The sequence below is a fragment of the Colias eurytheme genome, chromosome 23 (assembly GCF_061535395.1).
Source record: "Colias eurytheme isolate Ceu_HAF_F1 chromosome 23, ilColEury1 Martin Lab GWU primary, whole genome shotgun sequence".
In the NCBI taxonomy this organism is placed as follows: Eukaryota; Metazoa; Arthropoda; class Insecta; order Lepidoptera; family Pieridae; genus Colias; species Colias eurytheme.
The window spans coordinates 3,884,321-3,946,834 of NC_143002.1; the positions used below are offsets into that span (position 1 = coordinate 3,884,321).

General features: G+C 32.1%; 4 protein-coding genes across 4 annotated transcripts; 3 read left to right on the forward strand and 1 right to left on the reverse strand.

Annotated features, from left to right (window-relative positions):
* Positions 1–3,281: 3,281 nt before the first annotated feature.
* Positions 3,282–33,310, reverse strand: C15 (homeobox protein C15). The gene is made up of 3 exons (XM_090115657.1): positions 32,596–33,310; positions 17,861–18,089; positions 3,282–3,573 (listed from the first exon to the last, which is right to left on the reverse strand). The coding sequence occupies exons 1-3, from the start codon at positions 33,143–33,145 to the stop codon at positions 3,282–3,284; spliced, it is 1,071 nt and encodes a 356-aa protein (XP_089971783.1). The 5' UTR covers positions 33,146–33,310.
* Positions 33,311–40,035: 6,725 nt separating this feature from the next.
* LOC149898237 (uncharacterized) lies at positions 40,036–47,312 on the forward strand. Its single transcript, XM_090115267.1, has 10 exons — positions 40,036–40,162; positions 41,559–41,662; positions 42,018–42,163; positions 42,519–42,595; positions 43,217–43,434; positions 43,765–43,935; positions 44,386–44,532; positions 45,957–46,129; positions 46,585–46,665; positions 47,306–47,312. Exons 1-10 carry the CDS (start codon positions 40,036–40,038, stop codon positions 47,310–47,312), a joined length of 1,251 nt encoding a protein of 416 aa, XP_089971393.1.
* A 376-nt stretch (positions 47,313–47,688) lies between these two features.
* On the forward strand, positions 47,689–52,644 carry LOC149898238 (chymotrypsin-like protease CTRL-1; the record flags this gene model as incomplete). Its single annotated transcript, XM_090115514.1, has 10 exons — positions 47,689–47,701; positions 48,100–48,248; positions 48,658–48,809; positions 49,259–49,341; positions 49,738–49,955; positions 50,509–50,679; positions 51,045–51,194; positions 51,646–51,818; positions 52,050–52,127; positions 52,433–52,644. Coding segments are annotated over 10 exons (1,386 nt in total), but the record flags the coding sequence as incomplete, so codon positions are not given.
* A 353-nt stretch (positions 52,645–52,997) lies between these two features.
* LOC149898239 (uncharacterized) lies at positions 52,998–56,672 on the forward strand (the record flags this gene model as incomplete). The annotated part of the gene is made up of 10 exons (XM_090115268.1): positions 52,998–53,025; positions 53,138–53,256; positions 53,568–53,719; positions 53,896–53,978; positions 54,080–54,297; positions 54,608–54,775; positions 55,102–55,284; positions 55,675–55,847; positions 56,084–56,161; positions 56,537–56,672. Coding segments are annotated over 10 exons (1,338 nt in total), but the record flags the coding sequence as incomplete, so codon positions are not given.
* Between the last annotated feature and the right edge of the window lie 5,842 nt (positions 56,673–62,514).

Consider the following 62,514-nt stretch of genomic DNA (forward strand, 5'->3'; position numbering starts at 1 on the left):
ACGGATAGTCAGAGTTATTTCTTCATTATTAATATTAATTTTACTAAGGTATGTATGTATATGTTTCTATGCACTTATCGCTAGTGTAAAAAACTACGATGTTTACATTCAAGAGCTTATTTCCCGTACCTCATGTTCTTTGGTGGTTTCTGAATTGAGAATTTATTTGAAAGGTAAAGTAACTGTCACATGCAAGCACGAAAAACAGGATAAAAAAACCGGCCAAGTGCGAGTCGGGCTCGCGCACAAAGGGTTCCGTAGCAGCAAATATAATAAATTACAGTTAAATCAACCTATCTCAAAAACTATAAGAGATACTTTGATCAAACCAAAAATCGTTGAAAGAGTTAATTAGCATGCATCACCTCTATTTTTTTTAGAATTTTATACCCCGTAGTTATAAAAATAGAGGGGGGGGGGACATACTTTTTACGACTTTGAGAGCTGATATCTCAAAAACCGTTCACTTTAAGAAAAATGTTTTTTAGAAAACTTTATATCATTTTAAAAGACCTTTCCATTGATACCCCACACGGGTATGTACATCGAAAAAAAAAATTTCATCCCTCAGTTACATGTATGGGGGGCCCCACCCCCAATTCTTTTTTTTACTATTTAGTGTCATATTTTTGTAGCGGTTCATACAACACATATTCCCATCAAATTTCATCACTGTAGTACTTATAGTTTCCGAGTAAATCGGCTGTGACAGACGGACAGACGGACAGACGGACAGACGGACATGACGAAACTATAAGGGTTCCGTTTTTGCCATTTTGGCTACGGAACCCTAAAAATCAGCATATTTTAAGAAGTCTTTTTGATGATTATTCGTTCTTTTGTTATCTCACAGACAGTATTTTCAATAAAAGCTTTCATTTGGTTTTATTTTCTTGCATAACAAATTTTTCATATTATTAAGTATAACCTTGTTCATAATTTATCTATCGGTGAAAAATTCATCAAAATCATGTTTCTCTACTTATGATATTTTACGTTTTGACTGTAGATCCTATCTACCTCCAATGCAGTATGTATTTTCCTAACTTTAGATGTCTCTTTCATTACTGAAACTAATCTAAAAGTCGAAAAGTTTGTTTGTTTGTTTGAACGCGCTAATCTAAGGAACTACTATCCGATTTGAAAAATTCTTTCGGTTTTAGATACCCTATTATCGAAGAAGGCATATCATCCCGCTAAGACCAACAGGAGAGGAGCAATACGGGTAAAGCCGCGGAGCACAGCTATAAAATGGTTATACCTAAGTTATGAATTATGATCATAAGCGATTTAGCAACCTACTATAAAAATGTCATGATGAAATAAACCTTACTTACTCTAGTAAAGTGTGAGCAAACAGACATTTAAATATAGTTTACTAGAGGTCCGCCCCGGCTTCGCCCGTGGTAGCATATTTCGCAATAAAAGGTAGCCTATGTCCTTTCTCGGGTATCAAAATATCTCCATACCAAATTTCATGCAAATTGGTTCAGTAGTTTAGGCGTGATTGAGTAACAGACAGACAGACAGATTTACTTTCGCATTTATAATATTAGTATGGATTTTCTTTAATTTCTAACGAATTTCATTATATATTTAACTACCTACTTACTATTTATGCCTTTGATGTTATATTTTGTAGCATTCAATTTCTTTTATAAATTAGACTTTTTTAAAGAAGAGAAATGTTGATTACGAGGCGGGATTCGAACCCACGTCTTGTGCCTCAATAAAAGGCCTAGAAAACATTTCTCATTAGGTATGCTTTTCAATAATATGCTACAAGTGTCGAATAAATTACCACACGTTGTTTGAAGAAGGTAAAAAATAAAACAATATATTAAGAATTTTGAGTTTATTTACTGAATGTCGGGTAAAGTCAGTAATACTGAAGTATATAGAGATTTTATACCTCCATTATTTGTGACCTAGGGTTATGTGAAGTCTTATACATAACTAATATGTAATTGATCTATTAGGCGATACATTATGCTATATATTTACAAATAATTAAGCTATACATAGATTATTAAAAATATAGCGACAAAGGAATCAATAATCTTTTAATATTACACAGTAAAGTAGGTCATAGAAAAAAAAAGTTGCCATAAATTATAGTTTTTTAAACATCTTTAAAGTTTGATTATCTGTGCTGTCTAAATAAATTTGATTCAAATGAAATGTCAGTTTGACAGTTTGCCACAATTTCAGGTTGTTGCATGATTGGCTTCAAGGAATGTAAATATTCCTCGGAGAAATATTCAAATAATGAAAAAGGTAAGGGGCAGTGTCATCACTTGCTGATAATATCCTTGATAACTTTTGACACTTTATAAAGTAAATTTTCAGATTATTTTATCTGATAGATAAGCTACATAGAACAGTCCAAAAATCACGTCCGCAAGATCAAAGCGCGTTCGGCCCAGTTGGCCACAAAAATAGTAGGCATAATTAATTATGTACAACTGGTCCACGTGGCCCAGTTTATTGCCGCCCAGTTGATCACTGAGTCATCAGGAAGGTTCGAAACCTTAATATTTCAGAACTTTTACATTTTGCATAGTGCATGTCTAAAACCTAGATTCTGCATATATTTTCTTGAAGAGATACATTTTTCATTTAAAAGCGTCATTAACAGTAAACATCCAATAAATACATTATCTCCTTTATTTACATTATTTTATTTCATATCCTACTTAATTACTAATTACTAATTAGCATATTAATTACTCAGGTTTTACAATCTTTTTTTCCATTTATATATTTATTTTAATAATACTGTCTGTATTTATATTTACATTAATAAAATTATGAAATGTTAAATTGTTACTTAGACTATACAGCCATTTCTATTACACATTTTTATACGAGCTTAACATTAACTAGGCACCTATTTAAGTAACTACATATTTATTTACAAACTATTTTTACAAAAGAATTCAAAGTATTTATATCATAATATTGTGATGTTTTAAAAATTATCAAGCTTTCTTTTTATTTGCATAAATCAGTTTTGATATTTAAAGAAAAAAATCCAATTTTAAAGTGAGGACTAGTGATTAATTATAATTACTAAATGTGATATTTTGTAACATGCTTTACATATTATTATTTAGTTACTCTCTACATAAAATCTACCTTATTTTACTATTTACAATTAGGATTTCTACCGTTTTTACAAAATGCTTTAAAATATATTATGTAATGCACATAAAACCTCGAAGTTACATTTTTATTTATTTCTGGCTGTGCATAAAAAAAGTAAATTTGAATTTGGAATTTCAACAAATAGGCGATGCAACGGGTGGCGGGTGCGCTGTCGGCGCTTGATTCGAAGCGTTCATAAAAGACGCATGATTCCCAGCCCATGGCTGCAAGTTCTGTAAAGCGCTTAGCGCTGTATTAGACGCGGGCGCTTGAGCGTTTTGCGGATTTTGATAATGAAGCGCTGAAAGCGGTGCGCCCGGTGGTGGTTCAGGCATGTAGCCTTTACTCAGCGCTTCAGCTTGCAGTGACAGCATCAAGCGGTTGGCCGCTTGACGTTCCGCTTCTCGCTCTTCAGCTGTTTGACGTCTGAAACAAATGAAAAATAAATTAATTTTTAAACGAAATTGATTATTTTGGTTTTGATTCTGTCAAAAGTTTATCCATACAGCCGTACAAATAAAAACTTGCTTATTCAAACCTTATGCAATGCATAGATATGATAAGAATAAATAAAGAATAAGGATGTCATAATTTCTTACAAATAAATTTGGAATAACGTCGATGTAACTATGCTCACGCTATGCAATAGGCGCAAAGCGGCAACGTCGCAATTCATTCACAAAATTATGAAAAACATTGAAATTGTCTACGGTTAAGCCTTGGTGCTGTCATTTTGCTGACGCTCGTTTGACTTCGTCGAATTTGTTGTGAAGTTTCATCATACGATGTTCTGTTTATTTATTTTTTAAATATTTATTGGAAATAATTTAAATATATCATTAAATATGCAAGCAAATGATAGATAACGCTATCCAATATCTGGAGAACAGAAGATAAACCCACCTTGAGATAGAGAGTTGCCAAATAACTGGTACTCAAAACATACAACCGGCTTACGGCTTAGAAGATTTATATTTTCAACGAAAGTGTATATTATTGTGATAAGTTTAGAAATAAGTTTTATGTATGTATGGTTTGGCGCATGTTGTAAATAAATAAATCATTATAAATATCAAAAGGGTTTTTCATAATTTCGTATATTTTGACATTTCATACAAAATTTTCCATTTCAATAGGTACGTAATGAAATTATTAATTTGCTCAACTTTTTCTACTTCCCGTATTACTCTCATTGCTATTATCTCAAATTTAGATTGAAAATTGCTTCTAAAACTTGTAAAACACAGCACAATGTACTAAAAGATATGTTATAACTCGGTTATGTCAGACTTATACTAGGGTGGTAGCCGTAATAAGGACGGAATAGCATTAGTACGGCTGTTACAGCCGTACAAATAAACGAGTTATAACATTTTATGCAAAGAATAAACTAAGAATAAGGAAAAATCATACAAATAAACACGAAATAAATGTAACCTAGTATAACTTCGTAATAAGTATTCATACTAATGCTATTCCGTCCTTATTACGGCTACCACCCTAGTATAAGTCTGACATAACCGAATTATAACATATCTTTTAGTACATTGTGCTGTGTTTTACAAGTTTTAGAAGCAATTTTCAATCTAAATTTGAGATAATAGCAATGAGAGTAATACGAGAAGTAGAAAAAGTTGAGCAAATTAATAATTTCATTACGTACCTATTGAAATGGAAAATTTTGTATGAAATGTCAAAATATACGAAATTATGAAAAACCCTTTTGATATTTATAATGATTTATTTATTTACAACATGCGCCAAACCATACATACATAAAACTTATTTCTAAACTTATCACAATAATATATACACTTTCGTTGAAAATATAAATCTTCTAAGCCTGGAGTTGTATGTTTTGAGTACCAGTTATTTGGCAACTCTCTATCTCAAGGTGGGTTTATCTTCGTATAGCGGATCGCGTTATCTATCATTTGCTTGCATATTTAATGATATATTTAAATTATTTCCAATAAATATATAAAAAATAAATAAACAGAACATCGTATGATGAAACTTCACAACAAATTCGACGAAGTCAAACGTCAGCAAAATGACAGCACCAAGGCTTAACCGTAGACAATTTCAATGTTTTTCATAATTTTGTGAATGAATTGCGACGTTGCCGCTTCGCGCCTATTGCATAGCGTGAGCATAGATACATCGACGTTATTCCAAATTTATTTGTAAGAAATTATGACATCCTTATTCTTTATTTATTCTTATCATATCTATGCATTGCATAAGGTTTGAATAAGCAAGTTTTTATTTGTACGGCTGTTAGAGTTTATCGGATATGTTCAAAGATGGATAACCTCAATATTTTTGGAAATCTTTTAGCCCTCATACATATTCATAATAGTTTTTCCATACAATTGTAAGGTATCGTTAGAAAAATATAGAAAATGTACAGTTAAAACGTATACTATTTGCTTTCATTCAATACTGGAGTTAACATGACTAAATCATTAATTCAAGATACATTATCCAACTAATATTCAAATACATTTGGCAATTACAAGTATTTTCGTTATAAGCAAGTAAATAATCAAAGCTATTAAACACAGGTGTGAAACAGAACGACTATAATATCATTAAATATTGATATTGATGTTTGCTAAATAGTCAACATGCATTAGTCAACTGACCGGCCATAGTTAACACTTATCTGAATATAGTAAAATTATTATAACGAGTAAGTACTTAATGTTAAAATTTAATGTATTATCAAATAAGAGCAGTTGTTAGTGTAGGTATTTACAGATTAAATTATTAACAAGATGTTTCTTGCTGAAATGATAAAAAATCTTTTTTGGCTTGCTTATTTTTATTTTTATTTTTTTTTTTATTGCACGCCTCATAAGCGAAGCGTTGAGGTGGGTACTACTGTCACTTCGCGCAAAACATCTGATTTTTCAAACTTAAAATGTCTTTATGTATCATACATTGCACTTGTAAGATAATACATACACACACATATTAAGAAAAAACACTATTTTTAACGTTCATGATATTTTTGATGTCATTTTTGTTATTTAAACTAGTTAAAAAACAGTTTAAAAAAGTTCTGTCTTGGACGTCCGTGTGTCTGTATGTGCGGATCCTTTTTCTTGTTAACACGATAGCGACCGAAATACTTTACTAATCGAGTCTTTTTTTTTCTCTTACGCTTGAGTATGCTCAGGAATAGAACCCTTTCATTTTTCAGGGTCTGATTCGATGTGGTTTAATTGTTATTAAATAAACAAAAATAATAATTAATAAATATTTATTAAAAAAAAATTATGAGGCGTGCACTTTTGGATTTTCCAAATTATTTTATTTTATTAAGGCTCATTAGCAGCTGTACATCGATTGTTTTACATAAAAAATACACAAAAAATATAGGACATGATGGACAACTAATAAAAAATGAGCACTGCATGCACTACAAAAATTTATTACATTAAAAAAATAATAATATACACATTAAATACATTTTAACTTAATAATGCTTATATCTTTAAAACTACGCAACAGATTTTGATGCGGTATTTTAAATTGATAGAGTCATTCTAGAGGAAGGTTATTGTACCGATATAATTTATTGAGTTTTTGACAAAGCGGGCGAAACCACGGGCGGAAAACTAGTTAAAAATAAATCCTGTACATCAACAAATCAAAGTAGTTAAAATTCAAACAGACTCGGTTGTAAACCGTACACTAACAGCTTTAAATAATACATGAGGTGAAGTTTATTCAATTAGAATCAAGTCAATTAGTTAATCAAGATCGCTAATTTCCATCCAGGCTGTCTAGCCGCGAACTGTCAATCTATAATCGACTAGCTTTCCACCCGCGGCTTCGCCCGCGTTTTCAAAGAAAAACCCGCATAGTTTCCGTTATCGAAAGATTTTCGAGATAAAACCTATCCTATATGTTTATCCAAGTTACCCTATGTGTGCAAGTATATGTGTGCTTGATTTCATTGTAATCGGTTCAGGAATATTTGTGTGAAAGAGTAACAAACATACATACATACACATACCTACTCATACACCTCTACATCCATGCGCACAAACTTTCGCATTTATAATATTAGTAGGATAGGATAGGATTAGTAGAATTCTAGTTTATATCTTTGATATGTATTCAAATTTAAAGAATACATGATTTTTATTATATCAATTTCGAATTCGGTTGGAATTAATTGTAATTTAATTTAACTGCTTATTTATTTAAGATCGTTGATTAAAAACATGTTTAGAACATAATTAACTTCTTAGATTTTATTTCACGTGTTTTCCTTGAGTTTATTACTATTTTGATTAAATTTTATTTTTAAGTGAGATTTTGAAAATTCTTATCTATTTAAATATTATGTACTTGATAAACTATACGTATATGAATAAATATTCACTATCTGTTGCTTGATAAAAACTTACTTAATGATCTAAGATAAAAACATATCCATTTTGGTCCTTATCAAAAAACATAACTTCTTGCATAATTTTATGAACAACTAATGGTTGTTTTTTTATACTCGTAAAGGTTACATCTCTATATCATTTATATTACATCCTTCTATACAACTATTTTTTTTACAAATTATTTATTAAACTATTATGAGTCTCCTATTTAAAATCTTGACACCGTACTAATACTAAAATAATATACAATAAATTCTCTGAAAATGAAGTCATTACATACAAAGCTCGTTAACTTAAAACGAAGTCAAGTATTTGCAAACTTCGAGACCCCACTTAACATAATACAAAGTGCTTGCATTATTTATAAAGGCTCCGGATTTGTCGCCCGATTAGTCGAGCGACGCGTTGATTAGGATGTCGATTGAAACATGTCGACTGCATCGTTCATTTTGTGAATTATTAAATCTTACATAGAAGTTAGATGAAAAAATTAACTATAGGTATTATAAGTAGATGGAATATTTTATAAGTACCTACGCAAAAACATTATTTTGATATGGGTTAATATGGCTTGATGAAGAGATAGGGTGCCTAATTATTTTTATTTTTATTCATAACTTTAATCGATAAAAACTTTCATTACAATAATTGTACCTCATTAGGTCTAGCCGTTTACCTTTTCAGATTTCATTATTTGTAGATATGATATAAAAACGATAGATTTTATCTCTTTTATAGATACGTAAATAATTTTTAGATGAATTAATAGTTGGAGTGTGGACTTGAGTCCACATATTGAGCATTTAAATTCCAAAATTAAGTTTCAAATTATATAAAGGCGATTACATACTACATAAAAATATCAGTAAATGTTTAAAACACGGCATCGCATTTTACAAAATGCTTTTAATCCAGCGGAAAAGTTAATGTTAGACTTAAGCTTACACTTAACTTAGGGTGAATACGTTCACGCTAAGTACCTCATTGCTTATTAACTTAAGTAAAAGTTTATGTACAGTTTGAACCGAGGTAAAGCGAAGCCTTAAGTGATGGTCCTTTCTTTAAAATTATTCATAACTTACTGGGTGACACGAATTTGGGTATTTTAGGGAATAAACTTGGAACTTTTGTATATTTATTTTATATTAAATACATCTGAATGAATTCATCAATTTATTTAGGTAGGTATTAAAAGAATAGGTAGGTCAAGCCGCATGCAGCATAAGTATAACTAAGATATAGAATAACAAGATAACTCAGATATACAGGGTGTAATATCGCTTTAGGCTTTCGATATCAGTTTAAAATTTTTGGAAATTTGCAATAGTTACGGAATAATCGCTTGTGCACACTTAACGATTACACCCTGTATAGTGTAAAATATGATAATCATGACAAGATAGAGCGTAAAAATACAGAACCCTTTCCACATACGTTATTTAAATAAAGAAATAATCACAACAACGTTATGAAAGATCCAAAGATACGTACAAATATTCAATAAGCCAATCAAGTAGTTTGCATAAAGTCATCTATGAGAGATTGTATTCAGTTTTAGATTAAACTGCATACAACAAAGAATTACCGCCTTCAACATAGTAACAGAAGTCTTATATTTTTATCTATCCGACTTTGAGATAACATTATATTGAAAAATCATAGTCAGGAAGGTCTCATATATCTTACACAAGCGGCTGTATTAGTAATGTTCTTTGCATTTACGTATATTCTTGTATCGGTCTAATTAAGATAGCCGACTTGCTGCTCTAATATTCATTTGCATGCGAATACAAAAGCAATCAATAACAAACACTATCGCTATACAAATATGGTTAAATATTCATTGGAGGCTTTTAAGGCTTTTAGTATATCACATTGAGTAACCTAAAGCGACTCAATTAGAGGATTATCGCTATCAAGAAAATCATTGGATACTTCGGGCTTAATTTAAATCGATTTATTTTCGGATTGATAACAGTTTCAGAGCAATAAGTTTGAAGTGATTTCAATAATTTAAATGGCGAAATTGGATTAAATTTAAATGAGGTCTTAGGTCACTTGCAGGTGAATGAAGATTTAGGTAAGTAATTTAACTAATCTGTTATTTTAAAGAACCATATCGAGAGATACATTTTTTTAATAAAAAGCACCTGTTCTTACAAATAATTTATATTAATAGGTAGTATATAATGTAAAACAGTATGAAAACAACAACATCAGAAATAGAAATGAAAACAAACATAATAAATTATTATTTCGTAAACTTTCATCGCAAGTTAATTACTTAGGGCTAATTAAAACTGACAAGGGAATGAATTTCGAGTTAATATCTCTAATTCAGAGTTGATCATGATATATTGTTGTCCCTTATTATCCCTTTCTGCGTATTTACTAACTTTAAGGTAAGTGTCAAATTGAGGATATTATTTATCGACGTTTTAAATAAATATATCTTATCTAAATATAATAATAGTTTAAAGAATGTATTTATTAACCAATAAAGCTCATAATAAATTGAACATCTAACTCGTATAATATACTTATTGTATCCTTTTCATATTATGCACTTATTGTAGTCAAAAAGATTATTTTTAGTGGTCTTTCTTCCAAAATTAATATTTTATCGACCACACATCATAATAAAGAAGATTTTTTTTTTACAGAAAAAGGTCTTTTTAATTTTACATAGGTATACTATAGTATACACCACACACTTAACAAGCAGTCAGGTAACAATACATACATATAAAACCACGCACACATCCAAATTCTTGTTTTCAATATAATTTCAATATACCCCCAAACATTGACAGCTATATACTTGCCAGGCGGCACCGTCTGTTAATGAATCATTGAACAAAGCGCTAAGTCTATTATCGCGGAGAACTTTATTATAACGGTAAATGAACGAACTAGTGATGTGCGCTTTGGTATCGATAATTTTAATTCCTGTACTTTATCGGTTTATGCAAAAGAAAAAATTATGCTTTACATTTTACATAAAGTTTTAAAGTTTTCTTTTTTCTTTCTTTTCCTTCAAAGTCATATAAATTATGTGTGTAACTAAAAGTTCGGTCTATGTAACAGACGATGTGGAGATTAATTAAGTTCATAATGCATACCTACTCGTATCAGAACACAGGGAGTGAATATGGATTAAGTTAACTTAACAATATCTTATTCATAATTATTATAAATACCAACATAAACTTTAGGTAATAAACTCGTTGATAGCCACTGAACTTTACTACCAGCGGCTATAGAATTTGTCAAACAGATATGTTTATCACTAAATATATTTTCACTCGAGCATATCTTAAATAAATTAAATTATCGATAAGATACGCACCGCACTAACTATAGGGTGAACCACTTTAAGCCGCCGGCTTTATAATTAGATAAAGTGAAGCACAATGAAACTTTCCTTAAATAAGCCAAACGTGGCGGCTGGCAATTAGCAATTTCGGCTTGATTATTTTATAAGCCGTTAAATTAATGTTAAGGTGATATTAATAAGGGGAAACGTTTGGTAATGAAAATTTTATTTTTGAGATTAATTTCGCGAGTTTCTTAGATTGAATTGAAGTAAATTATAACCTTATAAAGTTGTAAATAGTAAATTTTAATACAACCTTGGGTTCCATAACATGATATCTAATTCAAGACTAGATTAAGAGATATATAATATCTACATTCAAGTGATATAATATTTATTTTAAATATTAACTATTTAAAGATGCAATATAAAATGGACAGCAATCAAAACAATACAATAAATTCAAGAAACATTTTAAAAGTTCCGAGATGAATCTCATAAAATCTTTATAAATAATGGATGAAGAGTGAATGTCTAATGAACATCCTGCCTCAAGCATTCTCCAGACGAAGTGAAGTTTTTAAAATCTTTGAAATTGTTAAGAGATTTGACATTTTGTACTAGTCAATGCTTTAAAGATTAATAAACGTATCCCACTATACTAGACCCAGTATAAACTAGGCGTTTGCTATGGAAATTAAGAAAATTACAATATAACAAGACAACTGCAATACAATATTATAAAAGTCACCAGACATAATATATCATAGGATCACAAGGCAGTTGATAAATGGCTAATCTCTAAAAGAAGAAAAACTATGTGAAATGAGAATAAATGAACACGCAAAATTGTCTTGTTAAGCCACCGTTTCCCTGACGTCTTGTATCAATCGGGATACGGATTTGTTTCGTAATTCTGAAGGAGACAACCTACAAGCAAGCAATTATACTAAAGACATTCAATCGCATTTAAGAAAAACAAGCGTATCTACCCAATCACCCTTACATTACTTTCATTCCAATGTACTTAAGGATAAGAGCTACAATACTTTGAACGAGTACAAAGATAAGGAATTAGCAATTCAAGAAACAGTAACGAAAATGTTCCTTTTTGTAAGGAGCGTAAGCGCTGTTTTTATAGAACAAACGTGTCCCCCTAATTCGGGGAGTTTTAATATTCACTTATACAATGGAAAGGAATTACGGGAGGAAATGAAACAGGGTTAGTAAATAAATAAGGACTCTCCTCCCATTGGGTTACAGTGTGTTAGATGTGGTACGATCTCGATTCGATTTGTTGGAATTACACCTCGATATTGACTTGAATTGGCTACGAGAATGTGTGAATAGTTTGCAGGATTTTGCCTTTCCCTTAACCAGAAATAAAAGCTTAAACATTCTGTATTGATCGTACGGTGTTTGAGGTAAATTTTTTATTTTGAAGAGTAGGATAAATTAATTATCCTACTCTTCTCGTCAGAATGGAATATTGTAATAAGCCCGTTGAAATTATTATAAACACTGTTTAAAATCTACATAAAATTTTGGTAACTGATGTACTATAAATTGATTTTAAAATTCACTATTACATATCCAATACTATATTAACAACGATTTCAGCTTAACGCATTTTTTTGTCTACACTCGCTCAAGGTAGATCAGTCTGCAGCACTATCATGAAATCTACTGCAGCTTTTCAATTAAAATTTTTGTAAGAATATTTAAAATGATAAAGAATTATGCATCATACGGCATTATAAACTAGAAATACAATATTTCACAAATGAAGCCATTTTCTCAGCACACAAACGAGCGTAAAATAAACCTTAAGAGGTATAGTAAAAGTCACAAAAATAGGCAATAAACTTGCTGCGAATACATGTAAAAAGGCGAACGTTCGTCTTTTCCACTGCGGTTAATAATTGATGAGTCAAACTGCCGAGTTGTGTTCCTCATACAATATTTATCTCCCTAGCTACCCTGTGTTACCGCCTGCTTGATGCTGCATCTATACCATATGTATAAACACTTAATAGCTTAGCTTTGTTACAGCGATTACACTTTTTGTTGGGGGACGCAAATATGTCGGGCGATTCCATCTCAATTATCATATTAAAGCAACACTCCAATATAGATAAAAGGCAAAACAGTTTTGTCATTCGAAAGCAAGTTTTCTACAAAGATTAGGAGTTCAGAATCGACTCTTTTATAGGTACTTTCCAAAATATTACTATTGATTTTTAAAAATGTTTTGGTTATAATATAATGTTATCGATTGATCTTTACAAGGATTCGTTTCTCTAAACAATCTTGTTAGTTCTTAAGCAAATGTAACAATAAGCGATTAAAACACGTGATATTCGATAAGGTAATATAAAATGTCGCCAAGATAAAATACATATAAATAGCCCTCATTAGAATCAATTCCCATTCATATTTAAAAGGAAAGATGTAAATTAAATTGTGCTAATGTAATTGAATATTGATGAATTTTAATATGAAACTACATAATACATTTTTCCTCAATCTATATTCAAATGGTTTGTTATAGTATTTATAACATCTGGTGCTTTTAGAGAATCCTATAAATGTATTGGAAACTTATTTTATTACCATTGTTGTCAAGGAATACACATTTATATTGAGTGTACTATTTATCGCCTTTACTTGAGAGAAAATCTCCAATAGTCTTTATATACAGGCTAAGTAAGTTTAGTCAACGTGTAGGTATGTAATGCTCTTTATCCATATTGGCTAATTATAATTTAAAACATTAGTATCGGTGTTAGAGATTTAACAGAATATTTTTGACAGACGAAATCAGCACTCAAAATGTTATATTAAGTTCAATTAATTTTATCACTAGAAAATATGTACCGTTGTTCATCATTGTATGTTAATTTATCGTACATACAAACATCCTTTATAATAAATTATTATCGATACCGGGTTACGCGCCCAACCTCTTTTATCGATATATCATAGCGACTTGTCACGTCCTTATCTTAAGGCAGGCTTAAAAGCATTGTATCTGAGACCTCTATTTATTAAGGTTTATAGTATAATCGATGTTAGTAGATATAATGTGTCTAGATAATTTGTATTATCTGTATTGTGCTTATATTATAGTCTTATTTATTAATTGTATGTTTAACTGCATTCAAGGATTAATATATAAAAATGCACTTATCAATACCATTAGTATTTAAATGCGAATGAATTTTAGGATGCTATCTGCTGCGTTTTTTTATTATTATTTGGACCGCTGCAGCTGAACGGATTTAGATTATTTTTGACAGATAGATAGAAACCTAATAATGGATTTTTGTAACAAAAAATATCGACACTAGTTTGGAAAATTGTATCAAGAATTTGATACCAGGGCGAATAGTTGATTTTATTCAGCTTATTATTTTTTTAACAATTAAAGCTTTTTAAAAGATAAATCTCGATTTAAAGCAGGTCTCAACTGTTTTTTCATAAAACACTATGATAGGCTTTGCTGCCAACAATTCTTTAAAGGACTGTCAATTATAAATATGTAATTATTTCTAAAGTTTTTGAGGGTACTTCTATAAGTTCTTGTGCTTTACCAGCTTTAGTGTATGTACTCTTCTTACATATTATGCATAAAACTTTGTTCTAAGAGAACTAAAACGTTACAATGCTACGGCTCATTTATCACAGATTATAAATGCCATTTCATTTGTGTCTAATCTGTATTCGATGACATTTCAATAATAAATAGTCCATAAGGATATAGCGCAATCAAATTAAAAGTTTTTTTCTGGTTTCTGGTTTCTTATCAGTTTGATGGAATACCGTCAGATATTTATTCGCGACTTAAAGTTCAATGTTTTAAAATTGTTAATATATTAATGTATTGTTCGTAGAGATTGAATTAATTTGGTTTTTTATCTATGGATGAGTCACGGTGCTTAGCATTCCGGTATAACTGCCAATATTTTATGTGAAAGTTTTTAAAAGTTGTGTAATGCATAATTTTATGTTTTTTATAAGTCAAAGATTTTGTTTTATAGTTTTAGTAAGCTAGAAGCACAGACACAGCTAGAAGGCGTCGCGGCAGGCCGAAGAAAAGAGTGCGGGATGAACTAGACCAATTTAATAAAGACTGGTCTACAATAGCCCAAGATCGTGATTCATGGAAGCGCTTTGGGGAGGCCTTTGCTCAGCATTGGGACACAACAGGCTAATACAATACAATACAATACAATTTAGTAATAGGAATAGTTTTTCTGTATAGATATGTACAAACTATTTGACTTCATGTCAAGTTAAACCAACTTCAATTAAATTGTATCTATAATAAATAGAATTAAAGGCTTTTGATGTTTTTGAATCAATAGTTTTAAAAGCAACTGCTTTTATTACTGTACGACTAATAATAAGGATAACTTCATAAGCAGAAGACCAAACAGCAGCTTTGATAAAACCTACGATAGGTTACTCATGCTTTTTATTCTATATAACTTTTTCTAATGCCCTCAGTAACGAAAATATGTTTTGGAGTAGATTATTATGAGTGTAAATACCTACATGCAATTGACATTACTGAATTATGTGTAACTTTTTTTTCATTTAATATCATATTGTCACCAGCCTTAAAACCTTTTAGAAAACCTTCCTATTAAACTATAACTTCTAATTCTAGGAATAGCGTCAAAATCGAAACATCCCTTCACCATACAGCATCAGTTCATTAAATAACCAACTATGTCAATTTAAAATCAATTTCTAGTTACGTCAAAAGCATTAACCGCCACATTAATCAAAGGGATCTGGCAACACAGGGTTGTTTGTCCCTCGTTAGCTGATAACACTTTTAATATTAAACAAAACAAGGAATAAAGATAATATTTAAGTGCTGGTTAATACAAACAGACGTGTGATAAATCGGCCGGAGTTAATAGACTATCGTATTTTGTTTTACGCTTTTGTCTGGGTTAATGAATTTATTGGGCGTAGTGTCATTATTTTTGAGATGATTTTGTGTTATTGTAAATTCGGTGCATATTATGTTTAGGGCCGATTTTTCAATGCTTGAATAAAACTTATCCGTCCAATAAAGTATTACACGATAATATTAAAATGTCACGTAAACTGACAATTAATACGGGCAATTAGAATACGTTTTTAAAATGGTAGTTTTATACATTATTCGACGAATAAGTTTTATCCAAGCATTGAAAAATCGGCTCTAAATGTAATAATTTCTGCAGTTTAATAAGAAAACTATGCCCTCATTATGTTTTTATTTTAATTCTGCCACATTTCCATCTCATTTTTCTACAATAATTAAGAACATCAATGAAGAATGTATCTTTTTCACGTTTGACAAAATATGCTTTTTTAATTTTTTACAAAAATAAACAATTGACAAGTACATTATTTATATTTCATTAACCAGCAATGACAAAAACAATTAAAAGCATATCAGCCAGTATATCACGCACAATCTGGCGGGCTCTGTTTTTTTTTCACAAAAGCAGTGGCTTGGCGCCGCTCGTATCGAGCATGGGTTATCTGTGGCGAACACAACAGCGCTTGTCCATTAGACGGTAATCGCTGTGCCACCAACACGAACGCATTGTCTCACACAGAATTGGAATTTTGTTTTTGCCGCGCTTTAGCGCTCTTTCGAATTCCATTTGACTTTTTTTTTATTATGTGTCAATTAGTTGTTTCTACTTTCTATTTTAGTTTGTTTTGGGTTCTCTTCTATTGGCTATTGTATCGCTTTTACATAATGTTATAAGTAAAATTTACTTGTTTGAAATAAATAAGTACTTATATTTATGTTCGTTTATATAACTTCAGGAATGATGCATTATGCATAATATTTAAAATTGATACAGATTTAGAATCGAGACGTTAAAATTATATTACATGAATATTGAATACACATAATATGATAAATATACATATCTAGTTATAAGGTTATAGCCTAAATTTTATTTGAATCTATCTATTCTCTATATCCAGCTTAGCACTATGTATTTAAATATGTACATATTTCGGAAGCTTTATTTTAAAATATTTTAAAACGATCCCACTACTTATTATACTCACAATTATACTAATATTACCTATCTATGAATGCGAAAGTCTGTGAGGATGGATGTATGGTATGTGTATGTATGTTTGTTACTCTTTAGTTCTTTACGCAAATACTACTGAACCTATTACAATGAAATTTAGCGCACATATAGAGGGTAACTTGGATTTACACATAGGATAGGTTTAATCCCGGAAATCTCACGGGAACGGGAACTATGCGGGTATTTCTTTAAGCCGCAGGCGGAAAGCTAGTCTTTCATAAATTGAATAGCAAATACATATTAATAAATAATAATATCTTGGCACTCAATAACATACCTAGTCATACCGGATTTATGCAAAACTGTTGTTGAAAGTTGAAACCTTACTTCTGATATTGAATCTCATCTTTTCCTTTTTTCGTGTAAGTAGGTACATTATGTTAAATGCAAATAAAAATATTTAAATGTCTTTTGTAGTAGGTTGTAGTTATAGGTATTCATTTAATGATAGGTTTTATGTGTTAAGAAGAAGCGTTTTTTTATTCTTTGAGCAAAAAGTGATATGAAAATTGTAAGTATATTCACACGGCTATTTTAACAAAATGATATATATCATTGTAAATTATACTTTTAAATTTAAGATAATACATAAATGAAAAAAAAAATGTAAAAAATATCATGTACCTATAGTAATGCATACATCGATTCTTTTAAAAATATTAATAGAAATTCATTATGTGATAATATTTTATACATTGAAATAATATAGGTAGGTATACATACTTTTTTATTTAAGTATATTCGAGTTTTTTAACAGTCACCTCTCAATGCAAACCATGCAGATGAGAAAGAAAATCAGTACTGTGTGTTATTAATCGCAACAATAAATATGAAATGTTTTAATTAAACTTATTGAATTTAAAACCTACCTCCACTTCGTCCGTCTGTTCTGAAACCACGTTTTCACTTGCGCGTCTGTCATCTTCAACGTCTTTGCCAGCGACGCCCTCTCTGCGGACGCCAAATACTTCTGCTTGTGGAATCTCTTCTCTAGTTCGGCTATTTGCATTCTTGTGAAGGAGGTGCGTGGTTTCTTGCGTTTTGGAGGCGTCCGGTTTTGATACGGATGCCCGATGCGTCGTGTGATTGGGAATGATGCTGGAAGAAATGGAAATGTTAATAATATACATCATATTCTAGTTAGAATAAGAGCTTATTTTCTTCTTGTGACTTCTAGAAGTGATAGGGTTCTATGTGCCTTATGTGTCTAGTTTGTTTTGCTATTTTCATTGATAGAACTATCCTCATGTGTGAATAATGTTAGGGGTTGGTTTATGAAAAGTACCTATAATTATTATTATTGTATTAGAGGGTATTATTTCAATGACTGTTCATGGAAATTACAATTTAGGTATAAATAATAACAGTAATATTCATTTTAGTAATAGACATTGACTTCATTATTAAATTAGGTACCATAAATTCAGATCTAACGTATCGTATAATTGTTCTTTAAATTCGATGCTTTTATTACTTGAAAATACAAAGATTATTCATATTTTATTTCCATTGTTCTATTATTATTTATGTAAAATACAGAACTAAGAAAAAACTAATTTATTTCAAAAACAATTAACCACCAACATAACTTACCTGCTAACTATTAGTAGCGATATAACACTAATATTATTCAAACATTCTCAAGTTATCAGTAATAACATCGTAGCTATTAAAGAAATTAGTCCAAGATTACATTCGAGCTTATCTATATAATTGAAATCACGATTTAATGACACAACACTCGTATTACAAAGCGCCATGAATAAATAAAAATCTCATTAAATAGCCTGTATTCAATTTAAATTGCTAGCAATATACGCTGCAATCAAAATGCTCCATTCATAATAAATCTTAAATTACGCGCCTATTCGTGGAAAACGCTAAAACGAATACAGATAACCGCAAGATCGTAATAATAGGCACCGAAAAGTTTAAAAATGGTACTAGCAATTTTGTGTTGGCAGCACTGCGGTAATTGTTTATGGTTTTTAACTTTTTAAATTTACTGAACGCATGATTCTATCATGTAATTTAAGTTTTTAATAATGGTTAAGGTTGACTTGTGTTTATTTGTTATTTGATTAAAAATCCAAAATATAAGCAAGAGCAAAAAAAATAATACAATTTTTTTTTGTAAATTATATTCAAGTAATATTTCGTTTTTTATATAATTACATCATAAGTCATAACCTATCTAGGACTACTAGAGAGACAACCTTTAGGTAGTTTAATTTAAAACATAATTCTATGTCCACCCAGTTAACTCCAATATTGACTGAAAAACGCTACGCGACAAAAGCCTCCGCCTTAAACAGATTAAAAATAATTCAATATTCTATTATCTATGTTCTATTTTCAAACATTAAATAGCAACCGTTGTTTAAGCGTTGAGATTGGCTACAGATAATGATCATGTTTATTGTAATAGTTCTGATTTGCATTAAATCGTCCATGAGATGAGTTGATTTTAACCAGGATATTGGATTCAATGTCACTAGTAATTTGTTCGTGAAACGTGTATCATTATGGTGATATTAATTTATTTTACAATATCGTTGTAGGTACTGATATTATGTATGTTACTTTAAATGGGTTTTGGTTAACTGTGTAAGTATAATCTAAACTAATACTTATTATAAAGAGGAAAGGTTTGTAAAGGTGTAAAAAATTCCTTAATTAAAATTCTGTCATCGCGTGCGCTGCGGAATCTATTCCTTGAAGTACGAGGATGGTTCTTATGAAAAAAAACGTAAACATGTAGGATGTACGTGTACCACTAGTCATTTTATACTGTTTTATTTTTTTTTCAAAGTCGATTCGGTTTTGATAATACCTACCGATATATAGAATATTAATTAAAGGTATAAAGCTAGGTTATCTGTGCTCATATCTTAGTGCTTAGATTTCCAGGTATGCAGAAAATTCTATGAAGTAAAAAACTTTCAGGTCAATAAGTTTAGAACTTATACCTATGTTCTATGAAATATTTTAACTTAATTTTTATACAATCTACATACAAACCCTATCACATGTCAAATTGACAAATACATACAAAATTCCGTGCCGAAGTTTCATAATGTTTTCAAAAATGGAATCCTATTAAGCCTGCCCTTATTGGTCGAACGGTAATGGCGGCTTTACGTGACCACAAATAGTAATTGTGGGGCTTGTGCATGATACATGAGTTACTGCATGTAATAACATAGTATGTGTTGAGATATGTCGTTTAATAGTATATGGATGTGAGGAAATATCTCTATATAGGTTACCTATATGATTTTTGATGGAAATTCAAGTAGAAAAGAAGTTTTGGAAATGTCACGGTGGGTTGAAAACTGTAATAGATAATAAATACTTGGCATAGAACATTATCTATAAAATGATGTTGCAAACGTAATGTGTTCGATTAGAACCAAGATTTTTCACATAATATTATGTATATTAATATATAACCTAAGAAATTTCACATAATATTTTGTATATTATTATATAGGTAACCTATAAGAAACTAATTGTTCTATTGATAGATAGATAAATCTGAACTGAGTACGATTTAATTTATTTTAATTACTTTGCTATTATGTCTTTGGCCTTCATAATATTTAACACTTTGAAGAATTAGTTGACTGATCCTAACTGACGAAATATCATTCCAAGCTTTACATAACCACAAATAGGTACGCATACAATTAAACGCACCAAAACAGAGCAAACAAAATTGTTCAATTCAAAGTTTACGTCAGACAGTATCAGGATGGAAAAGGGTGGGCTAACAAGATTTGCGCTTCCCTAATCGTGTTACGGCGTATGATTCATGCTTGCGTACAATGTGGTTGCCTTTATCTTCTATGGCTTTATCCAATTGTTTCAGGAAAAGTGGAGCGCTTGTCTTTTTAAATGTTGTAAAAAAAACATTATAGTTTATATAAGTACAGAGGGTATGTATGTAACTAGCTGATAAAAGCAACTGATGCTCGTCTTCTTTCAAATGCATTTTTACATAGGTATACACTATACAGGTATTGCCGAGGGGGTCGCGGAAGAATCCTAACGCAAATACCCGCGGCCCCATCATTAAAGCGGCTCGACGGAACACAGTGGGGTTTTAGTCGGTAAGAATCCGACATAACCCACGGCTCCTTCCCCGGGGGCCGTGGGTATCTTTGGAAGATTTCCCCACTATAAAAAAAGGTATATAGGTATTGACTATAGCTATCACAAAAAAAAAATACTACGTTCCACTCCTTGCCACAAATTAATTAGATAATAATCTTTATTAACCACTAGTTGTGCTCCGCGGTTTCACCTGCAATGCTCCGTTCCGTTGGTCTTAACGTGATGATATATAGCCTATAGCCTTTCTCGATAAATGGGCTATCTAACATCGAAATAATTTTTCAAATCGGACCAGTAGTTCCTGAGATTAGCGCGTTCAAACAAACAAACTCTTAAGCTTTATAATATTAGTATAGATTTATAGAATAAAACATTTCAATATTACAATTGAGATCAAAACTAGGCTATTGCCTGTGTCTTGGATATCAGAAACGGTATACTTACAAGTCAATTTTTTAAGCTTTTTGTATTAGGTACATAGTACTGGAAAAAGCGCTATAAAATATTTATAAAAAATACCAGCAAAAAAAACTACCCTATAAGGACGTTTCACTTTGCTGTTGGTTTGCAATTAAAAATCATTTCAACCGAAAATAATAATACAAGTTTATAAAAATTACCAGTATATTTAGATTAAAATATTTCACATAGGTACTTAAGAATTTTCCATTCTGTACCACCCATGCTGAAAATTGCCGTAAACTTATCTAACCGCAGCTGCAGTAGAAAGTATACTGATGCAAGAACAAAGAGTCAGGAATAAAACTAAGGCTCTATCTTAGTAATCTTAAAATAAATACGTATAAGTTTTTATTTATATGTACAATATTGCGGAGTCCTCAAGTAAAAGCTTTTACGATTATTTGTATAAATAAAATAATATGAGGCCATTTTTATTATTTAATTACGTAATCTGTCCACTTTCTTAAAAATTCCATAATAAAAATCATAACAAAGTAAATTGTTTTATAATCATGGGCCCCTAATCTTGTCTAATAAACGGAGAGAAAAATTAACAAACAAATTAAGTTTGAAAGGGTTTAACCGTCTCTGTAATCCCTTTATGATACCATCCCTTGGGTTGTGACCCTTGCAATCCGTTTCGCTGTATCATTTTATGATTTATTACATTCGGCTACTTATTTCCTTTTGTATTTGCATATTGGTATTGAAATGGGCATTTTTCATGGGAAGTTTAAAAGACTTTTCTTTAAATAAGGCATATTAATAATTAAAGACCAGATTTTTACACTTAGATACAGTTATAAAATAAATATTATTTTAATTCTTTATAGTTTAGTTATTATTATTTTTTTGATTTAAATATAATTTTATTTAATCTGCATATTTTATTTTTTAATTCTGTACTCTTTAAAAACATTGCAACAAACTGGCCACACACAAAAGAAAAAAACAACGCGCCAATACCATTCCATATTCAAACTTGAAAAAAAAATTTGCACCGAGGGCGGGAAGATGAATGCTCGACGTCTAATTGGAGTCAGTCGTCACCTGGGATTAGAGCCAGTCACTCCATCACTCAGATGGCCGCATTTGTCTACACCTCGGAAGTTACTTATATACCCGTATGATTCAACTTCTGTTTTGAATAATTGATAGCAACAATTTGAATGTGCTTTATTTAGCTGGAAGATGTATTTGTGAGTAACCTTATTATGTTTTATGTAGCTTATTTAGGTGCAACATTTTACATGTGAACATTGTTTCTAAATTGATATTACTAGGTATGTCTCAATCTGATTTCTTAGGTATTATTTTAAACATATTAATGTTTTCGTAAGAGGCGAGTGAAATAATAACACATTTTCTAACTAGTGACTAGGTATGTAGACTGTAGTAAAGTATAGCTACCATCATGTTACTAGACCGTAACTGTAACAGTGTAACATATCAAATGAACAAAAGAAAAGAATCATACGACCTCTCATCTAATAAACAATCACCAAATTCCAATAAGATCCAAATTGCCCCTTAAACACCAATAAACACATACAACAACGTAGAACGCAATCAAAAACACCACTCGCATATCACAATTACGCCGGACGGTCAGAAAAAACAACGGAAAAGTCTCATATATATTGCAAGCAACAACCATACCAATTCACGTTAGTTACTACGCGCTTCAATCCTGTACTCTCATGGAATATTCAGGTACGAATGGGATGCAATTGGAAAATCGGTTGCATTTTCGGACATACGTTTGTACGGAACAAAGGCAAAGCTTTATGACATTGCGCTTTAGTGCTTTGAGATGTAGACATACAATATTGCTGCTGAAAATATTATGAAACGAAAATAGAGTTCTTTTGGTATCTAATTGGATGTAGGAGTATTAGTTCGTGATGATTGTTTAAAATGTCATACTGCTCATACAGTAAAGTTATCTAATAAAGAAAATGTACATTATCCATATATTGTCATTATCATTACATATAGTAGCGATATTGTAGGTACTTAAACTATGTGTGTCAAATAGGTATTCTGTAGAATAGTAGGTATATAAAAATAACTTTTACTATACGCATTATATAACCTAAACATATTGCGGGTAGTTTAAAATGATTTGTCATTCGTGACGTTCAAACAATTTACGTTTAATTTAGAAGTAATTGTTTATATTTTGTATCCATTTCAGTTTGTGTGTTGTGACTGTTGCTGACTATGAAGCCGTTGGACGCTAAGGACAATACCATCAAGGCATTAATCTACTTACATTACTGAAACTGCACCGAATATTGTGAAATTATCGTAAGTACTTATATGTTTCACTAATCAGTTTTGTTTTAAATGAATTCATTAGCCCGAGTTTTCTATCAAATACTCTTTAGTTACAACGAGGTCGTTGAAAATTCCAAATAACGAATTATTATTTCTAATTTTTTATTTTCATCACAACCACAACGAAAGAATGCCTTACAGCCTCAGCTTTATTTCTATTGTGATTTAACAAAAAAGGTTAAAAGTACCAATATTCCAAACATCCAAATAATAACAAAGATTGTATTGTATTAAATCCATTCACGCAACGAAATTTCGAACTAAAGCAATTTGTGACCGCACGGATCATTATACGCACGACCTCATTAAAATTGTGTCCCGCGGTTGTCATCGCAACCCAGCTTATCAGCCTAATTACGGATAATCGTGTAAAATTAAATTTAAATACTTCTTTGAAATGTTTCGTCATTTTTGTATGTCGCGTGTATGTTTGTAACGCGTGAGAAGGGCTTTGGTAGTTTGGTTGATGCCGCTATTTCAAATGAAGTTTAGATTTTTAAGAAAATGACACTTTCATTATTTTTAAGATTACGTATGTACATAATGGTTGAATTGAATTTTTAAATCTTCATTAGGCACCTTTCACCAATTTTAAGGTAGAAAAATGGTACGGGAGCCAGGTGCAAATTTGGTTAATTATTTCCTCTCAAGAGATAATTCGTCAGACGCCTCAGAGTATACCTAGTATTATAAAGCCTCGTGAACGTCAGCTGGCGCTCGGTTGGGGGGGTGAGCGGTTTTAGCCTCCCACGCACGTAGGAAAAAAATACATTCATTCATTCATTTCCTCTCAGCTAAAATTTGTCAAATTGTAGCTAACCCAATATCTCAACGAAAAAAATAATCAGCTGGTTACAACATGGTGTATTATACGTCAGCTGGTGTCTCGAACATGAAAGAAAAAAAATTATTTTCCGTTATTTCCTCTCAAACAAAAATTTACCTGATGATAGCTTATATGTAACTGTGGATAAATATATATGTCAGCTGGCTGTATCTTGGTGGAAAAACCGTCAGCTGATACGGGAGGCTACAACCGCTCTTCCCCCCAACCGAGCTCCAGCTGACGTTCACGAGGCTTCATAATACTATACTTTGATGCATTTTACTAATTACCGCTTGAGAGGAACTTGGTCATAAAATCTGTTCCTGGCTCCCGTACCAAAAGTATTAAATAAATATCGTAATAGCATAGGTAGGTACGTAGGTAATAACTTGCTGTTTGGTATTTTATATCTTTGAATTATGTTCTTGTAATCAATAAAATAGGCCATTGTATATAATTGATCCCATAATACCCGGCATTTCTTCTCGGTGCCATTCTATTTACTACATATATTTAGCTAATACATAGCAAACATTTTTTTAGCAATACCATTTATATTTTATTAATAAAAAATAAGACGAGAACTTATCAAATTCACCGTTTCATAACATAAAATGAGTATAAATGTCCCCTCGCTAAATTGTATTTCTCTGTAGGAATATGTAATCTTTCTAAAGCGTAGCGGTATAATATTTTACGCGCTATACCCGCGGCCTTTCATATATTTTCACGTTTGAAGTATGGTTTCTTTTATAACCTAGCACGTTATGGATTGCTGATAAAATATATCAGCATTGGGCTTAGTTTATGGCTCATAATATTTTAAAATATTGAGTGCGTTTCTATTGGAATTTTATCGTGATGGACTGTTAACACGATGACGTGATGGTTTTTTAGCAGATGATAAAGACAATGACAATTTTACGTTATTAAGAACACAATAAAACACTGTAAGAGGTAATGCGAAAGTATATTATGTATATTTTACATATTTTAGACTAGAGTAGATAATTTTTGAAACAAAAAAAAATCGCAGTCGGATGAAACCCATTAGAAAAGGAGGGGAATATGATGAAAATAAAAGGAAAAATAAATTACGGTCAATCCGAGTTTGGGAAGTGGGAGGGGGGAGCTTTTAAGAGAAAAAAATGGTTTCTCTCAATTTCCGACAAAACTACAATTTTTGCCTTATTTTGAATTAATACCAAAAAAACAACCTAATTTTCAATCGAAAAGTCACCCGTTAAAATATCAGCTTTTTTCAAAAACTTGGGGAGCCTTTTATTCATTGAAATCTCTACTTTCATATATGGTGTAAAAAGAAATAAACATTACCATAGTAAATGTTCTCAGGAAATGCATACAAACAGTGTGAAAATGAGCTTTTACTAAATCAGGCACACTTCTCAAACTACCTGAAATGTTTTTATCGACATCATTTTGCTTTTGAATATGCTGTAAAATATTATACTTAGAAAAGATATTTTTTTTTTCTTTTGAAATATTACCGAAAAGCCGATACAAGAGAAGATATAGAGTTCGAGTTACCCTCTATATGTGTGCTTAATTTCATTGTAATCGGTTCAGTTGTATACGCGTGAATAGAGTAACAAACACACACGTACACATCCTCACAAACTTTCGCATTTATAATATTAGTAGTAGGATTGAATAAAATGTATATTAACTCATATTAACACCTTAACGCCTGAACAACCTGTAACCACACAAAAAGCCACCCTTAACAAAAGCAAAAACACAATCGAACATTCCAGATTACCATACATTTTCATACGCTATAAAAATAAGGTGTTAAGACAATATCATCCACGTATCATCGGGCTCACATGATCTCAATATTCATACCATCCCGGGGGAAATGAGAGAGAGGTTGGGAAAAATGATATAGATTGCTATGGATTGGGTTATTGTGGCCATTGCATGTTCGGTTTATGTGTATTGGTTAACGTTTTATATATATATTATGAATGTGGAAGAATATGAATATGAACAGCTACTGCTGTTCATATTCATATTCTCATAGAAAGCAGTACAATACATACAGCGTACTGCTGTATGTATTGTACTGCTTTCTAATACAATTATTATTAGAAAGCAGTACAACTGAACTTTATTTCTATTGAATGAAAATACTGTACAAAGAAATAGTGTTATAAGCAGTTATTTCAATGGTATCTTATAACGTTATATCATTGCCGGGATAATAGATATAAAGGTAGAGATATACATAGATAAGTATTTGTGTCGCACATACGCGAGTACGCGACGGACCAAGTTTTTAAGAATTATTAAAAGCGAATCTATCTAAGAAATTAAATAGATCTACTTCGAATGCTTGTAATTTAATACTTCTTAAAAGATCTTCAAAATTCATATTTCATGTATCCTAAGTAGAAACCAAAATTTATTTATTGAAAGTAAAATACGTTCTCTTATTCATACAAATTCGGAGTAACCGAGTGTTTAAACCAATTGCTCATTTAAAACCATAAGCGAATGAAGTATTTATATCAATTATCATCTCATTACTGTTTGATCATGTTCCAACATCATCACTTTGTTTTATTGACACAAATGACGCGTCATAAATAAATAAACATTTGTAAAACAGCAATTATGTACAAATGGCTATTAATTATGTTATTAGCTCCGTCGGCGGACTTCAAACGATGAGTTGTACAAATTACTAATATATTGGTATTCGGCCGTTGTAGAATTAATATGAGGAATATTGTGTTGAATTTCTAAACATATAATATTATTATAGAGAACCATATTATGTGCTTTTTAGTATGTAATAATAAAATATCTAAGTAAGCAATGTTTTTAATGAAACTAAATTCCCGTAGGGAGGGAGGCTTTAAACTGAAACCAAGCAATTTAAAAGTAACATAAGTAGTAAATCGATATAGCCTATATTTAATCTTTTTGAAAATAAAGCTCAAATACCTATTGAAGAAAAGTTTGCTTAGTTTTTGAATTAGAATTAGAATGAAAACATATTTTGTCAACTGGTATCCTTAAATATGCCTTCAAGGCTTTGTATGAATGCGTTAATTATTATAGCCTGAAATCGTTCAACTTTGCGTTTTGATAATTTTTATTACCTACTAGCGGTCCGCCCCGGCTTCGCCCGTGGTACATATTTATGTTTTCTCTACATAAGAACCATCCTGGTACTTCAAGGAATATAATAAAAAAAGAATTATCGAAATCGGTCCACCCGTTCTCGAGTTATGCGCTTACCAACACATTTTGCGATTCATTTCTATATATTACCTATAGGTAGGATATTTCAAAGATAAAAAATAATATATGAGTTGTTTCATACCTATTCGTTAAGCTATTCGTACATCAGCCTCAGGCTGACTAACATTTCTGATTCCTAAATTTTGTCTCATAATGCCCACCTATAAGATGGCTTTCCAAGATTTAAACCCGTTTGCGTTAGATTTATTACTTGCTATTTCTCGCACCATAAATTATACCTAATAGGTACTTAAGTACTTGAATAAATATGTATAGGTACCATTAAGATTTATTTCGTTATATTCCTAGTTATTATGGTACCTAAAGACAATTAACAAAATACAATTACAGGTTGCCCAGTAACCTAGCTAGGGAAACATTGGCTTGTACCTATAAACTGTTTAAGTACCTAGCATTTTGATATTTTTATACTTTTTAGTGAATATAAATTGTAATTTGTAATAAATTGTAATAATGTACACGTAATGTACAATTGATAGCTATACTATTAATAACGACAATAAGAAAGCAAAGAAGATTCTAGAAATTTAGAATAGAAAGGGGATTCAATACTTGCAAATCTTGGATGGATAAAAACACGGTATGTGTAATGGTTACCTTAACCTATACAATACCTATTTACTTTAAATGAAGCTTTAAAATAATACAAAATCATTTATAATCTATATTATTATTTATAGCGTATAATATACCTAAATGTATATAATGTTTGTAAAGCAATCAAGCAAATAGCTTTATTCTGAATGCACAATTTGCAAATGTCTTGATAAACGTCTTGCCCTGAATTCTTATGGTTAGGTATTCGCTTGAAAATAATTGTGAGGTAAATGAAGGTAAAATAAGGTAAATCGTGGAATTGAAGACAATTTTATTATTACGGAATAATTATGTAATTACAAGCGGTTGAACAAAGCGTTTATGTAATTGGGGGAGTCTACCGTAATCTTTGATGTTTTTTATTTTGTTTGCTTTGGATTTGCAGTAGGTAATGAACGTTCTTTTGTGGTTTAAAAGTTTCTGGTATTGCAGCAAAACTAGATACATACTATATTTAGCAATGATCGCGGATTAGCTTACTAATTTTTCTAACATCTTTCTTCAAATATATTTGTCTTATTTTTATTTGCCCATACCTAGGTTAATAATTAAAATTGTATTTAGGTTGTTATGCTACGGTATATATAACACTGTTCTAATTATATCTATAATATAATATGTACCGAATATACTTATATGTAGGTACTAGCTTTCGCCCGCGTGGTGTTTTTTCGCAATAAAAGGTAGCCTATGTTCTTTCTCAGGGTCTAAAGATTGTCTGTGCCAAATTTCATTAAAATCGTTTGAGAAGTTTAAGCGGGAAAGCGTATCAGACATACAGACAGGCAGACAGGCAGAGTTACTTTCGAATTTATAATATTAGTAGGGATTCCGTAAATAAATGAACAAAAATTGACTACTTCCTTAGCAATTAGCAGTCCTAACTGCACCTTGTTGTAGGTACATTCATTATAGGTAATATTTTCATGTGATCACTAAGTTTCAAATGAAATAAATAAAAATAATAGTATTACGTTACACTGTAAACTGTAAAGTAGGTACCCATTAGGCAAATCTGCGGTCTTCCAATAACCGGAAACGGTATTACAAGAACTAAGCGATTACGATGGCTATTGATTTCAAAACGTTTTTATGGATACAAATTAATGTTTTTTATTCATTAGCGTTTAGATTATTTTGTTATGAATAATTTTGATTGCAAAATAAGTTTTGAGATGAGACTTCCTAAATTATGTAGGTAGGTACGTAACTTCAATGAGGCAATCTGTAACATTATAACGCGAAAAAGAAATTCACTGAAACAATTGCATATTTATTTAAAAGAAGAAACAAGTCTATGTAATACTAGATGTGCTCCGCGCCAGCCTCGCATTATTGGCCTTTCCTCGATGAATGGGCTATCTAACACCGAAATAATTTTTTTTCAAATCGGACCAGTGCCTGTAGTACCCCATATTAGCGCGTTCAAACAAACAAACTTCTTCAGCTTCATAATATTAATATAAGAATAGATTAGTATACATTCAATATCTCGGAGAGATTATACAGAAACTCATTAAGTACCTACCTACCTATTAAACGTGTTCAATTTGCTTGCCATCAAGGTTTTTTAAATTTTATCAGTATAGATTTTCGTCAAAATTCTCAGTTAACTTCTAGTAATCGGATATTCGTATCTAATAATGGAATTTGCCATCAATTAATACAATATTATCAATTTCCTTTTTGGATGAACAATGTTGGACATAAACCTATTCCTACGTAACTCTAAAGACCACACTTAACACTTTCGACCAGTCTAGTCATCTAACCGCAAACGGTACCTAACCAGCCAGTCAGATACGCTCCAGATAATATTACCATTTTCCCGATATTTCCACAGATTATTAAAACTATATTTCAATAGATCATTAAATGACCACCTAAAGGTTTATCCGGAGAGATTTTATATAAAAAAAGTAATTTAAAAAAATAGAACCGGATTCATTTATAAATCATTGCCGATTTTTATCTAGGTAGTAGGTAATGTTTTAAAATGTTTGGGTTATTTATGTAGTAAATATTTCTTCAGATTTATATTGTAGTAAGTATTATACCTATTACCAAAAACATTTCCAGTTCGTTTCGTTTTTACATAATTTATTAATTTTTTCCGTGTTCTTAATTAAATAGGCGGTCATTAATATGTTGAATCGAAAATTTACACGCAGTTTGTACATGAAATATGCATGTACATATTATAATATGTAAAAACAAAATTATTCGCATGGAAACTAGCTTGTGACTCGTGAGTCGTGATGACGAAAGATCAGCATCAACATATTTTATGATGCATTAGCTTTCCGCCCGCGGCTTTGCCCGCTTTATCTTAAACCTTCTTCATGAATAACTCTATCTATTAAAAAAACGCATCAAAATAGGTTGCGTAGTTTTAAATATTTTAGCATACAAAGGGACAGAGAAAGCGCCTTGTTTTTATACTATGTTATAGTGATATAATTTTTAACTCTTCATTCATTTCAATTCTAACTTTGATCATACATCCTTTTATTTTATGAGTCATTTATTTCAATGCGTCAATTGTTTTATCTTTTGTAATAACCCCAATATTCCATTTTGTCGCACCGACTGACGACGGACGGACCACAGACGAACAAAATTATCGAACCGGACTTCCTATTTCAAATAACTGTCAAATTATTGGCGCTAAAATGACAAAGGAGTTGGGTTGCCAATTCACGGCTGTCTCAATTATAGGCGGCGACACTTCCTCTATTTGTGGTAAAAAATCACATCGGGAGGTCCAACACGCGCCGGGATGGGCAAAAAAGAACTAAATTGCAATGTTATAATTAAGGTAGGGAAGAATAATGGTCTGGCAAGGTTTCTTGAACACGTTCAGTACAATGAACCAAAGTATTAGGAGTTGAATATTTTTACGGGATTATTAAAAATTTAAAGTTGAAGTGGGTAAATTTCGGAAGTTAAGGAGATGGAAATATAAAATATTGGCAAATGGGTACACAATATACCTAGATAGATAATATTATGTTTTCAGAATATAAACGGAAGATTATGTTAATAAAATTTGGAGTTTTCTAAATATCAGCTTCTCTTAATAAGGAAACTAAAATGTAAAAAGTAACAAGCATATAACATTTCTTTCTACCCACCCTACCTACTCATAATTATTTTTTTGTATCAAAAGAATTAATTTCGGCGGCATCTTTGCTCTAAAATGTTTACCCATCCGACATCAATCAGCTACCTATAATCTATATTTTTTAATCCTCAAAAAAGGTCCAATTTGTACTTATGCGACGCTCCGCGACAAATTATAGCCTAGGCGTCACGACAGGTAAAAAAAACTTAAAAAGAAAAAACTTTTTTCTTTTTTTATTATTGTGTGACACACGCAACGGTGATCGTCCGGACGTTGCCACTTTTTTTGTGCAACTACAGATAACTTTGTTTATTTTGAATCTGTTTTGGCTAAAGATTTACATACAGGCCAAAAGTGATTTATCGTTTTGAGATTGCGATTCGAAATTTAAAAGCGTTCTGGATATTTTGCATTCCGATTTTTTGTGTTTTGGTAAGATTTCTCTTTCAAAAATGTGTTTATGTTTAGATCATTGAAGTGTTATGCTTTTGATGAGAATAAATTTATTATAATATTAATTTTTATGTCATTGCCGTTTGAATTAAATTAATAAAATTCACTTTTTAAATAAAATTGAATAAAAATCTTGGTTAAGATCGGAATAATAAAAAAGGAAGTAGGAACATTAAAAATACACCAAGCAAAAAATCAATAAAAACAGATAAACGACTTCTTAAAAACAATTCGATTCGAAAAAATAGAGCTTTTAAAGTTAAAAGAACTTTCGTTATTACCTATTTTTGTGAATTTTATTTCGATACAATTTTTAACTATCAACTTCCGATTTCACAAATAATTAATATTATATCTACATACATTGTAGGTACGTAAATTATTAAAATACGTACCATTTAATCTATCCTTCACAACTTGATGAGCAAACGCAGCTGCCGCAGCCTGTCTCATGGGGTCCAGAGCAACCCCCCAAGCGCCTAACGCCCCCAGAGCCCTATGAGCTGGTACTCTCACCACCCCAGGGTTGCCAGAAAACCCATAACCAGCGCTCAGACCCAACCCAGGCCTTAACAACAAGCCAGAGTTCGTATACAGGCCAGGATTGTGCGAAAAATTTAACGCTATGTTATTGTCCTTTCCATCGTCTTTTACACTCTCGGATTCAGTGTCCTGGTCACTCCTATCGTCACTCTCACCGGAATTCCGACGCTTTTCTATCTCCTCGAACTGTTTACCTAATAATCTAGATATGCTAAACGGTAGATTGACTCGCGGCTGCGTTTCTGTCATATGCTCGTTTGGAGAATCTCGGTATCTGTCGTGGTAACTGTGCTCAGAGTCATGGTCCTCAGAACCTATACTCCTATCGCACTGACCAGACAACCTACTGTCAGAATCTACGTTAATCTCCTCCTGGTCATCATCAGAATGTATAGACGACATCTTCGTCGAGATCAAAACACTGGCACAAATTGTTACTTCACAAAAAATTAAACATATTCGAATTTCGAACACTCGATTATCTGTGCAAAAACGCGGCTTCGATGAATTCGCGCGTAAACTAACCACCGCCCGCGAACGTTTCAAAACACAATGTCAGAAAGAATGAGCCAATCAGCTGCCCCACCTCTTCAAACGATAGTTTGTCCGCAACTCAACTATGCTCGTTGAGTGGAACAGTTTCCGACAAAAGCTTAATACGATTTCCAAACATAAAAACTCGTTTGGACTCAGTAACTTTAGCAGAATGGCTTGTGCTGTCTCTTTCGAATTGTCCCTTTTCTACTTCACCCCTTATTTGCACTCAAGTGAAATTGAACTGTATTGTTTAAGTAATAAGTACGATTTCAAATAACAGTGACCAGCATATAAGTTATTTCGGCATACACACATCTAACGTAAACACATTGTCGATTATTTGGTAGAGCGGGATCTCTACATCATACCGAATACCAAAAATTGGCATGCCAGAGCGAGATGAAAATATTTCTCAGTGGGCGTGTCCTGTAAAGCGCTGTTTAAATCCAGTTATGGACTTATGGTCTGACAAATGGTGTACATATTAGGGGGGGCAATGTAAGGAACTATTTTTGAATCTTTTAAGACAGTTAAATTATTTACGTTCGGCGGTCGAGTGGGTTATAGACAATGCACTTTATAATAAAATAGGGCCCAGGTTTCATGTTATTGAGATAAATAATAATGTATTGTGGAAGATAACTGTTTTATTGTATTGGTTTTGACAGTCGGAGTGGTAAAGGGCGTTAGATTATGGTTACCGTGATAAACTATGAATAGTCATTGCTTTTACATTAATGTTTAGTGTTTGAAATGAAATGCCATGTTTCATTTTATTGATGATTCATTCGCTTGTCCATTTTGGGACCGTTATTGTATTTGTGTTATAAGTAAATATTCATGTTAATGCAGTTTTAATGATAATAGAATCATGCTTGTAGTAGGTATCTGTTGTGTACTGAGGTGCCTACTAACGAATGATTGTATAAGTTTAGTTTTTACATATTTTGTATATTTTTTTTCACCTAAAAATTGAATTATATATTTATAGTCAACGTTCAGACAGTACGACGACTTGGTTTAGGTATAACTTAAATCCATTACCTATGCAAATTCAATCCATAACATATGTAGGTATATAACTAAGAAGCGCAACTCAGGGTCCCAAGTATTTCACTTAGTTTGGGTCCCACTGTCGTACCTACATTAATTGTAAAACATAAAATGGACAAATAAATTTATTTCATTTCATTCATTTCATTTCAATCCTACTTATAAACAATACCTAGGTATACTTATTGAAACATGTACCTAGCAATTATGAAATGCTTTCGTAGAGCTTTTAAATTTATATTTAATTGTTTTAAATATACCAAAAGCTTCTACTGAATTGCTTTCTAAAATATTTGTTAAATAATTGATTATTTTTAGTCAAATGATATTTTCTTTGATTGCTTTTTCAACAAAAGCTACTTTTTTGCTCTAGATCGCTCACATGAAAGAAGCTTTCTTGTTTTATGAGCTTTTTGAAAAAAAAAAACAAAAAAACACTCAATTTTTCACGAAGCACCCAGAGTAGGGTTATATTGAGCTTTTTTAAAAGTAACATAAAAATACCTGTAATAACTTCTAATAATTTTTTTGTTGTTTTTTAATATTTTTACTTTTACAAAAAACATTTTACATGGTAGGTACCTACATTGTTATGAATTATAATAGGTACATTATAACTATTTCATTGATGAAATAAGTCTACAAAAAGCTCCAGGTAGGTACCAATAACCAAAGCAAACATTGATTTGGTTACCTATTGGTACCTACATATATACAAATACTTATAGGTATCTAGATTTAATAGATAATTGTAGGAAAATAGATAAAATTGTCTCTACCTTTTATTTACTTAGGTATCATTTTATTAATTTGCCTAGTTTTGGTTTAGTTTACAAAAATTAGATTTTTTTTTATTCTTAATTTCCTCCATTAAAATATTCAATAGGTAAATAAAAAATATTAGGAATGTTATGCGAGAAGCATTTTATATTAAAAAATTCTTATAATAATAATATGATTTCTCTAAACTAATAGGTTCCTAACTAACTATTATTAAAGGCAATATGACTTTGTAAGTTAGGTACCTATTAGTTGTTGTAATTTTTTTTCCTAGTTGAGTAAAATACTTAGATAATTGTATTTTCTGGGTCATTTTATAGTTACATGTAGGTAATATTATGTAGGTACGAATTAAGCAAGTTTACCCTTAATTCCATTATAAAGGCTTTTTCACAGGCCGTTTTTGGAATTCATGGTCGAAGCTTACGCAGAAGCCAGATATCAGATATGTATTAGTAAAATTATTAGACTCTCGTCTGTTTTGACGTTATATTTCAATTAACCGATTAATTTACTAGTTCTTAGCTGAAAAAAATACTTCAATATATTTAATTTTCATTAAAAAACAATCCACTCGAACACGCATATTTTTGTAGTTTTTCGAAAAAGTTGCGCGTGATTTTTGTTTTAAAATACATGGTATTTTTTATTTTGTTTGTATCTATATTAATAAGTGTATATATAGTATTTAAGAATATAATAATTCAATTTTAGTAAACCAACGTGTATTTTTTTTACAACGAATTATTTAAAATTGCTCTAAATACGACTTGAAATGAACTCGCGCCACAGTTACAATATACATTATCGTAATATCACAGTATTACCACAGACTAATAATAATATACTACGTATGTATTACCATATAGGAAATAATATCTATTGTAATACTGTGGTAATATAGTGCTCGCGCTCAGTAACAGCCGGTAGGTACTACCAATATTTCTTGCTCTGTGGTATCAGGTATTTATTTATTTATTTATTGGTTTACCAACGTTTGTTTACATTTTACTCAATACAAAAATTTTAAAACACAAAATAAACATGATAAATGTAACAAACACTTACAGGCAAACACATCATGCAAAAATGTTAAAGCAGTTTTTAATTAAGTACATATAAAAAAAAAGAAAATTAATTACAATAGAAAAAAGTATACAGTAAATCTTATTCATAAGTTTAAAAAAAAATATTGAAGTATTTTGCGGAGTTTGCTGGGGGAATCCGAAAAGATGTCAAAAAGCTCACAGTGATTATTAATAGTTTTGCAAAATCTCGGAACTGGAGAATTACGGCCTGACACAGTTCTGCGAAGAGGAGGACAAAGTGGTAGCAAAACCTTACGTGGGTACCTAGAAGGCACTCTTATGTTGAGTCTTTGCAGTATTTGGGGACAATCAATTTTGTAATTAAATAATTTTGAGACAAAAAGTATATCCATCATAATTCTACGATTATTCAAAGAAGTCATTTTAAAAAAAGATAGTTGTTTTTTATAGGACGGTAGCTGTTTCTTTGATTTACCACTTGTAAAGACTAGGTGCAATAGAAATCTCCTTTGGATCCTTTCCACACGTAAGGAATGGCACGCATAGTGTGGTCTCCAGACTACAGAGCCGTATTCTAATATGCTACGGACTAGGCTGTTGAATAACGATATCTTTGATGAAGGGTTTTGTAAATCTTTAATGTTGCATATCAAAAAGCCCAACATTTTGGCCGCACGTGTAACAATCTGGTGTATGTGTTGTATGAAAGTTAATTTATTATCGAAAACGATACCTAAATCTTTTATTTGCTCTAGCTCTTGGACAATCTCAGATTTTATAACATAATTGTGACGTATCAGATTTCTCTTGCGTGCAAATCTCACTAAGAAGCATTTTTTAGGATTAAGGTCCATTTTATTAAAGTTGCACCAATCAACAAGCTTGTCTATGTCACTTTGTAGTTTGTAACAATCGTCGATTGTGTCAATTGTTCTGCAAAACTTAAGATCGTCAGCGTACATAAAACTTTCTGAGAAAGATAACAGGTCAGGAATATCGTTAACGAACGTGTTAAATAATATTGGGCCTAAATGTGATCCCTGAGGAACCCCAGAATTAATATAGTGTAATGTAGAGCGGAAGCCATTAACAACGACGTAAAACCTCCGCTTGGACAAGTAAGAATTAAACCATTGTAAGAACTGACTTGAGATTCCATAAATGTGTAACTTTTTCAATAACAATGTGTGTGAAACCTTGTCAAAAGCCTTACTGAAATCGGTATAAATAACATCGACTTGCCCATTGTGATCTAGGGAACTAGAGAGACTTTCACAAAAATCCACTAAGTTAGTCGTGGTGGACCGAGATGGCATGAATCCGTGTTGACTAAAACTGAAGAATTGCTTGAGATGATTCTGCAATGATGGGCAAATTAAGCTTTCCAATATTTTTCCAAAAGATGACAGTATGGATATTGGTCTGTAGTTATTGATTAATTCCATAGAACCCGTTTTATGTATTGGAACGACTTTAGCAAGCTTCCATTTAGTTGGAAAGACACCCGAAGACAGTGATTTGTTGTAAATTTTTAAGATGGGCCATGCCAACTGCTCCGCACACTCCACTATGAACACTGGAGGTATTCCGTCGGGACCTGCACCCTTCTGTTTATCTAGACTCTTCAATTTTCTTAGAACCGTCCGATAATTCAGAGTGGGGGTATTTAGATGTAAATTATTATTTCCTAATTGGTGAAGAATACTAGAAGCAGCATTTTGATATTTATTATATTCGCTATCAAAATTAATGTCGTGTAATATATTGTTATCATTCGTATAAACTGATACAAAGAAACTAGAAAATAGCTCACAAATATGATTTCCATCCGAGGTGGTTATTGATCCATTCCTCATGGATGCAGGGTAGGAGCTGCTGCCGCCTCTTTTTGATTTGATGTAGGACCAGAAAAGCTTAGGGTTACTGTGAAATTTATTTTCCAGATCTTTCATGTAGCGGGAATAGTTATCCTTTGCCATCTTTTCGCATCTCGAACTGAGCAATTTAAGCTGCAACTCATCACGTGGATTTTTAAAAATTTTGTACCGACGCCTTACACGATGTTTTTCATTTAAATTGCGTTTTAGACTATAGTCGAACCATGGAGGGAAGTTTTTAGATTTAAGCTTGTGATTTGGTACATTATCGACAATAATTTTATTCAATACACTATAAAAGACTTCAACCATATCGTCCACGTTCCGAGAATTTGCAAATAAATCTTTCCAATTACATTCTCCTAGCAGTTTAGATATAATTTCGTAGTTAGCTTTATGAAAATTGAAATAAGCTGTTTCTTTATTATATATGAGATTCGAATCCCGATTAAATGAAATGTTAATATCTAAAGGGGGGTGTAAAACATCTATATTAGTTAAGGGGTCAAGAGATTCAGATACAATGCAAGAATTTATGTTAGACAAGACTAAGTCAAGAATCCGGTTAGACGTATTATAAACATGGTTATGTTGTTTCAAATTATTCAAATAAATAAAATCTACTAATGGTTGATATAAATTAGGAATTTTAAATTCAGCTGTTTCATCCCCCAACATACTCCAGTCCAAGCCACTTAAATTAAAGTCACCTATTATACAGTAATGGCTGGGGCGGTAAACCTCCAAAAAATTGTTACATTCGTCTAGAAATTGCTCCAATAACATGCGATTAACTGGTGGAGGCAAATAAGTGACGCAAATTGCCAACTGATGCGGTGGAAAAGACTTGACTGTGGGTGTATCAATAAGCACCCAAAAACTTTCCAAAGATGAATGTTCAAAAAAAATTGGTTTAGAGATAATTTTTGTAGAAACTGCTATTAAGACTCCACCACCATCACGTTTGCAATTCGTAGAGTCACCTCTGTCCCGTCTGTAAACAATGTATCTAGAGTCAAACAATTCACTACTGTGCACCGAACTGTTCAGCCAAGTCTCAGTTAGAACCACTACATCAAAAGAGTTACACAGAACTTGTCTAGAAAAAGCGTGAGTTTTAGTTCTTAAACCACGCGTATTTTGGTAGTATAAATTCAACATTGTTAATGATTATTATCTATAATTACACACTGTAAGAAACTAATTGATTTTCTTTAACACTTCCAAGCTTTTAACGATTATAAGATCAGAGCCATCATGTTTCCTCATGTAAATTCTACCATTACGAATCCAAACATATCTGTAGCCTTTTTCTTTGGCTCTAATCCTTGTAGCCGCATGTAAAGCCTTGTTAGCGGGGGACAGATGTTCGCTGACAAAGATTGGACAGGAATTACCCGAGACGCCGAGATGTGAGCTATTTAATTTATTTAGTGGGTTCGATTTATTGAACTTAGCTATTGAGGCGAGTAACTCATCGCGAATCTTAACCGATGTTAAATGAACTATTATTGACCGTGGTCTATTACTAGTTCTGTTGACTTTAGCAGTGCGTGTGCAATTCAGGATATCTTTTTCGTTCAGGTTAGATTTAACTGTTTTACATAAATTATTGACTATTTTGCACAGATCTTCGTTGTTTCGCTCCGGAACGCACTGTAATTCGACATTATTTTGACGTAGTTGCTGTTCCGATTGACTTATTCTCGACTGTAGATCATCAACAGTATTAATCAAGCTCACATTTTGCTTTTCTAATGCTGAAATCTTGCTTTTATATAGTTCCATTTCATTTTTAAACTCTTCGTACGCATTATTAAAGAAGTTCATAGAATCCTTGAGTTGAGATAGTTCCTCCTTAATTGGTTTAAACTCCCGTGTAATAGTGGCCCTTATGTTATCGTTTATATTAGACAAAATTTCTTTCAAGTTAATTTTTATTGCTTCATCGACAACTTCCCTCACAAGATCACGTGTGAGTGAGTTATTCAAGTCCATGGGGGGAGAATTAAGTGCCTGCCTTTTACTACCTCTAGTGGTGGATATATTGCGGATAGGCGTGTTATCGTTTTTAGAGCTTTTTGGTATAGCTCTTACGCAATCGGGGCAGCTCCAAACGGCAGGTAGGTATACTAAGGGCAGGTATGTCCTTAGTATGTCTGTGGCCGGTACGCGTTGAGCGGGAATAACGCTCTTAACTCTTGTACCTCTTCCATAAAGCTATCAAGGCGAGAGAAACGAACCACAACCACGGATAATATACCTTAAAATTATATAAATCAACAGCTAGGTATTCAATATTATAGATAATTGATTGTTGTTGTAAGTTTGGTTTAGAATTTAGATGAACTAAAAATAATGAACATGATTTAGGTAAGTATTTAAATTTGAATTCTTTACGTTAAAAGTAAAATTCTAAGCGTCAAAAAATTGCCTCTTAAATTTTCTTTACGCATATTATCAAGAACATGGATAAATAAACTTTTTGAACCGCATACCATTTTAATGCTATTTGACATCTATCGGTGAATAGCAATACTATAAATGTTTTGTTTAAGCGCCATCTATGGTCGAATAGTGTAGTATAAAGTAGTGCACTGTATCAAATTCGAATTTTTCCGAAGCGCAGGCCGCAGCTAGTGGGTATAGAAATAGGTTAGTAAGACTGTGTTCAATGCACGTGTACTTATAGAATATAGAAGTAGGTTGACCACCTCCTTAGTACTTACCAAAGAGTACTATAATAATACGGGTACTTACTTTACTTACGTACTTGGTTGACACGTGTGCGTAGAACTGAGGTAGGTATTTGCCAGTCAGTTCAATTCACGGCGTAATCTGTCTGGAAATAAGACGTCATAATAATAAAAAATAATAAAGTCCCCAGTACATGGATATGCAAAAAATTCTAATTAGGTAAATAGCCTAATTACATCGATCAAAGTCCGTCAGACAAAATAGGCTTCGAATTAAGAACTACCCTCGTTTGCGTCAGGTAAATACTAAAGTACCTTCTTACTAAAATATTATTTGAATGTGTAACTGCCTGTTTTTTACATAATTTAATTTTGATAATGTACCTATTATCAATAAAATATTAATTTTTTTCCAGAAGTGTCTAAAAACCATGCCACATTTACCTATTACATATTATAATATTAAAACGTCCCATGTTATCGATAGATTTTAATTGCAAATCTACGGTCGAGTAACCGTGAAATGAAATGACTTTCGGCTGATTCTGAGTCTCAGTGCAATGAAATATTTCGTGACTTTAGTAATTTATTTATTTCATTTTCAATACGGTAAGGTTTTCATTAGTTACTTACATAATAATTATATAAGAAGCAACAAATTAACAAAAATTTACTGCGTCTCCCTCATTAAACATATTTCATTAAATAATATATTTAATACATATTTTGGTAACTTGCTATTAAAAAAATAATAAGTAAGGTAGGCATTTCTAGTTTTACACCGGCTTAAAGTAATAATGCTCGATTTATTTAGCTATTTCAGTTTATCTGAATCATACTGCGCAAAACAGCACAAATGATGTACTGTCTCTCAAAACAAGACGCATATTGAGAGGTAGTGAAGTGGGAGACACCAGACCATATATGGTAAGATTATCTGTTTTCCCGCAGCTTCCCCACTAAACTAAACTTACATCCCCTATTTTATAAAATAGAATGTATACAATCCTATCTTAGCGGATGCCTACAGTCTACATCATAGTGGCTATTTCATATCATAGGTCCAGTAGTTTGGGCTGTGCGTTGATAGACTACTAGACTACCTAACCAGTCAGTCACCTTCGCGTTTATATATATATCAACACAACAATAATTATCTTGAAGATCAATCGCTTTAATCAACATCCTAAAAAATCTACGGCAAACAACCTTAAATAACAATTTAAAGATTTTTTAATTTTCTTTTGACTTCTGCATTTATTTCTCAAAATGTCATTCACAGGTATACTTACGGCCCGCGACTACAGAAACAAAACTAGACCCAAACTGGCTCTGTGGTGGAGTGATCATCGACGCTCAATATATTCTGACGTCAGCGGCTTGTATAGAGGATGTTAAACATTTCTATGTTGTGTCTGGTACTCATAGGTATCTAAAAATTATTGTTAAACTAGTTTTACAAGTTCTACTTTGCCCGCTTTGTAGGAAACATAGCATATTACATGTTAAAACCTTTCTCTACAATCACTCTAAAAACCGCTTAAAAATACATTGCGTAGTTTTCAAGATTTAGGTAAGCAAACACAGACAGCAAGCTTTATTTTATACATTGTAATGATAATATTATGATATATGATATATAGACATAATATTTTGTAGTTATATCTTTAAAACATATCTCCGCAGAATTTCAGACGGAGCACAACGACATTTTTTATAACATCGTCCTATTTCGTAGTGTCCAAATGAACTTGCTTTTTAAACGGAGATTACGTTATTTTAGATGGTTCCCAGTTGGATCAAATGATGAATGCATTATAAATGGTGCTAAGAAAGCGGTATGGAAATGTGTACCGCAGAGTAAGTATATGAAAAAACATTATTAATGTTGACTAAGGTTATATTTAAAACTTAAGTTTATTTATCCTTACTCTCACAATTGAATTTGTTTTATAAAATTTAACAGCAACTTGGGCCTCAAAGTATCTATCTACCTATAAAGATGTTTTCATATAACTAAATTATCAGTTCAATTTTATGTTATTTCGTTTTTGTATAGGTATAATTATTGCTACGTTATATTTACCAGAGACATTAAATAGTTTAAAACAAGCGCAAGCACGAAAACTATTACGCAAACGGAACAATTTATTAAGGGCCGATTTTTCAATGCTTGGATAAAACTTATTCGTCGAATAATGTATAAAATTACCATTTTAAAAACGTATTCTAATTGCCCGTATTTGACAGTTTACGTGACATTTTAATATTATCGTGTAATACTTTATTGGACGGATAAGTTTTATCCAAGCATTGAAAAATGGAATAAATTAGTTCCTTTTACGGACGGCAGGGGCGCTTCTTTATTCATATACAGGGTGCTAGCGTTGACGTTGACGTTGCGAATACTTTAAAAATAGATGTCATGCTTGCGCTTTAGATTACAATATGTTCGATGATATTATTATCTACGTCATATAGATTACGTATTTGACGGAGCTGACTTCGACAACATACGTTGGATGATCAACGACATAGCGGTGGTACGAGTAGAGGATAACTTTAACTTCGAGAGACGAATTAGAGGCTGCGACTTTGTGCCAAAGAAGATAGCGTATAATAACCAAAGTGAAGAATTGGAGAAACCGGGGATAACTGCGTCTATCGCTGGCTGGGGCACTACGGATAGTTTTGGTGATGTATGTATCTAATTTTTGTTAACTTTGTTTAGGATACAAGGCTGCGTTACATCGCATATAACAGGAGGAGCTGGAGAAGCTGGGAATAGTTGTATCTATCGCTATATATTAAATTTACCTAGTTAAACTTAAAACTATTTATTCAGCTACATAAAATTTACTATTGTCGCCCTATTGGACGCCCGCTGCATCGCCTGTTGCGCTCTTTAACGCATCATCAAACCTTACAGCATATAATATGTTTCTATAATGAGTATTATGAAGTTATATGACTTATGAATATGTTGCGATTATCGATAATCATTCGTGATACTAATGATTATCAACCAGGTATATGGCCTAACAACAGAAAATTCACCAGACCTCCTTGAAACGGAGGTAAAGCTGATATCGAAGAAAAGCTGCAAGGCTCGTTGGCCGGAGCGGTACCATCACATCATTGACGGGAACATGGTGTGCGCGAAAGATGGTTCTGATGAAAACATGAATGATCTTTGTAAGGTACTTTGTGTATCGTGTTTTATATGTAAGTTAATACCTTGTGACTGATAGCTGTTTTCATGGCTTTTTAAGTAAGTATATTATTAGTTTTGACTCTTTGTTGTGGTGAAATTTTATGTATCTTGCATTAGCTGTCCCACCTACAAGAATCCATCTAGTTCTAATCTTGACTTTACGTAACTAAGTTCGCCGTTAATTTTATGAGGGATTTTAAACTTTGAAACATTATAAACAAACGGATAGAGAAACTTTATTATTTACAGCAGAGATGAATCAGCTGAATTACTTACGCACATATTTCGAAAACACCATTCATTCATGTGAGCTAGACGTTTCGAATTTGAATTTTCCTGTACCGCAGCATACATAGTTTTTACGTAACTTACACTTCCACACCATAAATTGTAGGAAAATAAGAAAATAATTGAAATAAATTCAATAAAAATATAGGAACAAGGGATAAGTTGTAAAGAGCTGGTGTTATCAGATGAGGAGGATGGGCGGAGGCACATGGTCCCACATGATACAGACATACATTCTAACAACCATGGCAATGCTACGAGACGGTCTAAAGTTGTATCGGGAGGTTTTTGTGAGGTAAGATTGGGTATTTCATGGCTTCCAATTGATTTTGTTAACTAGCTATTATAACAGGATATATTACACTGATCATCAATAGGCACCGTCCCTTATGTTAATCTAACGCGCTCGGATAAATCTGAAAATTGTGTTATATAGGCTACATTACACTACAAATACTACTGAACCAAAAAATTATTTCACCAACAGAAAGCTACATTATTTTCGAGTCACATAGGCTATATTTAATTTTATTATAGTGTAAGAAATTAAACAACAAGAGAGAGGCCGGGTTAAATATTAGTTTGAATGTAATAAGAATGTACTGCGATTCTACACAGATAGCTAATTGATGTAGGTAGTTGATAACAAAACGTAGCAAGTCAACCACTATTAGCAAAGTGAAGACAGTTGGGTCAAACGTCGTATAAACAACGTCCGAGCCCCTAGGCACGATCCGTACGGCATTTTATAGTATTCAACAGCTAAGCATGTTCTGACAGGTAACAGTGACAGCTATATTGACAACTATTCATCCACAAAAATATTAAATCAAAAGTTACGTCTAACAATAGGTTATAGTACCGTAGCACTGTACGTATCGTATATATTGTACAGTGCTACGGGCCGTACTTGTATATACATTCGATGCATTATATCCACTAACTTGTATAGAACGACCACGGCGGGCCGCTCGTAGTGGGCTACGGCACTGGCTCTGTAGTGGTGGGGGTGATATCCGCGTGTCAGACGGCTAACGTCACGCGACAGTGCTACGTAATACGTATAGTACCGTAGCACTGTACGTATCGTATATATTGTACAGTGCTACGGGCCGTACTTGTATATACATTCGATGCATTATATCCACTAAATTGTATAGAACGACCACGGCGGGTCGCTCGTAGTGGGCTACGGCACTGGCTCCGTAGTGGTGGGCGTGATATCCGCGTGTCAGACGGCTAACGTCACGTGACAGTGCTACGTATAGTACCGTAGCACTGTACGTATCGTATATATTGTACAGTGCTACGGGCCGTACTTGTATATACATTCGATGCATTATATCCACTAACTTGTATAGAACGACCACGGCGGGCCGCTCGTAGTGGGCTACGGCACTGGCTCCGTAGTGGTGGGCGTGATATCCACGTGTCAGACGGCTAACGTCACGCGACAGTGCTACGTATTGTACCGTAGCACTGTACGTATCGTATATATTGTACAGTGCTACGGGCCGTGTATATACATTCGATGCATTTATATCCACTAACTTGTATAGAACGACCACGGCGGACCGCTCGTAGTGGGCTACGGCACTGGCTCCGTAGTGGTGGGCGTGATATCCGCGTGTCAGACGGCTAACGTCACGCGACAGTGCTACGGGCTGTACTTGTATAGATATTATACATTCGATGCATTATATCCACTAACTTGTATAGAACGACCACGGCGGGCCGCTCGTAGTGGGCTACGGCACTGGCTCCGTAGTGGTGGGGGTGATATCCGCGTGTCAGACGGCTAACGTCACGCGACAGTGCTACGGGCCGTACTTGTATACGAGTGTGTGGAAGAATCGCCACTTGATTGGATGCGCTGTTAATAAAGATATGGCGTACGTATTAGTAATATTTGTAGTCGTGAGTAGTTATATTGTTTGTGTTGTATTATATAAATATAAGCTAGAATTAGAATTCCCTTCTCATAGTTATTGTTATCCTATTTTTTCCAAATAAATTCAAAACTGACCTCAAGAAGCGGGTCCTACAGAGCGAGCAGCGTAATACTTTGCGACGCAACTCAGTCTTTGTGGACGTGGCTCGGCTGAAGGAATCACGAATGCTGTCATTTTCTTTAGCCACGTCAACACTGACAGTGTTGTTTTGAGTGGAAAATGCTTCGCCTTGATCCGAAATCCGCATATTTACAATCTTTTTAAAGGCGCTTTGGCTGATATAGTTATAATGATTTAATTGTGTTTTTCAGAAGCTATATCTGCTGCTGATGTTATAATTTTTATTATTTTAACAAAAAGTCTTCCTTAAACGATTCTAAAATATATATTTGCAGTGCATCATGTAAAAGATTGTTGAGGACATCACAAACGCGCATGAGTGAGACAATTTTTAGCTGGGCGAGTCATCCTGAAGGGTATTTTTTGTGTTTAATTTATTATTATTTAATAAATCCTAAATACCAATTATTAGAATAGAATAGAACAAGTATTATTATTTTTTAATTTTTAGCTTTTTAGCCATCTCGTCGAAGGCCCATAGGAAATTTCCACCCTGTATATATGTGTTATATAAGCAAATTTTGTAAAATGTGTTAAAATCTGCTAAAACAAACTAATTCATAAAAATTGTGTGTCGTCATCACACAATGTTCGTGTAAGGTTTTTGTTGCTTTATGAAGCCCAATTTATCAATTTAACTTCCATTCGGCTATTTTAAGAATCATAATCTGTCGGTAATTTATTAATTAATTTTCTTTAAATAAATAGTTATCGTTTATAATTTTTAAACTTTGAATGTTCTTTCAGCGCTGCTAAGAGTGAATATAAATCAAACTCGCTTCGTGTTGGAAATACAAAGAAAGCAAGACAGATCGCAAGTTCAGCTACTAAGGGGAAAATTATTTTAAAGCAAAAAACACGCAAAATATAAATTAGTAAAATATATCTGTTTGTTTTTTGTGTGATATCAAATTAATAAATGCCTACCTACTCTTCCTCCTTTAACAATAGTTTAATAATAGTTCTTAAATAGTAGTTCCTATCTTTAATTTTCAGCAAATAACCTTTTATGATAAAATAAATCACATGACTATAAACAACAAAAGCACTTATTTCCTTTGTGAAAACCATACATATCAAATTATTAATTAACATGGGAAAACAAACTATTATTTTGATTTATGAGAAAATAATTTTGACTGAGTACATTAAAAATATTTAAGCATTAAAATATAATTGATAAATTATAAAACAATGTACCTAGTTAATATTCAAATGCTGTCTAAATGACATTTTATAAAAAATAAAAAGAATTCGATCACGAACGGGATTCGAACCCGCGTTTTTTTGCCATACCGGGGGAACGTCTAGCCTTTAAAGTTTAGGTAATCCATGTCACTCCTCAGCAATCGATTTAAAAATCAATTTGTTTTTGTTTTTTGTTTTTTATTAATAATACAATGTTTGTTTACGAAAAAAAAAATACTTTCTAAAAATCAACTTTCAAATTCAAAAAGATATCGCTCATATTTTTGAGAGTCTCTGAAATATTTTTTGTCAGGAAATTCAGTTCGCCACTACTTTAAAGTAAAAAATAATAATATTCATCGCGCTCCAATCAAAACTTCATACCATCCGTGAAATTGTATATTTATCAAATGTTTTGAATCAAATCCAAATGGATGACGAAATAATTTGATAAATTATTGTGTCTATATGAACATGTTTATTTTTGTTTACCTTTTAGTTTTACAGTTTTTAAGTAAGTACTTACTAAATAACTTATTGAAAGGTAATGAGAATTAATTAACCATACTTTGTGAATGTAATCTTATTCCGTTTATTTTAAGGTATAAAATCGATTGATGTTGCAACCACAATACCTAATTATGTACAAAATATTATCTCTAAAACGAATATCAGTGATATTAAAAATATTATAAACGGGAGCAGAAGAATTTTAAATGGAGACGAAGTGAGAAACAATAGACCTTATATGGTAAGATAAATATTCTGTAGAATATGCACTACTTACTTATATCAGTTTTTCAATTAAAATGAAGGCTTGATGATGAAGCTCTTTTTTTATTACAAGAGCCAGAAAATCTGAGCTGCGTTGGCCCAGAAGTGAAGATTTCCTACTTGAATAGAAAGTGAAGGTTTCTAGACCATATGACCGTGAATTAAATAGAGATTTAAAATTTTCTCCATATTGTCCATATCACCAATTAGTGTAAACTGTAAAGCATTATAAAGCTTCAAAAATTTTATCATTTGCCAATTGCCTATCCAATTTATGTTCCAAACCTTTTTACTATTCTAATACTTATATGCTCTATGAAATTTTACACAATAATTATTATTAATTATATCGTAAATCATGTATTTCTCTTCATTCTTATTTAAAGGTATATTTAAAATTACCATCAAACAATCCGAGATACAAAGACTTCCGTCGATGGGTCTGTGGTGGTGTTATAATACATGAGGAGTACATCCTCACGTCAGCGGCTTGTATAGAAGACGCTAAACACTTTTATGTAGTTTCAGGCACTTATAGGTATTGTATTATTATGGTCTGGCTTTGCTTTGCTGGTTGAAAGTTTTACATCAGTATATTCTACCTGTTTACCGAATTCAGCTAAATTAGGCCGTAGTTTGTTTGGTTTGAAAAGCAATAAATGAATCACGCCTAAAATACGTATATATACAAGCATGAAGCATTGGAATTACTTGCTATTTCTTGTACTTTCAAGTCACCTTGTTCGCATCTAATCCATAAGTACTAATATTATAAATGCGAAAGTAACTCTGTCTGTCTGTCTGTCTGTTACTCAATCACGCCTAAACTACTGAACCAATTTGCTTGAAATTTGGTATGGAGATATTTTGATACCCGGGAAAGGACATAGGCTACTTTTTATTACGAAATATGTACCACGGGCGAAGCCGGGGCGGACCACTAGTGAGTAATATATTACATATTAAATTAACAAATAACATTTTCAGATATAGCGAAGAAGATGACAGGATTAGTAATCCATGTATAAAAAACGGCGCTAAAAAAGCCGTTTGGAAGTGTGTGCCCCGAAGTAAGACATAATGCATTTAATAAAAAAATAAATGCAATAAAATATTACCCTTGAAGTAACATCACCGCCACTAATTCTTCAAACTTTCTTTCTCACAATCAGACTATTCGAATTAACAATTCAAATTCAAATTACATTTATTTCCAAGAATGCAGTTACAAAATATGTATATAGGTTTTGTTATTACAATCCTAATTAAGTACAGAACAAGCTTTTACAATTCGTCTATATTCTCATGGACCATGGAATTACGCTTTTCATAATCTTGAAACTTGCCCACTTATTTTAAAACGAAGCTAAAAAACGCAAATTTTTTCAAATGAAGAACAACATTTCTAATTTTCCTAATGATCTAAATTCTAATTGTTTAACCAGACATTTAAAATTTACCTTCAGACTACGTTTTCGACGGCCACGAGAACGACAACATACGTTGGATGAACAACGACATAGCGATAGTTAAGGTAGAAGATGACTTTGACTTCGACCGTCGTATACGCGGCTGTGACTTTATTCCCAAACCCATTTGTTATAATAACCAGAGCAGTAGGTTGGAGGATCCTGGCACTATTGCCTCTATAGCTGGCTGGGGGAGCACTAAGAAGTATAATGATGTATGTACATATAGTAATTTGAATAGAAATAGTTATTAACTTTCCTAGCATTTCTGTTTAAGCACAAAATTTGGTGTAGCATTGATGAAATGTAGAAGTTAATCTTCGTTATCAAAATATCAGTCACTTATATAATTTAACGTATTTATAATGAGGTGGTGAGTGAGGCTTGGATAACATTTATTAAGATGTGATAAATTCTGCTCATCCTGGTTCAAATACAGAATTGCCTTCCGCAGAATTTTACTATCTACCTACCTATTGAATTTTATCACAATAAGCCTACCTAGTACCTACGTCTGGTCACCATCTTGTTCATGAAAAGAAAAAACATAACAGACAGTACATTTTTATTACGTATTTTTATTGTATAGACGGTACCTATTTACAGTAATAATTTCATCTTGCATTGATTTGTGAAATTATGAAGTGGTAGTGCCTACTTATTAATTAAATTAATATCCAACATCTTTTCTTCCTTTAATCCTTTACTTAAAATAATGAAGAGACATTCCACAAATTAAACAAAAATATTTACCTATCAACCTTTCAGTGGGTAAATCAACGCAGTAAATCAATATCCCAAGATCTGTTACAAACAGATGTTATAATAGTCCCCAAGTCGAGATGCAAGCAGCGCTGGGGCCCGAGATACCACAATATTATCGATAATTATATGATTTGCACTAAAGATAATATTCCTGAATTGAGTGAAGCTTGTCTGGTAAGAATTTCTTTTGTATGAAATGGTATATAATATAAACTGTATCTGCATCGGTAAGATAAATGATAGTCGATAAAATATATTGTTTGATCAAGACATAAATTACATATTGTAACAGTGATATCAAATATCCTTATTTGAAAAATATTTATGACTAAAATACTGACAAATGTAAGGTCCAGTAAAAAAAAAATATGCCTATTGCCTAGCTTTTATTAAAAAGAGGAAACATTTTTATGCTTGTAACGTTTTAACATAAAAAATACTGGACCTTTCTTTCATGGCAGAAAGCTGTATTGCCTGCCACATCGGCATTTCATTATATTTATGAAATATAATTTTACTCTTATTTCAATAACTTTAAGGAAAAATACGCTGACTGTACGGATATAATGTACTCCGGTGAGCTAGGTTCAGGGGAGAGAAGGTCCAATACAAATGACAGTTTAGTTCACTCAGCATTCCATGATCCTGATTGGCGCAGACGTTTGGCGGGAAGTGGCGGGTTTTGTGAGGTAAATACATATAATATTATCAAATTTACTTAATGATCTTACCTTTGGTAGGTTGTACTAATATTTGCAAACCAAAAACTGCTAAAAAAACTTTTGTTAAATTAATCGCACATGCGGTAGAAACAATAGATACTTAACTAATCTAAATATTGATGAGAAAAAAAAATCATCACAGAATTTGATAATTTTTCATAAAATTAACTAATGCTTATAGTTATTTCAATTTACTCTTCTAAAGATTGAACATTATGGAAGTGATGTAGGACTTGTAGACTAAATATTGTAATACCGAATTACTTATTTCTTCGTAATCATTAGGTACATCATATATTTCTTCTATATTCATGTAACTTTTTCTAGACTAGTCTCTAGATCATCTAAAATTAAAAATTGATATAGCTATCAGATAATATTTATTTAGTATGTGGTTTATCCTTATATTAACTTCTAGAATGATCACGGTGGTCCCCTTGTTCATGGTAGTGGTCCAAATGCCGTGGTCATTGGAGTTATTTCAGCCTGTCTTGTAAAGGAAAGAACCAATCGATGTCATGGACCATTTTTATATACCAGTGTGTTTAAGAATAGAGTCCTCATCAACTGCGCCATTTATAAGGATACTAAGTATATCTTGATTTAATATATTTATTTTATAAGAGTAATAATTAGTTTCTTAATTAAAAATACAGTAAAGAACCCTTTTTTTAATAATAACTAATATACAGTTTACTTGATGAAACTTAAAATTATATTAACTCAAATCAATGTAACAATGTTTGCAAACCATTTTACATAAAGTAACATTTAAGTTGAGATAAGTAATAAAATAATGATAAGTAATCTGCTGTGTTTCAGAGGGGATTGTTCTAAGCTATTTAGAACTAGTGAAACTCATATAGAGGAAGATATAAGTTGGGCTGATCATCCAGATGGGTAGGTGTTTATGGATAAACTATTTAATAGTTAACGATGAAAAATCAAATTCAAACGCTTTTCTTATTAATTATTATATATCTATAGCCTTTGATTCTATCCAAATAATTACAAATTACAAATCTTCTCAGTAGAACAACCTGAATTATTTGCAGAAAATACTATTAAAATGGTTTAAATAGCACTAAATATAACTGCTGTATTAACAGTGATGTTTACTTTGTAAATTTATTAACCACCAAGAAAGAAAAGTAATTATAAAGAAACGTGATCACAACTGTAGCATAAAACATTTTTTTTTACAGTCCCGCCAAAAACGAAGTTGCTAAATCGAGACGTAATAAAGAAGAAATACAAACCAATAGTACATATACAACAGTAGAAACGCAAACAAATAAAAATAAATTTGAAAAAGTTACTCCATATGATAAAGTAATGCAACATGGTGGAGTCGTACTGAGAGCTTCAGATCATGTATTTAATGAAACGAATTTAAAACAATAAATATTTAAATTGATATTAGTTTTATTATTTATCCCCTGATATATTTATGTAGATAGATAAAAATAGTTTATTTTGCCGAATTACAATCAACAATTAATACATAATAATAATATAGTTTATCTGAACTACACCTAAAGTATTGTATATGTAGGTAGTTTTATGATTGATAGTAAAATAGAAAAGCATGTAAACAAATATTTTATTCCGTTATCAATAATTGAAATATTTTACAACTTCCTGTGCAGTTAGGTTCAGGAATTTTAATTTGATATATTTAATTGTAAAAGTCACATTTGTTTGCAAGGCGTATAATTGGCTCGAACAAATCTCCATGTTCATAATTTACTTTTCTCATTTTGTTTGAAATACAACATGAACATATTTTTCTTTATTTGTGTTTGTTTAAATATCTTCTGTAAGTAAATCTTTAACATCATTATCCACATTTTCATAATCATCTGTAAAATTATTTATTTATTTACATTTGGATAAAGATTTTCTTCCAGATGTTGAAGCAATAGAAGTTGCAACTCAAATTCCACCTGAAGTCAACAAATTATTAAATTTAAACGAAACAAGAAGAATTATTAATGGTGAGGAAGTAACTGAAGGAAGACCTTATATGGTTAGTATTTATTTAGATACTTATTTGTACTTGAAATTAAATATTTAGTACACTTATAAAAGAACTTCAATTTATATACAATAACTAGCTGCTCCGCGCGGTTTCACCCCCGTGGCTCCACTCCTGTTGCCCGTAGCGTGATGAAATATAGCCTATAACCTTCCTCGATAAATGGGCTATCTAACACCGAAAGAATTTTTCAAATCGGACCAGTAGTTCCCGAGATTAGTGCGTTCAAACAAACAAACAAACAAACAAACAAACTCTTCAGCTTTATAATATTAGTATAGATAAATAACAACGTGTTGTAGGTCTATTTGAAACTACCACGAAGTAATAGCAAGAAACCAAATTACCGATCTTGGCTTTGTGGCGGCGTTATTATACACGAGGAATATATTCTCACATCAGCTGCATGTATAGAAGATGCTGAACATTTTTATGTAGTATCTGGATCTTATAAGTAAGAAAATCACTAGTTACCTATTATATCTCATCCGATTGAACGCAAAACAAAGATAAAAAAATATAACATGAACATTATTAGTTTGTTTAAACATCTATAATCTAGACCTAAGGCATGAAAAATAATTAAGGGTAAAGATATTATACGTACCGTGAATCTTGATAAATTTACAGGTATTCTGATGAAGATGATCGATATAATAATCCTTGCATAAAAAATGGTGCTAAGAAAGCGATATGGAAATGCGTTCCTAAAAGTAAGTAACACTTGAATAAGATTTTTCCTAGTAAAATAACAAATTATTATATAAAAAATGTCTAGAGAACTAAATATTGCTAAGTAATTCTGTAATTTTAGACTACGTATTTGATGGTCACGAAAATGATAACATTCGATGGATGAATAACGACATCGCTGTAGTAAAGATAGAAGACGGCTTTGATTTCAATAGACGTATTCGTGGATGCGATTTTGTGCCTAAACCCATTTGTTATAATAACCAAAGTCACACTTTGGAAAATCCTGGCAATGTTGTAACTATTGCTGGGTGGGGAACTACTTCTAGATATAATGAGGTTTGTAAAACGTCAATTCTACGAAATATGATCAGTTAGTTATTTATTTCAATCAAAAATAACAGATTTTTCTACATTTGCGTCTAAGGGACACGATGTGATTTGCAGATACAGTTCTGAATTTTGTTGTAAAATATTGCTCTTAAAAAATAAAATCGTCTACCTACATAGATAAAGTTTTGTAGAAACAGACTTCTCGTTAAAAATATTTTTTAAACTTTCTAAAATTGAATACGTACAAACAGTTTGTCTATATAAGTAACTTATATCTATCTAAGTTTTAATAATAGCTGATGCAACACTATTTTAGTGGGTCAACCGCAGAAAGGAAAACCAACAGAACCTTCTAGAAGCCCACGTCGAGATCATTCCTAAGAATCGTTGCAAACGCCGTTGGGGAGCTCGATACCACAACATTATTGAAAACTATATGATCTGCACCAAAGATATCGGCCAAACAATGTCAGAGATTTGTAATGTATGGCTGCATTTCTTGTTCTTTCTTTTGAATTTCTTTAATAGTGTTTATTATTTCTGTGTGAGAGAGTAAAATATTTTCCAGTAAATTATTTGAAATTTAAATTTAGATATGTTTATTATTATTACATTAAATACAATTTTAAAATTATTGTGCTGTAATCGATATTATGAAAAGCATACGTACATTCGTGATTAAACGTTTGTCCTACTAAATTAGAGAAAAATCGTGTATAGATGAAACCTCCTTGTATAATTTACAGTTTATATTAAGACCAAGAAATACATAATTTAGATTTTAAAAACTTTGAGAAAAAATATTTACAGGAGAAATACGTAGATTGCCAAGACATAAACTACTCAGACGATGAAGACCTAAGAAGAGACATTAAATCTGAGCAAATACCAACCAACCTTGTGATGCATTCCGCTTACCACAATGAATCTAATAAAAATAGTGGTAATGAAACCAGGAGATATGTGTCTCAGGCTGATGGTGGATTTTGTGAGGTAGGTTATATTTACATAAAATTTTATAAAATATGTAATTGTTTAACCGTACAAGACGTTTAGATTTAATGCGATTCTTTAAATGTATGGACTATGGAGTTTGGAAATTGCTAAATGTTCCTTTTTTATCTAGTGTTGGATTATTTATATCTTCTTTTAATTTCTAATTTAAATCGATACTTAAAATTTGATGCTTAAGATGTTCTTCTGAGCTAGTAAACGTTTCATAAGTTTCTATATCTATTGCTGAATGATTAATTTCGTTAAATATAGTTACATGTACAAAAACCAACTAATCATTTAATCGCATAGTTTGCACTTACGGCTGTCTGTTTTAATATGTATCTATTAGTTCATAGTTTCTATAATTAATAATGAATCCATTTGCAGAATGATCACGGAGGACCTTTAATTTATGGTGAAGGAGTAAATTCAGTAGTTATTGGAGTAATATCTGCATGTCTTGTGAAAGAAAGAACCAACAAATGCTACGGACCATTCTTATACACTAGTGTCTTTAAAAACCGACAGTTTATATCTTGTGCTATTTATAAGGATATTGAGTAAGTTGGTGTATGAATAATGTTGTGCTTAAACTGAATTTAGATGTCTAAAAATTACAGAGTAGTATCTACAATAACAGGCTACAAGATTATGAAGAATGCCTTCCTTAAATGCCTTCCGTACTTGATAACAATCCATAATTGATTATTTTAATAGGATAATATACTAGTCAATAGTAAATAAAGCGTTTGAATATTTTCAATGTGATCGTTTTTAAGCTATATTTTTTTTTCAGACCTAAATGTAGACGCCAATTCCGTTCAGGAGTCACACACGAAGAGAAAGTTTTGTCGTGGAAAGAACATCCTGATGGGTAGGTATATTTTACTATTAAACTTATCCATATCTTATCTATACACACATACCCTTAATTTTGTGTGGATTATTCGTATTCATATTTACCGATGTCATAATGAAAGATTAAATCATGGCAAGAGTATCTACTCCGAATTATAAAAAAAAGACGTGTGTCACTCGGGGACTGCCGCGGTAAAGCTATTGCATGCTATGCCTTCAAGCCACACCTCCGCGCCCGTCCCCGTGGGGAGCGTGAGGTTTTTCGTTACTAAATTTCTGGATGCGGTCCCCGCGCTCAAGGCCCGCGATAGAAGCTATGCAATAGCTTAAAAAAACTCTTTATCATAATAACCCCATTGATACAATATAAATCAAAGCCTTTTATCCACAGCCCAGCTAAGAACGAACTAGCTGCAACCGTCGGTGAAGGCATTCCTCCAGTTGCTGACGATAAAGTGTTCTCAAGCAGCGGCTTCATCATGCGAGCTGATGACCATCGAGTTGCTAATAAATCACATGTATCTTGAGTTTAAATAAATATTGTGTTGATGGAGATTGTGTTTTTATTGATCCTTTTGCCCTAACACGTGTTAAAAGATTTTAAAATCCTAAGTTAAAATCAGAATTTTATAAAATATAATTATAGTGTCTTTAAAGTTCAGATAACACTGACTTAGACACAATAATAAATATGTAAATTATATGGGTCTAAAATCCCAAGGAACGCTACTTATTTTATTATTATTACTTATAAGACATTCTAGGTAACTTCGAATGGAACGAAAATTCAAAATACATACAAACTTAATTCGTATTAAATAGCGTATGAGAATCAGAAACATCACCCCACTCAATAGGTACCTACTTGTAGATAGGTAGGTACATAGTCTATACTAATCTTTCTGATTCTTATATATTAATTATTAATCCATAGATACTAATCATACAAATAAGCTTAAGAGTCATCATGTTTGGCAAGTTAAACTCGGGACCTTCTAGATTATTTCTAAAATACTTTTATAGTTGGATACTAATATGTGCTACCTAGTTACTTACGAGTCTTACGAGCGAAGACGGGGCATATAAGTTGATACTTAAGAATAAAAGAATAAATAAAACGACATATTTTTATTGAAATCATTTATCTATACATATAATAAAATCGTAGGAAAGTCAAAACTGTACATTGAATATTTTTTTAAAAGAATACATAATCCATGATCTATAATCGATATAGAAGCCAAAAATATAGTTTTTAGAATTTTTGTCTGTTTGTCTGTTTGTCTGTTTGTCTGTTTGTCTGTTTGTCTGTATGTTTGTCCGAGCTAATCTCGAAAAGTACTGCATAGATTGACTTCAAATTTTGCATGAATATTACTAACAGGTCGTGTGAGGTTTTTTTAAACATATTATCATGCTATCACCTCCGGGGGAGGAGCTGTGAACCTTTACTTTTCTTACGTATTCCGTGTACTACGACAGCGTACAATCTAAAGACTCATGTTTAAATGTTGTTTTTGAGTAAGCCATGCTATTATCTAGCTTTACACTATAAAAACTACGTCATTTACGTAATTTGGGCAGAGAAACTGTTTAATGAATCTTAGTACTATAAAGACAAATTTGATTCAGCGCCATCTATGAGATTTCGTAAAAATCAAATCAATTTACATGTTATCACTACTGAACTCAATGTTAAAAATTAATAAGTTAAATATAATTATGTTATTTATTTATTTAACTTTTTAACCCATAATAAATCTTCCCTTCCCTATAAGGTGCGCTTATATAATTCGTGTGAATATACTACATTTTTAAAAGTGAGGGTAGATGTATATTATCTTAAGTCAAACTAGACACCATTATAAGTAAATAAATAAAATAAATAAATATTATAGGACATTATTACACAAATCGACCTAGTCCCACAGTAAGCTCAATTAAGGCTTGTGTTGTGGGTACTAGGCGACGATAAATATAATATTTAATAAATACATATATATAGATAATAACACCCAGACCCAAGAACAAATAATTGAGTTCATCACACAAATATTTGCCCTGACCGGGGATCGAACCCGGGACCGTCGGCTCAGTAGGCAGTTACTTTACCACTGCGCCAACCGCGTCGTCATTACAGTTAACCATTACAGTTAATCTAATATTGATTGTGTTCATTGGTTACATTTTTAAAAATCTTCGTGTTTTAATAATTCGATCACGAGGCGGGACTCTAATACAAAAAGGTTAGTTCGTTGATAATTATTATTCCTTCATCATATTTTACATGTTGTTAGTAAAAATATACTTTGACTGTTAATACTTTTGTTCAGTATTTATCTGTATGATTATTGCTTGGTAATTAATCTTAATGGTTAAAGCTACACAGAAATCAAGTATGAAAGAAATGTTCTCCATATTATATAAAAAATATCTCCCGACATCATAAATGTCTATCTTTTATGGTTGAGCTTAGGAGTTCAAAGCTTTCTGATTATATTTGTCTACTAGCTGTCCCCGCGACTTCGTTCGCGTGGAATAGTGACTATGGGACCTATGACCATGGGCTCAGGGTGGGGCAACAATAAAAAATCATTTTTATTTTCATGCTCCCACTCCCGCGCCCACTCGCACTCCCACGCCATATGCCACGTTCAGTCCTAATCCCTACTGAACTCAATGTCAATGATAATTATTATTCCTTCATCATTTACATGTTGTTAGTAAAAATATACTTTGACTGTTAATACTTTTGTTCAGTATTTATCTGTATGATTATTGCTTGGTAATTAATATATTTTCATGTCGTATACCTAATTATAAACATAAGTGTGATTTGAAACTAGCTGGATTTATTTTTACACACTCACAGTCTTATATTTTGTGTTAATGTTAAAATAGTATTAATAGTGTAAATCATAATATTTTTTCAAAGTTAAAAATATTTCCTTTTTTCTGATGGTGTTGCCATCGAATTAAACCGCGCTGTCGTTTCGTTCACAAAAAGTCATGTTATTAGGACCGAATATGTAGCCGCCTCAACTTACGGAAACGAGAGTAACCTGCATTATCTGTTAGTTATTGTATAGTCGAATTTATCGTTACATGGAAATTGGAATCTAAATATATGTATACCTACTTATATTAAATCTGTAGAGGTCAATTCTGCACATGAAATATATTTCCTAAATAACTATCACGAGGTGATTAGAGATCGACATCGACGTCAAAAATGTTTGTCCATCTGTCTGTCTGTATAACCGTTATAGAAACAAAAACTACTCGACGGATTTAAACGAAACTTGGTACAATTATTTTTAATATTCGTGAGCAGAGCAGCAACTCCATTTTTAAGCTTTCGTCGCGTGTGCGTTCTTAATGCGTGTATCTTAATGGTTAAAGCTACACAGAAATCAAGTATGAGAGAAATGTTCTCCATATTATATAAAAAATATCTCCCGACATCATAAATGTCTATCTTTTATGGTTGAGCTTAGGAGTTCAAAGCTTTCTGATTATATTTGTCTACTAGCTGTCCCCGCGACTTCGTTCGCGTGGAATAGTGACTATGGGACCTATGACCATGGGCTCAGGGTGGGGCAACAATAAAAAATCATTTTTATTTTCATGCTCCCACTCCCGCGCCCACTCGCACTCCCACGCCATATGCCACGTTCAGTCCTAATCCCACGCCCAGGCCCACTCCCCTTCACAATTAGTACCTACCATATCAAAGCCAGGGTAAGCGCCCCACCCAGCCCCACCGTGGCTACGCCCATGCTGAATTACTACTTAACATACAATTATTGAGTAAATACGTACAACCATACTGTACTGTTGTACTACCATAAATAATTAAAAGAATTGTTATTAAAATTTCTTACTAAACTGAGCTAAAAAACTTACGTACCAACTTATTAAAGAAAATCAAGAAATGAAATGCCTAACCTATACCAAATAGTTACTACATATTATTGTAATTAAAAATTATGATTAGTATATAATATCGAAAATCAAAAAAGAAATGCCTAACTAATTCTACGTAAAATTTCTTTTAAATTATATCATATTATTTTTTAGGAACCAGGGGGGGGGGGGAGAGGAGCAAATTCTATTTCCTTCCTTTCTTAAACGGATGTTTTTAATAATCTATGGTGTAGCCAGTAGCCACTGATCAGCTTAATCGACACTCAGTTTTTATCAAATCGATACTCAGTTTTTATCAAATCCAGAAACAAATCCAAATTAGATCTTTCCTGTCTCACGCACGTAACTAAAGGCTGAAGAGAGAGAGAGCACGTAACTAAACCGTTGAGACGAAGAAAAGTGTATAGAAAAAGGAATAAATAATTTCATAAACTTCCCGACGATCTTTAAAAATAAATTATAACTTTCATTTTTTTCATTCCCACTTTTACCCCTATGTAGGTATAATAAGTGGATGAACCAATTTTGATACACTTTATCTAAGAACCAGCGTCGGAAAATATTCTGCCTAACAAAAAAAACCGCATCTAATTCGGTTTACCTGTTAGCCAGCTACGGTGCCATAGACAGACACACACACACACACACAGAAATACATAGCGGTCAAACACATAACACCAGTCTTTTTGCGTCGGGGGTTAAAAATATAATACGACATAATTTAAAGGACATTTTATGTGGAAAATTTACCTATACACCAGGGTAGATAATTTTTGAAACAAAAAAAAATCGCAGTAGGATGAAACCCATTAGAAAAGGATATGATAAAAATGTAAGGAAAAATAAATTACGGTCAATCGGAGTTCGGGAAGTGCGAGGGGGGGAGCTTTTAAGAGAAAAAAATGGTTTCTCTCGATTTCTCGATAATAATAACACCTGCTAATTTTTTTCTACATATTTTAATTGTACAGACATCACTTTTCCACAATTTTATTATATGTATTGATGATGATGATTGAGATTATAACACTCTTAGTCCGTTTTAACTTAATTTTTATTCACCCGCATCAGTGCCACCTAAAAAATCTTTATATATCGAAATTCGAGCAAAGTTAAGAAAATGATAAATAAGAGTTCTCAAGGATCGTTAGAGATAAGAGGCTTACTATTGACCGAAAACAACATGTGTTATGCCGAACCTGAAACCGCTTCACAACGAGAATTGCGGCTCACAGCTGACCGCGAACGGCATGTACTATCCTGTGAGACCGAAACCTTCACTGAGAGGGTATATATAACGTCTCACAGCTGATCGCAAATGGCATATTGTACTATCCCGTGAGACCGAAACCCTCACTGAGAGGGTATTACGTCTCACAGCTGATCACGATCGTCATATTTTATCTCGAGAATTCTGAAACTTTTACTCAATATGAAGACCGTTTGACAAATAATAGGGTGCACCATAATATTATTCGATCTCTCGAAGATGAACATGAGCATAAGCAATGACTAGAGTAGGGACGCGAATATTACCATTATTTGAGACAAGAACGATTAATAAGTTTGTTTAATGAAAGATTAAGAATTGAAACTATTGGTCTCTTTAAACGGACGAATAGCGAGAGGCCCGTCTTACTGCAGACAGATTTCGACATAGTCTTAATGACTTAGAGGTAAACATAGAAGATCAATCTACAAATTCGGTGGTGTGGTCCGACAAAATAATATAAAAGTGGGTTTGCTTATAACCTCACAATTGATTACAGATCATCTTCTGTATAGGCGATATTAACGTAGTATGTTCTTTTTGTAATGCTTTAAAGTGGAGTAAGGAGTCGGCTTTCGTTTGAAGATACGCCGGAACCTTTGAAATCACTACTTTTAAGTTTTAGAGGAACATGTGCAATCTAAACAGTTCTTAGACAATATTAGCTCTTATAGTATTGCGTTTTAAATGATCCTTTGGTGCTCAACAATTATCAGATGCTCCTTTCATTCTTACTTTTAAGATACAAGGTCAAGTTTATCATTTGATAGGATCCCTTTTGCCTGAAGGCCAACCTAAGTTTCTTTAAATATATTTTGTATTCGACTACGACGAATAATCGAATACAAGAAATCAATATTTCTCGAATTTAAAACTGAACTCATTTCACAATTTTAGAACATGTTAATTCGACATCAGGTTAATCCGTATATACGCGTTTTAAATCGACATTAGAAGCTTTTCCTCAAGATGGTGATATTAATATAAAATTGGTATAAATGCCGATAGACGGAAGTCTATCAGCACTCAGGAATTCCCTGAGCGTGTTATAACGCCCAGGCCACAGTATTACAATTTTTCCTACAGTAGGGCGACGAATGTATTTTCGCATAGCAACGGAGGGGAACTCGTGGGGGGTAAAGTGACGCGGGCCACGTACCACAAACATGTTT

Bases quoted from the DNA above. Each gene is read 5' to 3' on its own strand.
- C15 (XM_090115657.1), bottom strand. From the start codon at position 33,145: ATGTCGTCTATACATTCTGATGATGACCAGGAGGAGATTAACGTAGAT. The intron at 18,090-32,595 runs GTACGTATTTTA...CATTTCTTCCAG, and splicing joins TGTGAAGGATAGATTAAATG to CATCATTCCCAATCACACGA. The intron at 3,574-17,860 runs GTAGGTTTTAAA...CATTTGTTTCAG, and splicing joins AACAGACGGACGAAGTGGAG to ACGTCAAACAGCTGAAGAGC.
- LOC149898237 (XM_090115267.1), top strand. From the start codon at position 40,036: ATGGGGGGAGAATTAAGTGCCTGCCTTTTACTACCTCTAGTGGTGGAT. The intron at 43,936-44,385 runs GTACTTTGTGTA...ATAAAAATATAG, and splicing joins ACATGAATGATCTTTGTAAG to GAACAAGGGATAAGTTGTAA. The intron at 46,130-46,584 runs GTACGTATTAGT...ATATATTTGCAG, and splicing joins GCTGTTAATAAAGATATGGC to TGCATCATGTAAAAGATTGT.